The 72,089-nt window shown below is 41.7% G+C and overlaps 4 protein-coding genes across 4 annotated transcripts in view; 2 read left to right on the top strand and 2 right to left on the bottom strand.

Annotated features, from left to right (window-relative positions):
- Positions 1–5,299: 5,299 nt before the first annotated feature.
- LOC121578341 (40S ribosomal protein S23) lies at positions 5,300–6,961 on the bottom strand. The gene is made up of 4 exons (XM_041892659.1): positions 6,861–6,961; positions 6,141–6,300; positions 5,837–5,957; positions 5,300–5,489 (listed from the first exon to the last, which is right to left on the bottom strand). Exons 1-4 carry the CDS (start codon positions 6,862–6,864, stop codon positions 5,343–5,345), a joined length of 432 nt encoding a protein of 143 aa, XP_041748593.1. The 5' UTR covers positions 6,865–6,961; the 3' UTR covers positions 5,300–5,342.
- Positions 6,962–11,118: 4,157 nt separating this feature from the next.
- Positions 11,119–19,948, top strand: LOC121578342 (V-type proton ATPase subunit S1-like protein). The gene is made up of 7 exons (XM_041892660.1): positions 11,119–11,285; positions 14,968–15,008; positions 15,264–15,337; positions 17,979–18,205; positions 18,329–18,379; positions 18,635–18,878; positions 19,373–19,948. The coding sequence occupies exons 1-7, from the start codon at positions 11,185–11,187 to the stop codon at positions 19,634–19,636; spliced, it is 1,002 nt and encodes a 333-aa protein (XP_041748594.1). The 5' UTR covers positions 11,119–11,184; the 3' UTR covers positions 19,637–19,948.
- Positions 19,949–41,688: 21,740 nt separating this feature from the next.
- On the bottom strand, positions 41,689–58,897 carry LOC121578343 (U1 small nuclear ribonucleoprotein C). The gene is made up of 6 exons (XM_041892661.2): positions 58,790–58,897; positions 43,719–43,761; positions 43,505–43,613; positions 42,991–43,080; positions 42,752–42,862; positions 41,689–42,431 (listed from the first exon to the last, which is right to left on the bottom strand). Exons 1-6 carry the CDS (start codon positions 58,795–58,797, stop codon positions 42,322–42,324), a joined length of 471 nt encoding a protein of 156 aa, XP_041748595.1. The 5' UTR covers positions 58,798–58,897; the 3' UTR covers positions 41,689–42,321.
- Positions 58,898–63,690: 4,793 nt separating this feature from the next.
- The window catches only part of LOC121578344 (protein ILRUN), a 10,845-nt gene continuing 2,446 nt past the window's right edge, over positions 63,691–72,089 (top strand). The window contains exons 1-4 of the mRNA XM_041892662.2: positions 63,691–64,306; positions 66,598–66,752; positions 66,959–67,156; positions 67,487–67,794. Of these exons, the coding sequence (XP_041748596.1) occupies positions 64,155–64,306; positions 66,598–66,752; positions 66,959–67,156; positions 67,487–67,794 (813 nt within the window). The 5' untranslated portion in view covers positions 63,691–64,154. The remainder of the gene's footprint in view (positions 64,307–66,597; positions 66,753–66,958; positions 67,157–67,486; positions 67,795–72,089) is intronic.

The raw sequence follows: 72,089 nt of genomic DNA on the forward strand, positions 1-72,089 counted from the left end.
GATGAGAGAGGCCTGTCATTTTCATCATAGGTACACGTCAACTATGACATACAAATTGAGGGGAAAAAATCCAGAAAATCACATTGTAGGATTTTTAATGAATTTATTTGCAAATTATGGTGGAAAATAAGTATTTGGTCACCTACAAACAAGCAAGATTTCTGGCTCTCACAGACCTGTAACTTCTTCTTTAAGAGGCTCCTCTGTCCTCCACTCGTTACCTGTATTAATGGCACCAGTTTGTACTTGTTATCAGTATAAAAGACACCCGTCCACAACCTCAAACAGTCACACTCCAAACTCCACTATGGCCAAGACCAAAGAGCTGTCAAAGGACACCAGAAACAAAATTGTAGACCTGCACCAGGCTGGGAAGACTGAATCTGCAATAGGTAAGCAGCTTGGTTTGAAGAAATCAACTGTGGGAGCAATTATTAGGAAATGGAAGACATACAAGACCACTGATAATCTCCCTCGATCTGGGGCTCCACGCAAGATCTCACCCCGTGGGGTCAAAATGATCACAAGAACGGTGAGCAAAAATCCCAGAACCACACGGGGGGACCTAGTGAATGACCTGCAGAGAGCTGGGACCAAAGTAACAAAGCCTACCATCAGTAACACACTACGCCGCTAGGGACTCAAATCCTGCAGTGCCAGACGTGTCCCCCTGCTTAAGCCAGTACAAGGCCCGTCTGAAGTTTGCTAGAGTGCATTTGGATGATCCAGAAGAGGATTGGGAGAATGTCATATGGTCAGATGAAACCAAAATAGAACTTTTTGGTAAAAACTCAACTCGTCGTGTTTGGAGGACAAAGAATGCTGAGTTGCATCCAAAGAACACCATACCTACTGTGAAGCATGGGGGTGGAAACATCATGCTTTGGGGCTGTTTTTCTGCAAAGGGACCAGGACGACTGATCCGTGTAAAGGAAATAATGAATGGGGCCATGTATCGTGAGATTTTGAGTGAAAACCTCCTTCCATCAGCAAGGGCACTGAAGATGAAACGTGGCTGGGTCTTTCAGCATGACAATGATCCCAAACACACCGCCCGGGCAACGAAGGAGTGGCTCCGTAAGAAGCATTTCAAGGTCCTGGAGTGGCCTAGCCAGTCTCCAGATCTCAACCCCATAGAAAATCTTTGGAGGGAGTTGAAAGTCCGTGTTGCCCAGCGACAGCCCCAAAACAACACTGCTCTAGAGGAGATCTGCATGGAGGAATGGGCCAAAATACCAGCAACAGTGTGTGAAAACCTTGTGAAGACTTACAGAAAACGTTTGACCTGTGTCAACAAAGGGTATATAACAAAGTATTCAGAAACTTTTGTTATTGACCAAATACTTATTTTCCACCATAATTTGCAAATAAATTCATAAAAAAAATCCTACAATGTGATTTTCTGGATTTTCTTTTCTCATTTTGTCTGTCATAGTTGACGTGTACCTATGATGAAAATTACAGGCCTCTCTCATCTTTTTAAGTGGGAGAACTTGCACAATTGGTGGCTGACTAAATACTTTTTTCCCCCACTGTTGCTGTTCTAAGAGTGATCTGAGGCAGGCGTATGGAGCGATTTCAGTGCCAACAGAAATAGTATTTGAATTCCATAATTTTGCATTTGTATTAGGATATTGAATATGAATGTTATATTTTGAATTTGAAATGCACAAATTGAATCATTGAATTCATAAATTGAACTTGAAATGTCATGATTTGAAACTGAATTGAATGAATATTGCATTCAGTTTTTAAATGAATTATCCATTTAATTGAATATTCAAGTTCAATATTTATATATTGCATTCATTGTCTGTGTATCAAGTTTACAAACCATCATTTCAAGTTCATCAATGTTGGATATATTCAACTTTCAGATGCATTCAAATTCAGTTTTCTAAATTCAGATTCAAAACCAGAGTCAACATCCTTTGCCAGCCAGCCAGGAAAATAGGAGAACAGATAGAATCAAACGCTCACTGTGGTAAACAGAAACTTTTGGCGGTTTCTGTATTTATAATTTATTTATTTCAATTGACTGATTTCCTTATTTGAACTGTAACTCAGTAAAATCTTTGAAATTGTTGCATGTTGTGTTTATATTTTTGTTCAGTATATATTCTTATGGGGGCCAAATTTTGGGACACCTTCTAATGCAGCCTGTGATAATCATACAACAGAAGGCACGTCCATGTTCCAGAGTATATTCGCTTTCAGGAATGGGGTCAATAGCTTATAGCCAAAGTGGTTCAAACACTAGAGCCAAATTCATAGGAAGAAAATAAATTAAACATGCCACATTGTCTTCAGAACTGCCAGAAGCTTCTGTTTACCACAGAGAGCATTTGATTCTATCTGTTCTCCTCTACCTTTCCTGTCTGGAAAAGTGCCAGGATATTGCCTCTGGTTTTGAATCTGAATTTAGAGAACTGAATTTGAATGCATCTGAGAAGTTTAAATATATGAAACTTTGAAATGAAGGTTTTGTAAATTGATACACAAACAATGAATGCAATATCTACCATATTGAAACTGAATATATAAATAATGAATGAATATTCAATTAAATATAAATGTTAAACTGAAAGCAATATTAATTCAATTCAGTTTCAAATCATGAAATACAAATTAAATGTATTAATTAAATGATTCAATTTGTGCATTAAACATTCAAAAATATTAAATTCAATATCCGAATATACAAATTAAACATAAAATGGCACTGAAATCGTTCCATACAGGAGTTAAATTACGAGCGATTTCAATTGCGACGTTAATAACGATGGTTTTGGGAAAAAGCTCTGAGATTTAACGGTGCTCCTATGAAGGTTCTAACGATGAACTGAACCTTAAGACGCTTTTGGGAAACCGAGCCCTGATCAAGAGATGAACCAGCAACCAGGGTTACTCTTTACCTCTGGCACACTGAACGACACTCACTGACACACTTTCCCTGCTCCTGCATGTTACCATGTTGCAACTGACAGACACAAACAGATGCACCTTTATGACTGAATTCATGCTAAAAGGATCATAGGCTGGAGAAAGTGAATGAGAAAGCGCATGAACATTCCTTTTAGATTCACAAGTGAACTGTTTACAGTTTTGAAAGTGGAAATAATGCATGCAATACCTTCTCAGTGTATTCTCTGTGCATTGTTGTAAATAAGACCATTGAATCACCACCCTTATGTGAACATGTCCAGTGTAATGAGAAGTGTCTGGCCATCATTACTCAACCACAGCGTCCCAGGGAGTGTTACTATCATCAACTGTTTCTCTGTGACACTCCAGTTGTCTTTAGGTCACAATGCTGTGGCCTGTGGAGAGGATGGATGGGTTGCTGCCCTGCACAGGCTGAGGCTACTGGATCCCTGTCACTATCACCCATCTCTCAACACTCACCAGACACCTCCTCTGAAGTGATTCAATTCAATATCATCCTCGCTGCCTCCTCTGAAGGAAGGCTGTGAAGGAGAACCGTGAGATCACTCTAGGCAGCAACCGTGGCCTGTCTCATTGAACCTGATAACCTTACAAGAAGTATAGGCTAAGTGGATGTACAGCAGCCAAGTTGCTCTTGAATGACACAAAATATGACAATCACTTATTTCAAATAGATATTTCTGAGTATTGAAATGTGTTAAGTGTATCAGTTTTTGTCCATAATTCAATGTTACTTGGTTTAACCACTGAGAGCAGAGCAGACATTCATGCCAAACTAGTTTGAGTTGAGGGAATCCATGTATCTGGCACTAACTCCATTAGGTGGCAATCTCAGAACAGTCATCAGTCTAAAACGTACAGTACGAATTGTCATGACAGATCAAATTCATCTGACAGCATGGTCGTTGTCTGTAGCCAAGTACTAAAAGAACTGACAGCATTTCTTCACTTGTCATTCTAGCAGCAGACCACTGGTCTGAGTGATCCATTTGATTCAAACTGTCCATACCCTGTCAATTTTCCCAACCATGTCACTTTCATAATCCGCTGCAAATCCTCTTCCACCCCAATACAAATTAATTTGTCATTCAGGATAACACTGCATGTCTCCTTAATGTATAATGTCCAGACTAGTCATGGCATCACACATCAAAATGTCATCTTATGAATAATTGGGATGAAATGAAAGAGGTTGTTACATGCAGGAACAGATGGGATTTGTATGATTGTGTAAAATGTCCTAAGATCCCTTTACCATATTCAATGGTCTGGTCCTATGAGCTCCACAAACCTCAAAGTGAAAGGTTCCACCAAATGCAATACGCTCCCACCTTGAAAATCTTATTTTCTACAGCACTTCACCACAACAAAATGAGGATCACAATCTGTTGATGGAAGGCTTTTATCCTGGCTAGAAATGGCTGAAATTATAATAAAATGGCCTCCTGTAGCTCAGTTGGTAGAGCATGGCGCTTGCAACCCCAGGGTTGTGGGTTCAATTCCCACGGGGGGCCAGTATGAAAAATGTATGCACTCACTAACTGTAAGACGCTCTGGATAAGAGCGTCTGCTAAATGACTAAAATGTAAATGTAGACAGGTGTGGCTAAATTAGGACCTGGCAAGTTTGTGCGGAAGGGGATATAAGTCACGGTTGAGCAAAATCAAAAAGGCATCTGGCTCTTCACACAAACGCACAATAGGTACATTGTCAACCGTCTGTGGCAGCCATGCCTGAATTCCAGACGACTGCACAGCATGAATCAAAATGAGACTGCACATCAAATTAGCTAAGGGGTACATGACACATCACCTCAAGAGGCAGTGAGGGAAATAAAACTTGACGATCAAATGCATCTGCTCTATGAACAATCAAGACACCAAACGATGTCAAACCATTACAATCCCTCCAGACAAGCTATAAATAAAACTGCAAATGGAGCATGAGTGTAGCAGCAACTGCCTGAACCCACAAGCAGCAATCTGCCATTACAGGCAGATCTGGCATTATCCAACGTGATACACAGAGCTGAAAGAAATGCTTTCTAACAACCTTAAATCCTAAAACCATTAGCTAGTTGTTCTTCAAATGAAACATGTTATCAATCAACTTGGACATGTACAAGTGAATCAGAGAAGCTGCTCAAACAAAACTGGAACAAGGATGGGCAACTTTAGTCCTCTGGGGAGTGTCACAACCAGTTCTTTCAAGTGCACAAGTGGTATCCCAGGTCTAAAGCAGATGCTAATTTGGAAAAAAAATACAAAAACCACCATACATACACACCTTAGAATCAGAGTTACCCACCCCTGCAACTACAATATAAAAATCACAAAATGCACAACAAACCGACTGGAATTGTGAAAACGTAATTTATTGATATCAGTCAGAACTGTTTAAGATCTGGGTCTCTCCTTCTTGCCTTTGTAAAGGGCCAGCAGGGAGACGTTAGCCACTTTGACCACCTTGAAACGGACACCGGGGATATCACCGACGGCATGTCCCTTACGACCAAATCCTGCCACCAGAACCTCGTCGTTTTCCTGAAAGAGCAAGGGAAACAAACTAAATACAGGCCAACATGCATCGGTCAACTTTGAATATCAAAAATATTGTCCCTGAACACATCACTACCTGCATATTGTTAGATTACTTATGGGGAGTCCTACATTTGTCATTGTAGTGGATATCTGGCTGAGTGTAAAATATTGGTTTATATGGCTACCCAACTGTCTGTCAGATCCTCAAATATCTGGCAAGTTAGCTAATGTTCTAGGAATTGATCAATTTCTGCTTGTTCTGAATTTAAGGCAATCCACAACATCCTACAAATAGTTACCGGTACACTGTACTTTGGTAAGATGGATGCAATGTTGGCTTTGACTCTTACCTCAATGAAATTCAAGCAACCATCATTTGGGACGAAGGCAGTGATCTTCTTGCCGTTCTTGATGAGTTGGACCCTGACACACTTCCTAATGGCAGAGTTGGGCTGCTTAGCTTCAACACCTCTGTAAGAAGAATCGGGGAGAGGGGTTTGACACTTCAGACTGACATTATATGAAAGATGACATTCAGTGCACTGTACATAGTTGATCGTACAGCATTCACATAGCTTTTTACTGGATTAAAGCTTGCATGGTCATCAGTGAACACACAGTGGTGTTGTGATGTAACGTTAGCTAGCTACTTACACTTTCTCAAGTACGATTCCCTTGGCGTGGGAAGCGCCTCCGAAGGGGTTAGCCTTCAGGGCAGTGCCGAGATGGGCCTTCTTGTACTGTTTATCATGCCATCTCTGCTCACGACGATGGTTACGCAGCTTCCTGGCTGTACGCAGACCGCGACACTTTCCTGGGGAAATAGAACGGTAAACTTAAAATCATGCCAATAACTAGGTCGACAAACAAAACATAGGTCACCACATACCTACAAATGCAGTCTACTTAGAGAACCTGGCTAACGTTAGTTAAAATAGCAAACTAGCTGACCGCATATGCATAACGTAAATGCATCAAGTGCTGACAAGCTAGCCGCTAACAATTTAGCTAATTCATTGCCAAATATTTGAGCTAGTTAGCCAAATTAATGCAGTTCGCTGCTAAAAACTTATTTTTCTATCAATTTGTAATCAAAATTCGTTAACTAGCCAACAGGCTTCGTAAATGCTTGGTGACTGAAACGTGAGGCAGATCGGGGCAGCGCTTGCCGAACCCCATGCCATGCTACTGGCCCTCTCCACGTTGCGAAACTGCGCTAGTTGGCCGTCAAATTGTAAAAATATGCCTAGAAATACAGCCCGTTTTGCCACGATTATACTGAAAGTAGGTAAGAGGACATTCTTATTCCATGTCAATGTAAGTAATATGACTATATCTTGTAATCGTTCCGTTATAAAGGGGAAATGATCGTACCCATGTTTGCAGATTACGAGCCCAGGCTAGAAAGGAAGAATCCCAGACTCCTCCGCGGCAATGTCTCTTCTCAGGACCCCAGAGGTGACTAATAAAGTGCCTGTTTGGGTTAGGTCTTTCTTAAAATACAATTTAAATATAGATCAATTTTAAGCAACCGGTTTTAAAAGACACAATTTAAGGCAATAGCACATGTATACTATATGAATAGCTATGTTTGATTAAGTATGTATAATAACGAGGTGGTGTTTTAAATGCCTGGCTTAAAGTGCAGTCAAAAGAGTCTGAAAATGGACAGGACTTTAGTTCCCTAATTCCTTAATACTGAGAGCCAAGCAGAGATGCATCAGGTCTCAAGATACTGGATTGATAAACCATCTTCCCCACTCTCAACTGGGATTCCATACCACTGACTCGATTACGGGGGCTGAGTCCCTGGTTTGTTGCACTCAGGGGTGGCGTTTCGATCCCCCTGTCCCATTCTCCAGTGTTTATACTGCAGTAGTGTTTATTTGCCATGGGGCCATGGTCAGCTTGTCTCATCTGGTGTACTGGGTTTGATCTGTTTTATCTGCATGCTCCCACTAACCCCCTTCTTTTGTCCTTTTCTACGACGTGCCTGGCCCAAGCCTACCTGGATGTGCTGCTGAGCCTGGACTGCGGCTGAGGACCCCCCGCCCCCTCAGCTCACGCACACCCTAGCATGCTTGCACCTACGCTAAATACTGTATATTCCATCTCACCCTCTTCCTCTCCTCTTCTATCCTCTCCTGTCTTAAGCCTAGTCCTGGACAAATAAACTATTTTATATTGAGCATGCTTTTTTGTCCAGGACTAAGTGTAATCTGAGTCCGGGAAACCAGCCCAACTGTAGACAATGAGATTATTCCAGAATACTATCAAAATAAAGATTGTTTTGTATTTGTATTTTGTATTTGTATTTATTATGGATCCCCATTAGCTGGCAGCAGCTACTCTTCCTGGGGTCCAGCAAAATTAAGGCATTTATACAATTTTACATTACAATACATTCACAACAGATTTCACAACACATTAAGTGTGTGCACTCAGGCCACTACTCCACCACCACATATCTACAACACAAAATCCATGTGTACGTGTGTGTATGCATGTGCCTGTGTTTGTGTTTGTGTCTCTTCACAGTCCCCTCTGTTCCATAAGGTGTATTTTTATCTGTTTTAAAAAAAATCTAATTTAACTGCTTGCATGAGTTACTTGATGTGGAATAGTTCCATGTAGTCAGCTGCCCTGGGGAATTCCTGATTATACCTGGATTATGTTGGAGAGGCTTCCATTTAAAGAACACCCTCTGTGTTCTGTTAGACAGGTAACTCTTTATCTATGATTATCTACGGGACATTTAACATTCTACAACATGGCCTCTGACAAATAAAACTCTTTCTGAAAATCCTATTGTGTTTGTGGTGTGGTTTGTCTCTCACAGAACAGGAGGCAGAGGAGAAAATTACAAGAACCCAGATGCTGGAAACAAGATCACACACACACACACACACACACACACACACACACACACACACACACACACACACACACACACACACACACACACACACACACACACACACACACACACACACACACACACACACACACACACACACACACACACACACACATCTAAATATACATACCACATCCTAACATACAAAACACCACACTAAACACAGCAAATCAAAACAAATCTAGGACTACACACAATCAAACAAGGGTTAGGGTTGTATCAGCCATTATCATAATACTTAGGCCTATCCAAACATCTCCACAAGTGCATGGGGGGTAGGTCTAACATATCCATCCACAGACACAATTTTTTTGCTTTTTCAGGAGAAGAGAAAAGAGATAAAAAATTGAAGGAAGTGGAAAGGAAGGGAGGAGGGGAGTGGTGAGGAGACAAAAGAGGGGAGGGGAAGGGGTAGAGAGGGTTCGATTAGTTTGGGAAACACTGGGTTAGGGTAGGGGTTAAGGTTAGGGTTTAGGGTAGGGATGTCCTAAGGATCCCGGATAGCACGAACCGTCTGAAGAGACATTCTTAAAATCAAACCAAAGAAATGTTGTGCAAATTGGGGTTTGGAAAAGAATGCATGTTTGTGTCTTATTTTCCCCAAAATGTCAACACACAGGTCTTCCAACAGGTAGACATACTACTCACACACTTTATTTGTATTGCATATTGGAAATATTATTTACCTGAATTCCTTACCATCCCACTACATTTGTCACTGTTGAAACATTGAAAAAGTTGCAATAAAGGGAGAAAGAACCCTGCATGCACAGTAGTGATCATTTTGATTAACCTTCTATTACAGGTAAATTTTAGAAAAATGATTTGCATACCAAATTAACAAAATAGTAAAGACATAACTTTTAACCTGATTTTCAAAACCTTAAAATTGTAACATTACAATAATTCACTGTGGTAAGGAAATGATAAATATGTGTGTGTGGGGATCTTGTGCGAGAGTGTCAATGTAGCATGTGTGAGTGAGTGTCGTATTGTTAGTGTGCATAGTCAGTGCAATATAGGGTCAATGCAGATGATTGTTACTGATTGTAACAGAGAGGAAAAGTCTAAACAATCTTTGATTCTATTTGATACAAGATGATTGTGTGAAAGGGCCAAATCCCAAACCTCTACCACAGATTATCATAATATTAGCCTCTACTGCAACTAGCAACATGTGCTTCACCACTGGGGAAGTTAATGAGAGGTTTTTTAAAAAGACAGTGTTTTTAGCAGTAGCCTAGATGGCAGTGGCTCATGCCTGTCCTAGTCTACGGGGCCATCCATTACTAGACTCATTTGATAAGACAAGCTCTAAAGTGCAATAAAAGCCATCTTGCTTTATCAGTGGTCTAATTAAAAAAACGACAGAGCTATATCATTCAAGGTGTCATAGGCTTGATGTCAGGAAACCTAATGGGAGGTACATTATTTTAGGTAAACAGCAGCAGACACTATATTTCAACCCCCCATAACTTATTTTATTGTGACAACAACTGATAGCTGCCACCACCCCTTAATGTTTTTCAAACAATTGTCATGACTGTTTGCTATTACATTGAACAAAAATATAAACGCAACATGGAACAATTTTAATGATTGTACTGAGTTACAGTTCATATAAGGAAATCAGTCAATTGAAATAAATAAATTAGGCCCTAATCTATGGATTTCACATGACTGGGTAGGGGTAGGGGCTCACCCACAGGGAAGCCAGGCCCAGTCAATCAGAATGAAATTTTCCCCACAAAAGGGCTTTATTACAGACAGAAATACTAATCAGTTTCATCAGTTGTCCGGGTGGCTGGTCTCACGTGGTCTGCGGTTGTGAGGCCGGTTGGACGTACTGTGAAATTCTCTAAAACGACATTGGTAGAGAACATTCAATTCTCTAGCAACAGCTCTGGTGGACATTCCTGCAGTCAGCATGCCAATTTCACGCTCCCTCAAAACTTGAGACATCTCTGGCATTGTGTTGTGTGACAAACCGTTACATTTTAGAGTGGCCTTTTATTGTCCCCAGCACAAGGTGCACCAGTGTAATGACCATGCTGTTTAATCAGCTTCTTGATATGCCACACCTGTCAGGTGGATGGATTATCTTGGCAAAGGAGAAATGCTCACAAACAGGGATGTAAACAAATTTGTGAACAACATTTGAGAGAAATACGCTTTTTGTGCATATGGAACATTTCTGGGATCTTTTATTTCAGTTTATGTACAATCACATCATTCATAGGTTACTGATGTACAGATGTACAGACAGAAGGGTAGGCCAGTCTAGGAAAGAGAACAGATCCATCCAGTGTGAACTGTATCCCAGTGATGAGGATGTAATTCTTTTGATTTAACGTGTCTTTCGTCATATTTCATTTTCATACTGCTTCATTAACCCATAATCTTATTCTTATGCAGAGCTTTTTTCTTCTTCTTCAGATAACCCTGGTTTATACTTTAAATTAATTCCAATAGAGACAGCCTGGTATCTAGGTCATTTAATCAAGGGGGCGCGTTCACTGTCGGAAAAAAAACGGCAAGCGTACTGACCTTGAACATTCTAAATGATTAACAGTGTATTTATGAATCAGTTTTCTTGAGGACAGCTGCTGGGCTTTGTGTGTGTGTGTTCTGAGAGTGGGTGTGACCGTGACACATAATTACCACTCCCTCTAGATTCCTATTGGCTGCTGCCCTTGTCAATCAGTAGGTTTAGGCTTCGGCTGTTTTCGAAGCAGATTAGGAAGCAGTCATCATCTGTGGTAGTCTCATCTGGCCGGCTCCATGGCAAAACAAGACCTCTTTATGTATTTGTATTTATTTTCTGTCATTTTTCTGCAGCTCTCTTTGTCTTCTGATCAAGTGCCTGCTGTTGTGGAGAAAAGGTAGGCATGAAAGGAGATATTTCAACTCTAGGCTGGAGTCAGGCAGGGGGGTGGAGGGGGGGAATGAGGTTCTTTCATAGTGTGATGGAGACCGTGGGAATGAGGGGAAAAAGACAGTTTTAAAATGCATTTGTGAATCTGTAAAAGCATTATCTCTTATTATCTGTAACCATTGTGGTAGTGATTTCGATCTTACCTTGTGTGCTGCACTGTATTGTACTATACTGTAGTGTGCACGTCTGCAATGAAAATGTACTAGGAATCTGTCAGTGAAACACAAGAGAAAATCCATTGATGTTGCGCTGAAGGCATCAGTTTACAGGGCAAATCCATATATGCACTACAAAAATAGGCAGGAATGAAAGCTGTTACATCAGAGATGAGATGGAGTCGTATACTGTATGCTCACATGCTGTATATCGCAGAGCCATCCTTCCTCTGAGAATTACACTATTTGAGTACAGATCCATATATGCTAGATTGAGTATGTATATTCTATTCAACTCTTGCACTGCTGTCAATCTAGTAATCAAAATGTAAAAATTAATATAAAAAAACAGTAATTTTGTCATTTCTGTAACAGCTCTTTTCATGAGTTTTACAGTTGAATATATAAAATCAAATATGTTAACTATGATGAAATGGCTACAGATTTGTTATAGTTACTTCATTTATTTGTTTGTAGTGTTCCATTGGACATCAGTTCATTGATTTTGGTTATTTTGATCGACAATGTTATTGCAGTTCATGTTATTTCAGGAACATGGATATAATATCCCATGAATTGTGTTTTATATAACTTTAATGAATACAGTAGGGAGCCTGGAGCCAACATATTTGGACTGAAAGATGAGATGTCAGATTGCCCAGTAGATGCTTGGTGCCTTGAATCCCCACCTTCTGACCCCTGCTGACTTATTAATCATATTGTTTTGACATGTGGCATGTCTTCATGACCCTGACAATTACCTCAGCTGCTGCCTAGGCTACAACAGCCTCCTGTCAACCTGTCCTGAATCGGCAGCACAGGGGCTTTATATCTAAATATAAGATCAAATGTTATAAGTTAAAGCTCATATTTCCGGCAGTATTGTGGGCATGTACTGCCTACATTTTTTCCACATCACATTCTTATTGATATTTCAATTCAGCTGCCTAGGCTACAACCTCCTGTCAACCTGTCCTGAATAGACAGCAGGGGCTTCTGATGCTTTCTGTAGGAGAGCAGTGTGATTTTGTGATTAAATCAGGAGATGAATATATAGAATACAGTAAACAAAGTCACCTGATGATCCAGGAGGTGAGGATCATTCCAATTGCAATAATGAAGAAATATAATCAATGAAACAATTTCAGGCTCATTTCACTTGTCAAGGTGTCTTTTGTGCATTTAGGCAAAAACTAAACATGGACAATACTACTTAACATTTTGTATCTTTAACTGAAAAATACAAAGATTTGTTTCCCTCCTTGTTTACCAAAGTAATTATTCTCCGCCCTGTGTCCCAGCACCTGTAAAACATATGTGCTTTGTGCTCATCTGTTAGGGAATATCTGACTTAATAAAAAAAAACTAATGTGTAATTGGCAACATATTGCCTCAAGGGCATTAGGCTATTTAGCCCGTCTGCAGTCGCGCCTGCACAGATGGGACTTTGTGGCAACATGTAGGGCAGTACGGGCTTTAGTCTTAAAGCAGATTTGATTTAGCTAGGCATGAGCGTGCTGAGCTGAGCACATGGGGCAGTTGAAAAGCAGCGCGTCCACCGCAATATTCCCTCTTACCCTCACAGAATACATGACATGCCAGGCATTGTGAAGTGAGAGAGAGAGATGATCAACGACAACGGATCATATTGATTATACAATGGCTGGTCCATAACATGCTCAGGTGCAGCCAGTCAGTAATGGCAGCGGGGTAGAGTACAGAGTGGATTTGTAAGCTGCTGCTAGGGTGGGGTGGGGATAGGAGGATTTCTCTATCTACTCTAGATCATGACAATTGGTTCAGTCGTTTGAATGAAAGCTACATTTTTGCTTGGGTCAGTGATTTTGGTGAGGCCATGTGGGTCTGTGTAGCAAATTCAGGTTGACACTTGTGTTCAGATAAATTATTACTCAGTGTTTTGTCACTTTTTATTATGTAAGAATGGCATCTGCTGGCGAGCAAGAACACAGAGCACTCACTCCTCGTCAACTCCCAAATATCTTGTTACATCACTGAGCCAGGCCAACACAGATACACCCTCAGATGGGATGTCAATAACAAATGTCAGATAATTACACTTTTACACAGAGGTACACTGTATATTATCTATTCCTGTTAAAGACAATAATATACTATTTAACAGTAGTATATGACTGTCTGTAATAGTATTAAACAAATCACCACAAACAATGCAGTAACACAGTGCCTTACTACAGGGTCAAGGCAAATGTTGCCCTCATGCTTTTAATAATAAACAAATCAGATAAGGTATTCTGATTCATGCAGAATATAAGCACAGTGGATGACTATAGATGCTCACCACCCACTGCTCTGATAGACTAGTAGTGCGCCAATGGAGAAATCTACTGGACACCCGAAGACGAAAGCTGTAGAAAAAGTGCTTTGCACATGAAATTACTGAAATTTGCATTTATCTTAAAGTACAGAGACACAGCTAATGTCTGCCAGTCAGGGTTGGGGTCAATTCCATTTCAATTCAGGAACTTAACTGAAATTCCAATTTACCTCATTGAAAAGCAATGAAGAAGATTGGAATTGGAATTTCAGTTTACTGCCTGAGGACCCCAACCCTGCTGCCTGCCAGTCCTTGGTAGCCTCCTCAGATCTGGTGGGCAGACAGTCTGCTAGCTCCGCTAACCCCCTTGAGCCATAATAAGGATACCATGGTCTGGCTGCTAGCCCCCTTAAGTCTCAGTAAGGACACCATGGTCTGGGAGGATTAATCGAGCAGAGCCTTAATCAGGTTTTAGCATTTCCCCAAAGCTCATTTAATCTGACATTATGGCAGTGATTAGATGCTTAAACAGTTAGTCGCAGGATAATCTCTTGCACTGTTGAGGAAAACACAATAAGAGCAAACTAGGCCAAATAAATTATTAGGGAATGTGTTGTCTCTTTTTTAGTCACGTCCAAATTTCTAAAATACTATTATACCTTCTGTTTTCCATGTAGGTACCGTCACACAATGTCCGCTTGGCCAACCTATGGTTCCAGTATTCTTATTTATATATATAATAAACTGTATCAAACGCAATGGTTGAAATATATTTGATTGTATATGGTATATGCCTGATATTCATCCTACCATTATCCCTGTATCCAGGGGCGCAACTTTGATTTTAGAAGTGGGGGGGACATAACTTTTTTATTTGTTTTAAAATCCAGCCGGATAAACACTCCAAACAGCCTACCCGACCGCTCGGAGGCGTCCGCATGGTCCTAAAGCACACCGTTGCCTCGTTTTGTATCACATTCCAATGATAAAACTTGGGGGGACAAAATTGCAATTTCAGAATGTGGGGTGGACATGTCCCCCCCGGCCCAGTGAAAGTTGTGCCCATGCCTATATCTCCTGTCCTAGTAATCATATAAGAGAGATTTACGTTGATGTCCTGTAGCCAGTACCTTACAGGCTACCATCTGAAATAATAATATATTGTCTTATATTTACAGTTTAGGGGGGCCCACCTCCCAAGATGTCAGGGTTCAAAACAGTGAGTTATTTCCCTTATTGTCAATTGATTATGTGATTTTTTTTTGATTTTTTTATATGTGTATAGAAAAATACACTAACTTCACTGGTAACACTTCACTTTATGTTGCTCGTGTACCTGTGTAGTAGTAACACTGTAATAACTCCCGTAACAACGTCGTATTCATATTGTTAATACATAGTAATTTGACAATTGCTTTATAAGTTGTAAATATGTTTTATTTAATTATATTTATCTTTCTCTCCTTGTATACAGATGGATTGGCTTCACAGAGCCACAGTGCTGCTTCCGATGGGGAGAGTTCTTACCCTCTCAGAAGAGTGCTGCAGGTACTACGTCCCAATTATCTTTCCTTACACTCAAAGTGTGCACTTGTTCACTTCACTTCACTGACTTGAAAGAAAATGACTGGTAGAAGAAATATGGTGGAAACTCCCACTAGCCCATGCCTCCATCAATCCAATGCTTTTAGATTTACGGAAAGTATAGTGAACGAGTGCACAGTTCAGCAGAAAGGAGAAAAACACTGAGTGTACAAAACATTATGAACACCTGCTCTTTCCATGGCGTAGACTGACCAGGTGAATCCAGGTGAAAGCTATGATCCTTTATTGATGTCACTTGTTAAATCCACTTCAATCAGTGTAGATGAAGGGGAGGAGTCAGGTTAAAGAAGGATTTCTAAACCTTGATACAATTGAGACGTGGATTGTGTATATGTGCCATTCAGATTGTGAATGGCAAGGCAAAAGATTTGCAACTCAATATTAGGAAGGTGTTCCTAATGTTTGGTTTGTAAGTCGCTCTGGATAAGAGCGTCTGCTAAATGACGTAAATGTAAATGTAAATGTATACTCACTGTAGACTACTGTGTGCGTGACGAGACACTAGACGGAAGTTTCTAGGAATCCAATATGACCTTGTCCATGAGAATAGGTTTTATTCTCAGCCATCTGATATTAATCCCAGACAGAAGGCATAGTCTCAGTGAGGTAAACCATTACATACAGTGCCTTGCAAAAGTATTCATCCCCTTTGGCGTTTTTCCTATTTTGTTGCATTACAACCTGTAATTTAAATTGATTTTTATTTGGATTTCATGTAATGGACATACATAAATATGTATTCACCCCCTTTGCTATGAAGCCCCTAAATAAGATCTGGTGCAACCAATTACCTTCAGAAGTCACATAATTAGTTAAATAAAGTCCACCTGTGTGCAATCAAAGTGTCACATGATCTGTCACATGATCCCAGTATATATACACCTGTTCTGAAAGGCCCCAGAGTCTGCAACACCACTAAGCAAGGGGCAACATGAAGACCAAGGAGCTCTCCAAACAGGTCAGGGACAAAGTTGTGGAGAAGTACAGATCAGGGTTGGGTTATTTACATTTACATTTACGTCATTTAGTCTTATCCAGAGCGACCTTACAGTTAGTGCATACATTAATTTTTTCTCATACCGGCACCCCGTGGGAATCGAACCCACAACCCTGGTGTTGCAAGCGCCATGCTCTACCAACTGAGCTACACGGGGGTTATAAAAAAATATCTGAAACTTTGAACATCCCACAGAGCACCATTAAATCCATAAAAAAATGGAAAGAATATGGCATCACAACAAACCTGCCAAGAGAGGGCCGCCCACCAAAATTCATGGACCAGGCAAGGAGAGGCAACAAAGAGACCAAAGATAACCCTGAAGGAGCTGAAAGCTCCACAGCGGAGATTGGAGTATCTGTCCATAGGACCACTTTAAGCCGTACACTCCACAGAGCTGGGCTTTACGAAAGAGTGGCCAGAAAAAAGCCATTACTTAAAGAAAAAAATAAGCAAACACGTTTGGTGTTCGCCAAAAGGCATGTGGGAGACTCCCCAAACATATGGAAGAAGGTACTCTGGTCAGATGAGACTAAAACGTAGCTTTTTGGCCATCAAGGAAAACACTATGTCTGGCACAAACCCAACACCTCTCATCACCCCGAGAACACCATCCCCACAGTGAAGCATGGTGGTGGCAGCATCATGCTGTGGGGATGTTTTTCATCGGCAGGGACTGGGAAACTGGTCAGAATTGAAGGAATGATGAATGGCGCTAAATACAGGGAAATTCTTGAGGGAAACCTGTTTCAGTCTTCCAGAGATTTGAGACTGGGACGGGGGTTCACCTTCCAGCAGAACAATGACCATAAGCATACTGCTAAAGCAACACTCGAGTGGTTTAAGGGGAAACATTTAAATGTCTTGGAATGGCCTAGTCAAAGCCCAGACCTCAATCCAATTGAGAATCTGTGGTAGGACTTAAAGATTGCTGTACACTAGCGGAACCCATTCAACTTGAAGGAGCTGGAGCAGTTTTGTCTTGAAGAATGGGCAAAAATCCCAGTGGCTTGGTGTGCCAAGCTTATATAGACATACCCCAAAAGACTTGCAGCTGTAATTGCTGCAAAAGGTGACTATACAAAGTATTGACTTTGGGGGGGGGGGTGAATAGTTATGCACGCTCAAGTGTTCTTTAAAAAATATATATTTATTGTTTGTTTCACAAAAAAGTATATTTTGCATCTTCAAAGTGGTAGGCATGTTGTGTAAATCAAATGATACAAACCCCCAAAAAAATCCATTTTAATTCCAGGTTGTAAGGCACCAAAATAGGAAAAATGCCAAGGGGGGTGAATACTTTCGCAAGCCACTGTATATTGTCAACAAAGAAATGTATAAACAGATTAGATTATTCCTAACAACAGCACCCTTACACAATGTCTTATTGGTCAATGAATGCCCACTGCAGCCCTCACAATGAGATGAAAATCAATCCGTATTAGTACTTCAGATTACTGTTGGTTGTCAATCAATGAGCCACCAACTTATCTATTTCTCTCTCCCCTTCTCCTTCTCTTCTCCCTCTTTCAACCCATTCTGTTTCATCCTCTCGTTCCTACCTTATGCCTGCCTTATGGGTGGCAGCTGGACTCCCCACACAGAACCAAACGGAGGCTACTGCAGACATCGAGCACTCTTCCTTACTCTCCTCTGAGCGTGGTTTACAATGGAAAAACATGTATACTGTTTAGGGCCAGGAAGCTTGCTATCAGGTTCAGGAACAGCACCTTAGTGGATCTCACAGAGAAGGCATTCGGCCCCGATGCACCGGTTGACACCAAAGGCTCTATGTGCAGCAAAGACAAAGCTACGTAAGTCTGCTTAGCGGCTGTAGATATTCCTGCTGCACTTCAAGATACATGACTATTCTTCGCTCTCCTGATATTTTGAAAGATGAAGTAATGACAGTGCTATTGAATTTGTTTTCACACCAGGCTTGTACTACGTTTCGGAGATGTGGAGGACTTGAGAGGACTTGCCATAAGGTTTGCTTCTTCATTAATTTTTACAGCCAAATTTAGGCTTGAAATACCATTATAGAAATGATAGATTGGCCCAGGGTTTTCCTGGTCAGGTCACATGTTGGTCTGAAGTATATTGTGTGTGGTACAGTTTGGTTGTGATACTTGATATTTATATATTCTGTGTACTGTACACTAACTGTAAGTCTCTCTTGATAAGAGCATCTGCTAAATGACTAAAATGTAAATGTATAATCAATGTATGCACTGTTCCAACAGGCTACAGATGTCCAACACATTCTACGAGTCGGCAGGGCAGAACTGGTTTACTCTGGACAGCGTACACATCCACTACAACTGGACCCACGAGGCTACGTTCAATGCCACCGACGTGTACGCTCCTAGTACCTACTCCTACCACTGTCAACACGTCAGCAGTCTGCAGAAGTATGACACGCTGCTTGTACCAAGCTCAATCACAGACAACTCTGCAAACTGGCACATCACCTTCACAGACTTCCAGGTTGGCATGAATTGTTTTTGCAGGAAGGCAACATTTTATGGCAGGAGTGGAGGGATGTTTTGATAGATGAGCCTGTTCTAATGGTTCTGTTGGAACCTCTGTAGCTACTCCTGTTGAAATGTAATGGATAACTTGTGTTGTTTGTTAAAACCATGATTTGTTAAAATGGCTGTAAAATAATCATGAATGATCGGTAAACAGGACTCCAACTTGTGTGTGGCTTTATTTAACTCTCCACAATACAGGACGGTTTCTAGTCATACCGCTAGGTGGCACTGTTGTTATACCATGACACTACATTGTTAATGTATTGTATTTTATTGTGTTTGTGTATGAATTCAGAAATATTCATGTTTATTTATTTTAAAGAGTTACATGATATAGAAATCCACAAGAATAGTTTTTATGTAATAACCTTTATGTGTTATGTATGTAATCTTTCATTGTTTACTTTACTTGAACATCTCACCTTTATATTTCTCTTTGCTCGACAGATACAATCGTTCAACGTACTGTCCAACAAGTTTGCCTCAGCCAGCGACTGCGCTACGTTCTTCACTCCGGCTATCCTCATGGGTCTGATCACCTCACTCATCCTCCTCCTGGTCCTGGCCTACGCTCTGCACATGGTGGTGCACCTCAAACACATTGACACCTACGAAGAACACAAGACTACTGTCTACTTCCCTCGCAGCTCAGAGACTGCAGAATGCACCGGCGCCACCGACTCCACCGCCACTGAGAAAAACAGCTTGTAGGACGTTTCCCAGGATCCACCTCAGTCTCCACCACTAGGAGTATAGACCGTTTCTGTAGTTGTCAGAGAGTGACTGTGCAGGGGCTCTGACTGAGACCCCTGATGGCTGGCAGACCGACTGATTGACTGACTCAACTCTAGATATAAAGAAACCTCCCATAATGAAGGACATGGTCATGTTGCCTGGACTTGATAAGGTCGTCCACTCTGGCATCGCTGGGCTCAGGCAGTGGTTGTCCAAGCCCAGTAGATCTAATACTTTGGGGCTCAGCATCATCTGGTGGATTTGGATACAACTTTGGAGGACACTGATCCTGAGACAACCACTTATCGGGCATTGCAAGTGAAAAATAAACGAAGTATTATGTACTGTTGAATGAAATTCGAACTGATAAAAGCACAAAAAAACAATTTATTTAGTTCCTTGTCAGTACTATAAATGCTGGTATATTGGATAAAGAAGTTTCATTTTAATATCCATACCCTAAAGGGTACATACCGTAAAGGGTATGCAGTATATACTTTTATGTAATTAATTAATCTTTGTTGGATACTCAATTGGTTACATTATGATGTTTCAGACCTGCAGTATGTGTTTTCAAGAACTTGTCTTATTACGAGCTTTTGTGAAAATAGTACTGCATCTGAATTCTGGTTTTGAAAATTGTATTTTGTGTTTTTAATTTCTCAAATGTGTATTCTTCTAATAAGGTGGGTCTTCAATAGTTTTCCAGTTAAAACATGATATAGTCATTAAACTATTTAAAAAGCAGTTCATTAAATCAATTGCCAGAACCACATCAACAAGTTGCTGTTGTTTAGTGATATGCAGCATGCCTGTGGCTAGAAAATACATTTGCATACAACAGTACCCTGATGGGTCAAATTGTTAACATTTTCTAGAAACCTATTGTGATGTACTTTTTCATTTATCTGTAGGCTATGTGTTTGGAAAAATAAACCCAAGTTGGCTCAAAGGTGTCCATTGCAATCTATGAAAATGGAAGAGTAGTGTGGAAGTTTAAAGGCCCAATGCAGCCATTTATATATCAATATCAAATCATTTCTGGGTAAAAAAATCCGGTACCTGTAATAGATTTCTAGAAAAATTTGCAAAAATAGCTTTTTAGCTAAAAACTATTTCTCAAGCAAGAATGTTGCTAGGGCTATCTGGGAGAGGTCTGAGTAGCGAGAGAAAAACTGAAAACTAGCTGTTATTGGCAGGGAGGTTTGGAACTCTCTTTGTTATTGGTCTATTAACCAATTTACCGCATGGGGATGTCACCATGGAAAGACGAAACTCTCGCCCATGCAAACCTGCTGATTAAAAGGTCCTGTGTAGATTGTAATTCCAACCAGCAACTACAAGGAAATAACACGGATCAAATTAAAATGTTCACACTTTTACAGTGTTAGTTTCAGCTGTTGTACAATATGATATAAAACATAGGGAAAAACATATTTGAACTGCACTGGGCCTTTAACATATTAATACATGTTGTTTGATTCTTGTATGGAAAGGGATATCTCACTGAGTGGAGGCACTGGAGTTGTAAGATATTCAGTCCCTTAATCTGAGGGTCGTAGGTTCGAGCCCCAAATTGGGCGATGCCCAAACTGCAATCCACCTCCTCTAAAGGTTAGGTTTGCCAACATGCATTGCAGACGTGTCAGCTGCTGTGCTTAGCTGGTAAAAGCGCCTGTCTTGTAAACAGGAGACCTTGGGTTCCAATCCCAGTGGTGCCTGGGCTCATAACTGTTATCACAATGACCTACGGTATCTATTGCTCAGGGAACGTCCTCCTGAATGGAGTGAAAAGGGCTCAGTTTCTGGACAAGAAATAGACAGGCAGAGAGTTAAAGAAAAAGCTGTGCTCGAGGTGAGGCTCAAATTCACAACCTCGTCATCGCTCTGCTGCATACTGCTGTATAAGGTACCACTTGCTCAACGATTGCATCACTAGACATTACACAAAGAAAGTCGTGATATTCGGTCCCAAGTAAAAAATAGGGGAGGGTTGTCAAACTTAATATTTTTGCTTTGGGGTGGGTTGTGTGGCTTTTTATTGGGCACGGGTATAAGTTAGAGATACCTAGCACTGCAGTGCATAACATGTGGTGAGTAGTTGACTCAAAGATAGAGAAAGACAATAGTTGAACAGTTTTTAACATAGCGTTTTTTCTTTAGCAGGTTCTAGTATATAATTTCTTCCATCCTAGCCAAATGTCCTAATCTGCTTGCATGTGCCTCCCTTATATCAAGGTGTTTTGGTACTTCCCTTATTCACTACGCTTTTCCACACACTAACTTTTATTATAAACTGGGTGGTTCGAGCCCTGAATGCTGATTAGCTGACACCCGTGGTATATCAGACCGTATACCAGTGGAGGCTCCTTAGAGGAGGAAGGACCATCCTCCTCAGTGAATTTCATAAAAATTTAAATAGTGAAACATTAAAAACGTTATCCTTTTTAGATAAAACTATACTAAATATATTCACGTCACCAAATAATTTATTAAAACACACTGTTTTGCAATGGTCTATAGTAGCCTCAACAGCACTCTGTAGGGTAGCACCATGGTGTAGCCAGAGAACAGCTATTTTCCGTGCTCCTCTGGGTATATTGACTTCAATACAAAACCTCTGAGGCTCATGGTTCTCACCCCATTCCATAGACTTCCATAGTAATTATGGCAACTTCCGGAGGACGTCCTCCAACCTATCAGAGCTCTTGCAGCATTAACTGACATGTTGTCCACCCAATCAAAGGATCAGAGAATGAATCTAGTACTGAAAGTATAAGTTACAGATAGCTAGCACTGCAGTGCATACATGCTAGCACTGCAGTGCATAACATGTGGTGAGTAGTTGACTCAAAGATAGAGAAAGACAATAGTTGAACAGTTTTTAACAAATTAATTTCTTTAAAAATGAAGAAGTATTAGAGAGAGAGAGCGAGAGATAGAGAGAGCTAGCTATATTTCATTGTATATAAAAAAAACATTCACTTAGCTAGCGAATGCAGCTAGCTAGTTTAGCCTACTCAAACACCCGGCTCAAACAGAAAGGGATGCTATGTTAGCTAGCTGGCTATGGCTATCCAACACTGGAACTCTTCCAAGTCAAGGTAAGCTTTTGATTTTATTAATTTATTGCCACCGGGGCCCGCTGGTGTAACTGCTAAACTGCTTGCTGACTGTACACTGTACTGCATGATTGTAGCGAGTTTACTAACGCATTAGTTCTAGTAGCTATGTTGACTAGCTATGACGTTAACTAATACAGTGACAACGATGTAGGCTGTGTGTAGCAGTTAGTGGTTATGATCTGAAGGTTTGGCTTGGAAAGGTTTTGGTCACAGACAACTGATGTGTTGTGCACTGAAGTCCACAAGCGAAGAGAAAAGTTGAGAGGAGGAGAGTGCGTAGATGCAAGAAGGAATTCTACAATGAGCAAAATGATCATGCTGTTTGTATATAACTGCTATGAAAGTGAACAGTGTGTGCGTGTGATCAGGGGTGTATTCATTCCGCTGATTCTGTTGAAAAAACATCTTAAACGGAAGCAAACGGAATGAAACGGGGATAAACATATCTGAATTTGTCCAATAGAAACTCTTGTTTGCAACTGTTGGACTAATGATTACACCCTAGATTAGCATTTTGCAGGCAAGAGTGTACAAGGCGTTATTGAAAGTGTCACTGTCTGTCACCTTGATTACAAAAAAAAAATCTCTTGACCTGTGCACCTACGTTGTAAACTTTCATTCGTAGGGTGTAGCAACCTCATGATAGGTATAGGGAACATTTTAATATCACGTAGCAGCCTAAACCTATTGATGTTACATTTAGCCGGGTGAATGGAATATTAATTATAGTCATCCAATGTGCTGTAATAGAAATAAGGCCATGCTCATTAAAAACGGGTATGACAAAACATTTATTTTTACTGCTCTAATTACCTTGGTAACCAGTTTATAATAGTAATAAGGCACCTCGGGGGTTTGTGGTATATGGCCAATATACCATGGCTAAGGGCTGTATCCAGGCACTCCGCATTGCGTCGTGCTTAAGAACAGCCCTTAGCCGTGGTATTTTGGCCATATACCACACCCCCTCAGGCCTTATTGCTTAACTATACCACAGGTCAATATAGTCTACCAGTCTAACTGTCTATCCTGCCCTCTATCCACCATTCATATTGACAATGGTGGTAGGTGGATTGTTTGTCCAGATCTGTAATAGGCTAACTAGAAATCATACCACACATAAAAGCATTCAAAGCTGCATATATTTTCAATATGAATCCACAAGAACAAATAGCGGCCAGGTGCATCATTGCGAAAGAAAGAACAGTGAAGACATGAAACACGCAGCTCAAAAAGCTCCCCTATTGATCTTGTTTAGGGACAATACAATTATCCTACCTACACTAGCCTACAACACCACAATGCAATTAATTATTGTATTATTGTTTTCAAGTTAGTACAAAATTCTACCCTAGGCTGCAGTGAAAATGTCATTTTAGTAACGGCACAAAAGCCCTGTGATTTTAATGTTTCATTCCATTTGTATGAGTTGTGGGTCTGTACAGTTTATAATGTCTAGAAAAGACACGGTAGCAGGCCAGTCCAACCTGGTGTCAGAGCATTTCGTATTATTCTGTACGTAAATCAGAGATACTCCATTAAGTATGACATGTTACCTTTCGTATGTATTGATTTGTGGATGTTCATCACCCATTTCGTATGATTCGTATAATATGTTACACATTTGCAAACCGTACAATATGTTACAAATTTGCAAAATGTATGATGTGTTACAAATTCTAGCTAGGTAGCTAGGTGGCTAACGTTAGCTAGCTGGCTAATGTCAGCTAGGCTAGGGTGTCACGATCGTCAGGGTAAGGAGTAGACCAATGCGCAGCGTGTTGAACGAACATGTTTACTTTAATTAGTTAAAGCACAAAACTCAAATCAAAACATGAAACGACTCGTGAAGTCCACGGTAACACTGACCGAACACGGAACAAGAACCCACAAACACAAAAGGAAAACAGACAGTTTAAATATGGCTCCCAATCAGAGACAACCAGCAAACAGCTGACACTCGTTGCCTCTGATTGGGAGTCACTCAGGCCAACATAGAAAAACACAACCTAGAACACCCAACATAGAAACAGAACACATAGAATGAACACACCCTGGCTCAACATATAGAGTCCCAGAGCCAGGGTGTGACAGTACCCCCCCCTAAAGGCGCGGACTGCGACCGCGCCTCAATAAGAGCAAAACAGGGGAGGGCTGGGTGGGCATACCTCCTCGGCGGCGGTTCTGGCTCCGGCCTTGCCCACCACCCTCCAACAAACCCCCCATAGTGCCCCTGGTCCGGTCTGGCCCCGCTGGCTGGAGCTGGACTGGACGTAGCAGGAGCGGTTAGCTTCAGCTCCGTAATGGAGCCGTTGACCGGTACCTGGTTAGGCACCGGTGACCCAGGCACGGGTTGTGCCGGACAGACAACACGCACCCCTGGCTTGGTACGTGGAGCAGCAACGGGCCGGACCGGGCTGACGATACGCACCCCTGGCTTGGTGCGTGGAGCCGGAACGGGCCTCACCGGACTGACGACTCGTACCCCTGGCTTGGTGCGTGGAGCAGCAACAGGCCGGACTGGGCTGGCGACGCACACCGTAGGCTTGGTGCGTGGAGCAGGGACAGGCCGGGCTGGGCTGGCGACGCACCCGTAGGCTTGGTGCGTGGAGCAGGAACAGGCCGGGCTGGGCTGGCGACGCACACCGTAAACTTGGTGCGTGGAGCAGGAACAGGCCGGGCTGGGCTGTCGACGCGCACCGTAAACTTGGTGCGTGGAGCAGGGACAGGCCGGGCTGGGCTGGCGACGCACACCGTAGGCTTGGTGCGTGGAGCAGGGACAGGCCGGACTGGGCTGGCGACGCACACCGTAGGCTTGGTGCGTGGAGCAGGAACAGGCCGGGCTGGCGACGCACACCGTAGGCTTGGTGCGTGGAGCAGGGACAGGCCGGACTGGGCTGGCGACGCACACCGTAGGCTTGGTGCGTGGAGCAGGGACAGGCCGGGCTGGGCTGGCGACGCACACCGTAGGCTTGGTGCGTGGAGCAGGGACAGGCCGGGCTGGGCTGGCGACGCACCCCGTAGGCTTGGTGCGTGGAGCAGGAACAGGCCGGGCTGGGCTGGCGACGCACACCGTAAACTTGGTGCGTGGAGCAGGAACAGGCCGGGCTGGGCTGTCGACGCGCACCGTAAACTTGGTGCGTGGAGCAGGGACAGGCCGGGCTGGCGACGCACACCGTAGGCTTGGTGCGTGGAGCAGGGACAGGCCGGACTGGGCTGGCGACGCACACTGTAGGCTTGGTGCGTGGAGCAGGAACAGGCCGGGCTGGGCTGGCGACGCACACCGTAGGCTTGGTGCGTGGAGCAGGGACAGGCCGGGCTGGCGACGCACACCGTAGGCTTGGTGCGTGGAGCAGGGACAGGCCGGACCGGGCTGTGGAGACGGATAGGAGACCTGGAGTGAAGAGCTGCCACAACCCGTCCTGGCTGAATGCCTACCTTCACACACTCTGTGTGAGGCATCAGCACAGGACGTACAGGGCTGTGTACCCGTACTGGCATAACAGCACGTGACACTGGCGCAGGATATCCGGGACCGAGGAGCGCTGAGCCGGCACACTCCGTCCTGGCTGCATGCCCACCTTCGCACAACACGTGCAGGGTGCTCGCACAGGACGTACCGGACTATGCCGGACCACTCGTGGCACAGTGCGCAGCTCCGCATACCGCGGAACCTGCCCAGTCTCATGCTGCCATGCCTGAGTACGGGGAGTTGGCTCTGCTCTCCATCCAGGCTCCGCCAACCTGCCTTCTGGCCCCCAAAACCCGGTGGCCTCCTCTCCTAATCTCCCAATTCGCCCTGTGGCAGCCTCCTGCTGCCCAGTTGCCCATGCCGTGTGCCCCCCCCTAAAAATTTCTTGGGGGTGCCTCTCGCCTGTCCGACCACGGCCCGGTTGACGCCGCTTCTCCACTCCTGCCTGGGTCTCCCCCTTCATCGCCTTCCGGTACCGGACGGCCTCCTCCTTCGTAATCTGCCCCCAGCCGAGGAGGACATCCACCAGCGTTACCTCCTGCGTGTGTTCCTGGACACGCTGCTTGGTCCTGGTTTGGTGGGTTCTTCTGTCACGATCGTCAGGGTAAGGAGTAGACCAATGCGCAGCGTGTTGAACGAACATGTTTACTTTAATTAGTTAAAGCACAAAACTCAAATCAAAACAAGAAACGACTCGTGAAGTCCACGGTAACACTGACCGAACACGGAACAAGAACCCACAAACACAAAAGGAAAACAGACAGTTTAAATATGGCTCCCAATCAGAGACAACCAGCAAACAGCTGACACTCGTTGCCTCTGATTGGGAGTCACTCAGGCCAACATAGAAAAACACAACCTAGAACACCCAACATAGAAACAGAACACATAGAATGAACACACCCTGGCTCAACATATAGAGTCCCAGAGCCAGGGTGTGACATAGGGGTTAGTGGTTAAGATTAAGATTAAGTTTAGGAGTTAGGTTAAAGGGTTAAGGTTAGGGTTAGGGGTAGCTAAAAGGGTGTTCTTTGAGACTGTGGTCCCAGCTCTCTTCAGGTCATTGACCAGGTCCTGCCGTGTAGTTCTGGGCTGATCCCTCACCTTCCTCATGATCATTGATGCCCCACGAGGTGAGATCTTGCACGGAGCCCCAGACCGAGGCTGATTGACCGTCATCTTGAACTTCTTCCATTTTCTAATAATGCGCCAACAGTTGTTGCCTTCTCACCAAGCTGCTTGCCTATTGTCCTGTAGCCCATCCCAGCCTTGTGCAGGTCTACAATTTTATCCCTGATGTCCTTACACAGCTCTCTGGTCTTGGCCATTGTGGAGAGGTTGGAGTCTGTTTGATTGAGTGTGTGGACAGGTGTCTTTTATACAGGTAACGAGTTCAAACAGGTGCAGTTAATACAGGTAATGAGTGGAGAACAGGAGGGCTTCTTAAAGAAAAACTAACAGGTCTGTGAGAGCCGGAATTCTTACTGGTTGGTAGGTGATCAAATACTTATGTCATGCAATAAAATGCAAATTATTTACTTAAAAATCATACAATGTGATTTTCTGGATTTTTGTTTTAGATTCCGTCTCTCACAGTTGAAGTGTACCTATGATAAAAATTACAGACCTCTACATGCTTTGTAAGTAGGAAAACCTGCAAAATCGGCAGTGTATCAAATCCTTGTTCTCCCCACTGTATATATATATATATATATATATACACATACACACATATATACACATATACATATACATATACATATACACACATACACACACACATACCCACCCACCCACATACATACATACATACATACATACATACATACATACACATACATATCCTTTAAAAAGATATATATATATATATTCCACTTTATTACTTTCCAACCCCGCCACCCTTTCCCCACTTGGAGTAAACTAGTGAACAACAACGCCTAGGCCTTTACTTCCCACTATCTACATTTTATGGACACAGTAAATTTTACAATAATTACATTTTGTTTGTTCTTTCTCCTGAACTTCTTCTACTCTCAACCTCTCCGATCATTTTCATGATGTCCATCCGGTTTGCTTCTATATGCCATATCTTTCTAATTGTGCTCCTTCACAAAAGCGCCCAACCTACAACCCATACACTTATTATGGACACAGCGTGCCTACATTATTAGTTATCTTGTTATTGTTTGTTGTTAGTTGTTATTAGTCCCATCCTTCAATTCCATTCAACACCTCCCATCTATCTTTTAACACCATCCATATAGGATTTATATTTGCCATATATATTTCAACTGTACTGTGATGTCTTACAAATGTTCTGAACCTTTCTATTCTCATTGTTTCTACAGATTGTGAATTGAAAATAAACATTTTTGCTAATAGTATTATTATGTTATTGATCGATTGACTATGACGTTTCAGATCACCCAGTAGTGCTATCTGCAGGGTTAGCTCCGGGTAAATATTGCAATCCTTTAGCCATTCCTGGACCTGTGTCCAAAAACAAGCTACAAATGGACAGTACCAAAACTAATTATCTAATGATTCTGTCTCTTCGCAGCAAAATCTGCAGAGCTGGGAAGATTGTATCCCCCATATAAATAACATTCTATTGGTAGCAAGAATTTTATATAATAATTTAAATGTAAAGATTCTAAGTTTTGAATCCGGTGTCGTTTTGCGTATCAGTTCATAAACACTATGCCATGGGATCGGTACGTCAAAAATCTCTTCCCAACTATTTTGCAATCTATATGGGACGGCTGTCATATGGGACGGCTGTTTTTATTTATCACAGTTTTCCTTAACCAATTATGTACTTTAATGCAAGGCCGACAGACAAGTTCCTTACTTTCTCCTCCTTCCCTTTTCCTCTTCCATTTTTGCGGTAAGGCTGCAATTATTTGGTTGTAATTTTGGGTAGAGCAGACATTTCCATATGTTTTTGTTTAGCTGCATGAGCGACATAACTCCACCAGTCCTACCGGGCTAGCCTATTCCGGGCTGTTTTTTATGCAGTTTCCACTGGATATATGGGATCATCAGATCATGATATTTTGCTCTTTCACACCAAGGCTTGATGATTATCGAGGCTGGGACTGTTGGGAAGATTTTTCAAATACTGTGGAACTATCATTAGCAATGGATGTTAAAAAAAACATAGCTTATTAGTGATTGACGTGGTGAGTTAAGAAAATCAGAAATCAGACATTGCTAATTGGGCACTTTCCTACATTTGCCCGCAGCAGGCCAGGTAGGCCTACTTCTATGCATGCTCAGGTGCGCGTTACCGTTAACGTTATCAGGACAGAGAAACCAGACTCATTGCTCATTGCTCATGGAGCACTCCAAACAAAAGACAATGAAACGATTGACAAAACTCATAATGGTTATGAAATAAAACAAAACTCTGCAAATAACGTTTCCACACCGAGAATGATAATGGTAAATGACTGTAATTAATACAGAATCATTAGATCATTTGTTTTGGTACTGTCCATATGTAGCTTGTTTTTGGTCGCAGGTTCAGGAATGGCTGAAAAATTGCAACATTTACCTGGAGCTAACTCTGCAAATAGCACTGCTGGGTGATTTGAAAAGTCATAGTCAATCGATCAATAACATAATAATACTCTTAGCAATAATGGCTATCTTTAATTTACAATCTTTAGAAACTATGAGAATAGAAAGGTTCAGAACTTTTGTGAAACACCACAGCACTGTTAAAAAATATATGGCAAATAGAAATCAAAACTGGATGGTGTTCAGAGATAGATGGGAGGGTTTGAGGGTAGCTGAAGGATGGGACTAAAAACAAAACATAAGATAACTATTGTAAAATATACTGTGTCCGTAAAATGTATATAGTATGTATTAGCTGGAAGTAGAAGCCTAAGTGTTGTTGTCCATTAGTTTATGCCTATTAGTGGAGGGGTGGTAGGTTTAGGGAAAAATAATACAGGAAAATATATACAAATATATATATATATTTACAAAAATATATATATGGGGGATTGAAAATGATGCAGACAATTCCATTAATGGAAGCCACAATCTATCTGCAATATTAAAGATGATCTACCCCCTAATACATTTTTTTTTACAAAATACATGAATTAACAGAAATTAATGTAACCAAATGATGGGGGATTAACGGTATATTTACTAGGCCTAGTAGCTACATATGTAATGGAGAATTTATAAAAAAATAAACAATCAAAGGGCAAACAATTCACAGAATGAAACAATGAATGCACAAGAATTGGCGGGAGACAGCTGAGCGCATTCTGTAGAGCTGAGTGCATGCATTCTGAGACACTCCAAATCTTCGCCACACACCCCTCCCTTTCTTCTTGTTGCAACATTTTTTATTATACTCAAAACACATTATCTTCACACATATTTTAGATGCTTTTCACTGACAGCCGCAACTCAGTCAGCTAGACATATTGCCACGCCCACTTCCCAAATTGGCATAGGCCTACACTTGTGATTTGAAACAATAAAAGAAGCTAATGATCCTCTGTGGCTAAGTCATGCTCTCTGGTGAAGTATTTCGAATGAATGCGTGCGTGTGTGCGTGTGTGTGCGCGGAAATACATGTATGTGGTGCGTGAGTGAGAGAGCTGATGATCACAATAACTTTAGAAAACATTGTCATGTCAACGTTGTCATAATAACTGTGTGTGTGTATGTGTGCGTGTGTGTTCTGTGAGAGAGAGAGAGATGATGAAGATCACAATAACTTTATAGAAAAGATTGTCATCATGTCAACATTGTGTCATGTTAGCTATGTGTGTGTGACAGAGAGAGAGAGAGAGAGAGAGAGAGAGAGAGAGAGCGAGAGAGAGAGAGAGAGAGATGGTTGATGAATACACATACTGTATAGGAAACATTGATTGTGTGTGTTTGTGTGTGTGTGTGTTCGTGTGTGTGTGTGAGAGAGAGAGAGAAAAATACATTTTAAGCCTAATTATTGAAATGTGTACCCCCCAATATGGTTGTGATGTTTTTATTTTCCTTGTATTTTTGTGTATTTTGTATTTGACCATATGATCCATTTTGCCGATCCCTGCTCTCCCTCAACACTCATTTGAACGTTACAACACTCAACTGCCTTTTTCAATTCTTGATTCTCTTTTTTTGCAGAAATCTTCTAGCTTGGATGGCAGGATGGAGGAAGGAACAAAGGGAAGGTAGCTTAGTGGTTAAGAGCGTTGTGCCAGTAACTGAAAGGTTGCTGGTTCTAATCCCTGAGCCAACTAGGTGAAGAATCTGTCGATGTGCCCTTGAGCAAGGCACTTAACCCTAGTTGCTCATGTAAGTCGCACTGGATAAGAGCGTCTGCTAAATGACCAAAATGTAAAAAATGGATGGAGTACAGAAGTTATCAAGCCGGCTGACTAATAAATGTAAATAGCCTATGTTTTGCTCTCTATCTCTCTCCGTGTGACTGCCACATTGTTGAGGGGCAACATAGTCAATGTATTTGCTAGGCTAAGGCTAATTTAGTGAAGACCTTAGGTAATGGTTAATCATAATTTGTCTTGGTCTTTACAGTTTCTTAAACATGTAAATGTCCTGATGCATGGCCTCTACAGTAGTGCTTGGCCACCCACTCAGTTACCAGTGACCTATTCTGCCACATCACACAGAAAGGAGAGAGCAGCACCATCACTCCTTAAATACATAGTCAAGTTTTGTGTACAACAATTTTATATATTTTTTTATACTCTGATCTTCAATGTGTATTGATTCCTACTAGCCTGCTTTGTAAGAGTTAGGTTTGTACTAGCTATGCTGATGATCATTAACGTTTTTTCTCTGCATCATGTCTCACTGAGACTGGATTCCCCAAGAGACATGCTATTCAGCTACCCATGATTGCCTGATCTTACACGCTTAGAAAAAAAAGTGCTATCTAGAACCTAGAAAGGTTCATCGGGTGTCCCCATAGGAGAGCCCTTTGAAGAACCCTTTTTGGTTCCATGTAGAACCATTTTGGTTCCCGGTAGAACTATCTTGGGTTCCATGAAAAACACTTTCTACAGAGGGTTCTACATGGAACTCAAAATTGTTCTATCTGGAACCAAATAGGGTTCTCCTACGGGGACAGCCGAATAACCCTTTTGGAACCCTTTTTTCTAAGAGTGTAGTGTGAGTAGATCCAATTGAAATAGCACTGCTTCTAATAACATGTTTGTGAAGCAAATACAATGCTATTTTAGCTAAAACCCTTGTGTTCTGATTCAACAGACACTTCCCTTGGTGAGTCATGTAAAGTCTCTCCCATTTCTCTCTAGCTCATTCTCCCTGTCGCTCACTCAAACTCACACACATGCGCCGTTGCAGAGAAGAGTAAGTTATTTGCCAATTACACCCATTTCTAACAATGGTTGTTGCAGGAATGATATGGCAGACCACTTTTGAAAAATATAATATTTTATTGTCTCTAACCTTTTCACTCGTGAGTTCGAAATATCTCTAATGAGGTGGCGTCGATGAGAATAATGAGAAGTGGGCTTATTTTGTTTATTTGTGTTTCTACGGAACAGAAGGAGCGTGCTTCGCCCCTCAGGAAGATGTCGGATTGGAATGTGTCGTGTGTGGATCTTCGAAGAAGGGTGCCTATCAAGGGGGTTTTCTCTGGGGTGGCGATAGAAGTCAAAGCAAAGGATATACGTGAAGAATTGGATCAAGTGGTTGGTGCACAGCGACTGACCCGCATGGCAGATGGAGTGCCGAAGCCCACTCCATCCATTCTATTGTTTTTTGATGAAGAGTCTCTCCCTTCACACATTGTATTTGGGTTATATGAGATTCCCTGTGAGAGCCTTCATGTCCAAACCCATGCAGTGTGATAAATGTAAATGATTTGGTAATGTGTCAAGTGTATGTAGACGTGAGGGGTATTATATTCCAGCTGAGCCTAAATGCTGCAATTGCGGTAGTGAACATTCACCCGAATTTCTGAAGTGTCCTGTTAGTGTGAAGGAGACGGAGGTGGCAAGAATAAGGGCTATCCAGAATGTCTGCTATGGTAGTAGGAGTAGAGACACAAGATGATGTTCCTTGTCAACAGAGGGATCCTGACATGTTGCATGTTAAGAAGGTGGACCTTGTAGTGTTTATTACTTTGGTTATCAACTGCACAGGCACTTTCTGCAGAGGCATTACAAGGAATCCTGTCGATGAATGCTCCGTCCTCACAGGCACCTGAGCCGGTGTAGGGATGTGATTAGAATGTGACTGAAGGAGTGGGATGGTTGTTTTGATTTATTTGTGTATTTTGTATTATTTTCTGTATATCGTTTTGTCGTTTCTACTTTAGCACACCGTATGTATGGAGCATAATGTATTTGCTGTTTTATTCACATGTTTTCAAGTACTGGTGACAAATCATGCATTCCAATTCTTGCATAGATTGTAATACTTTTTTGAAGGTTGTACTGATTATGATGAGCTAATGCTAAGCTATTTGCCAGCTATGTGTGCGCCATGTTTGTTGACATTATACACTGCATTCTGGGTGTCACGTAAACGTCTGTCAGACCAAAGATATTATAACAAATGAGGTGAGGGACGGTTCACTCATCTTCCGAGTAAACTTCCGGAAGTGAATGAAGGGAAGTGAATATTGGTAGACGACACACCCCCTTCAACATGCATACTGTAAACAGACCAAACTCATCTTGTCTCCTCTTCTTATCTTTGGTTGACCCGAAAAAACAAACATGGCGGCGCGCACAAACAACCCATCATCGGATTACTTTAGATTTATAGAAAGTGTTTTACTCAATTATTTCGATCAATGGTGAGCTCACCCTTGATGTGATGAATTGTAAATAGTAATTTCTATTATCTAATTCATATTATGGTTTCTGTCAACTGAAAGTTAGGTCAATGTAGCCTACATTTTCCAGTTTGGATGATTTTGTTATGCTGTCGCCACTTCTGTGAATGTCTGAACATTGCATCTAAAAAATAAACTGGTCACATTCAGGACACAACGTTGTAAGGACTGTGTTTGTGCGAAATGTTTCTGTGAAAAAAACAGTGTTGCCAGCTCAAACGCTGTCTGTTGTGTCAATCGAAACTGGACGTTCTAACTAAGCATTCTAATCACACCGGTTTGATCGTACGCTGCAGGGACCACTGTAGAATGATCACACCCGTTTTACACATACAGTACTTCAATTTTTGCATTTACCTTTCTTGGGGGAACCTCTGTCCGGGACAATATCCTCAGAGTTATGGAGCAGTGTGTTTGAAAATTACAACATGTATTAGGATTAAGCAAAACTTTACTATTTAGAGATAACTTAAAAATGGTAATTATCCAACTACTGTCTAATTTTGATATCCTCTTAAAAATGTTTCAGATTGATGACCAACGAATTCATGTCCCACTTCAATATGAAGGGAGCAAGAAGCAAGAATGCCTTTGCTACCGGAGCAAGAATGCCTTTAAAACAACTTGTGTGTGCTCCTTTGTAGTTGGTAAGTAAAAACATTTTCTGTAGTTTCTGACTGTTAAAGATATTTTACTGTGCATTACGGTTCAGTCGTGTCCTGCATATCCACATTATGCCAATCGTTAATTTATTTTCTTCTCTTTTTATGCTTACAGTAAGTGTCATAAAAAGCAAGAAAACTAAGGAGGTTGATGTGTTGCGGGCCCTCTGGAAAGTCCTAAAATATGCCCCTGACCGCCGTGGTGGAGGAGGACGCAAAGTATGTACAGTATATGAGCAAGTTGCTCTTTTATTTTTATTTTTTATTTTTTTACGTTTAAGCTATAACGGCCACAAACTTCTTCAACTAGTACCATGGAAATACTTTTAGCCAGCTGAGTCCACAAAGTTTCTTTAGGAATGTCCTTTTCTAGTTCTTTTAAAATCTCAAATTGATAAAGTTGTAAGGCACTGATTCTCTTCACTACAGATCTGAACCATCACACCACTTTTAATAATAATTAATACAATAAAACAATCAGCCTTTATATAAGCTGTGTCCCAGTCTTTCTATGCTTGTAACTGTTGTGGATGAATTATGAAACAATTACTAGTGTATGCAGATGTGAAAAAAATGGTGATGTAGATTTGTTTTTGCCGTTGCTTAATCTATTTTAAATGTAAGAATATGCTGCAGATTTAAACTTCAATTGGTGGCTATGGAAACAAATAGAAATGTAATGAACAATGTTTTCGATATCCAACTGTTTCCTCTGCAATACAGTAGGTAATAGGCTGTAGCCAGGTTGTCATTACCAGGTTATGATGAGGTCTTAACTATGACCAGTAGGCTACCTAATATAGCACATAATACAGTGCTCAGAACTATGACCAACTGGTCAGATAGAGGTCAAAATTATATGACCAACTGGTTGAATGGTGGTCAAAAAAATACATAATATTATGGTCAGTAAAAATACATTAAAAAAAACATTTTCCAACCAGTTTGCGACCAGAATAAGACTTAATAAAAATAAGTCGTACTGACGTATTTTCAACCAGGTTTTGCCCACTGGGTGTAGAGGAGCTCAATTGTTTTGTTTTCAAGTGTTCAGGGTGGTTTTAGGTAAAACACGTTATGCTGAAGGTCGGACCATACATTTTCATTTCAGAGAGATCAAATTTTCTCCATGTAACTATTATAAATAACACTTACTCCCATACCAACTGCCTTAGCCCACTCATAGCTAAATCAAATCAAATCAAATTTTATTGGTCACATGCGCCGAATACAACAAGTGCAGACATTACAGTGAAATGCTTACTTACAGCCCTTAACCAACAGTGCGTTTATTTTAAACAAAAAAAAAGTAAGAATAAAACAACAACAAAAAAAGTGTTGAGAAAAACAAAGAGCAGAAGTAAAATAAAGTGACAGTAGGGAGGCTATATATACAGGGGGGTACCGGTGCAGAGTCAATGTGCGGGGGCACCGGCTAGTTGAGGTAGTTGAGGTAATATGTACATGTGGGTAGAGTTAAAGTGACTATGCATAAATACTTAACAGAGTAGCAGCAGCGTAAAAAGGATGGGGTGGGGGGGGCAGTGCAAATAGTCCGGGTAGCCATGATTAGCTGTTCAGGAGTCTTATGGCTTGTGGGTAGAAGCTGTTGAGAAGTCTTTTGGACCTAGACTTGGCACTCCGGTACCGCTTGCCGTGCGGTAGCAGAGAGAACAGTCTATGACTAGGGTGGCTGGAGTCTTTGACAATTTTGAGGGCCTTCCTCTGACACCGCCTGTTATAGAGGTCTTGGATGGCAGGGAGCTTTGCCCCAGTGATGTACTGGGCCGTACGCACTACCCTCTGTAGTGCCTTGCGGTCAGAGGCCAAGCAGTTGCCATACCAGGCGGTGATGCAACCAGTCAGGATGCTCTCGATGGTGCAGCTGTAGAATTTTTTTGAGGATCTGAGGACCCATGCCAAATCTTTTTAGTCTCCTGAGGGGGAATAGGCTTTGTCGTGCCCTCTTCACGACTGTCTTGGTGTGCTTGGACCATGATAGTTCGTTGGTGATGTGGACACCAAGGAACTTGAAGCTCTCAACCTGTTCCACTACAGCCCCGTCGATGAGAATGGGGGCGTGCTCAGTCCTCTTTTTTTCCTGTAGTCCACAATCATCTCCTTTGTCTTGGTCACGTTGAGGGAGAGGTTGTTGTCCTGGCACCACACGGCCAGATCTCTGACCTCCTCCCTATAGGCTGTCTCATCGTTGTCGGTGATCAGGCCTACCACTGTTGTGTCGTCGGCAAACTTAATGATGGTGTTGGAGTCGTGCCTGGCCATGCAGTCATGGGTGAACAGAGAGTACAGGAGGGGACTGAGCACGCACCCCTGAGGGGCCCCCGTGTTGAGGATCAGTGTGGCAGATGTGTTGTTACCTACCCTTACCACCTGGGGGCGGCCCGTCAGGAAGTCCAGGATCCAGTTGCAGAGGGAGGTGTTTAGTCCCAGGATCCTTAGCATAGTGATGAGCTTAGAGGGCACTATGGTGTTGAATGCTGAGCTGTAGTCAATGAATAGCATTCTCACGTAGGTGTTCCTCTTGTCCAGGTGGGAAAGGGCAGTGTGGAGTGCGATAGAGATTGCATCATCTGTGGATCTGTTGGGGCATCATTAGATGCTTTTTTGCCTCAAGATGTTGATCTGTCTGTAACTGCCGATAACTTCAGAACGAAGTTGACTAAATATAAAGTTGTCAATGTCTTGGCAATTGTTACAAACAAAGGATTTAAAAAAATGCTTAAAATGAAAACTGACCCAGTATACTGGCCAACGTATCAAAATGCGTAGGGAATATGTTGTTTGGAGAGCGTTTGCACATTGGTAAGACGTCGCCGAGACAGAATGTTGTTGCTTGGCTGACGTATAAACTATGTAGAACTGTATAATTTAGAATGTAGGAATTCAAAATACAGTGCTTTCAGAAAGTATTCATACCCCTTGACTTATTCCACATGTTGTTGTGTTACAGCCTGAATTAAAAATGGATTAAATATATATTTCTTCTCACCCATCTACACACAATACCTCATATTGACAAAGTGAAAACATGTTTTTATATATTTTTGCAAATGTATTGAAAAATTATAAATAAATATCTCATTTACATAAGTATTCACACCCCTGAGTCAATACTTTGTAGAAGCATCTTTGGCAGCGATTACAGCTGTTAGTTTCTGGTAAGTCTCTATGCGCTTTCCACACGTGGATTGTTAAACATTTGCCCATTATTCTTTTCAAAATTCTTCAAGCTCTGTCAAATCAGTTGTTGATCATTGCTACACAACCATTTTCAGGTCTTGCCATAGACTTTCAAGTAGATTTAAGTCAAAACTGTAACTCCGCCACTCAGGAATATTCACTGGTCACTTGGTAAGCAACTCCAGTGAAGATTTGTCCTTTTGTTTAAGGTTATTGTCCTGCTGAAAGATGAATTCATCTCCCAGTGTCTGGTGGAAAGCAGACTGAACCAAGTTTTCCTCTATGATTTTGCCTGTGCTTAGTTCCATTATGTTAATTTTTTTTAATCCTGAAAAACTCCCCAGTCCTTAACGATTACAAGCACACCCCTATCATGATGCAGCCACCACTATTCTTGAAAATATGGAGAGTGGTACTCAGTAATGTGTTGTATTGGATTGACCCCAAACATAACACTTTGTATTCATGACAAAAAAGTTAATTGCTTTGCCACATTTTTTGCAGTATTACTTTGGTGCGTTGTTGCAAACAGAATGGATGTTTGGAATGTTTTTATTCTGTACAGGCTTCCTTCTTTTCACTCTGTCAATTATGTTAGTATTGTGGAGTAAATACAATGTTGTTGATCCATCCTCAGTTTTCTCCTATCACAACCATTTAACTCTGTAACTGTTTTAATGTCAAACTTGGCCTCATGGTGAAATCCTTGAGCGTTTTCCTTCCTCTCTGGCAACTGAGTTAGGAAGGACACCTGTATCGTTGTATTGACACACCATCCAAAGTGTAATTAATAAAATCATCATGCTCAAAGGGATATTCAATGTCTGCTTTTATTTTTACCCATCTGTGACGAGTACTGGGGATACGAAGAGGCAGGACGCAGACACAGGAATCAACAATGTAAAGGTTTACTTAACACTGAGCAAGAGAACAACAAAGCGCGAGGACATGACACTAACAATTACACACAACACTGAACAGTCCAGGGCTATATAGGGGTGGTGATGAGATGATGAGGTGCAGGTGCGCTGGAGGTGATTAGGGTGCGTTGGGTTTCCATTCTGGTGTTGCCGAGGTGGTGCGTTCAGACCGGTGGCTCAGTAGGCCGGCGAATCAGAGCGCCGGAGGGGAGCAACGGGAGGAGACGTGACACCATCTACCAATAGGTGCTCTTCTTTTCGAGGTATTGGAAAACCTCCCTGGTCTTGTGGTTGAATCTGTGTTTGAAATTCACTGCTCGACTGAGGGACCTTACAGATAATTGTATGTGTGGAATACAGAGATGAGGTAGTCATTCAAAAATCATGTTAAACACCATTATTGCACACAGAGTCCATGCAACTTATTTACTTTTGAACTTATTTCGGCTTGCCATAACAAAGGGGTTGAATACTTATTGGCGCAAGACATTTCAGCTTTTCATTTGTTATGAATTTACAAAAATGTCAAAAAACATAATTGCACTTGGACATTATGGGGTATTGTGTGTTGGCCAGTGACAAAAAATCTCAATGTAATCCATTTTAAATTCAGGCTATGACAACAAAAATGTGGAAAAAGTCAAGGGGTGTGAATACTTTCTGAAGGCACTGTATAATAGCCAACAGCTCGCAGATAGTCTCATCAGCTATACCCGCACTATGGGATAACGACGATATCCAGAAGCCTCTGTAGATGAAGGGGAGATTTCTTCCTGCCCCAAATATCCTAACAGCCACAGCTCTTTTAATCGCTCAGTGAGAAATGCATTTAACAGGCAGGCAGATTTTCTCAGCCAGTCGAAATCATGAAGCAGCATCATTTTTTATGGATATATACAAATACATATCAATGGAAAACAGGTAGAACGAAATGAAGTGCAGCTAGTTTGCAGTCTTTCCAACTTCAGTTTGGACATTTTCAGATAAATAACGTTAATCTATTTATCCACAGAATCACCAATATTAATTGAATTTCTGCTCCCAAATGCAAATAAACTGATACATATCTGCAGCATAGTTCTTATCGCAACCTGCTGTGCAATATGACTGATTCGGAGTGAATAATTATTTCAGCTTAGTGACCAAAACTAATACGTCATTAAACTCCAACAGTAGTCTATTTAGGCCACTGAATATCATAATAGCCAAGTTCATTATGCATAAAATAATGTTAATGAAAAACAAACCTAGATGATTTAAGTGTTATGTCTACACCATGGTCTCTCGTGGTACCGACAACAAAAAAGGTAGCCTCCGCAGCGACAGTGGGATAATCTCAATTCGATAACCTTTGATTCCTCACATCCTCTCGCCTCCTTCTCAAAACCCATCGGATGAGAGCTCAGAGGGGACCTTCTCATCCAATGGGTTTTGAGAAGGTGACGAGAGGGGACGCGAGGAATCACGGATATGCAATTGAGATTCTGCCGGTAAATATTAGGTGGCTATGCAACCCTGCCAGAGCAGAGAATACCTTATTAAACACAATTTCCTATTTGAACATTCTTTGATATTGGCCTAAATAGCCTACTGTTGGAGTTTAATGACACACCCTACATGACCAAAAGTATGTGGACACCTGCTCATCGAACATCTCATTCCAAAATCATGGGCATTAATATGGAGTTGGTCCCCCCTTTGCTGCTATAACAGCCTCTACTCTTTTGGGAAGGCTTTGCACTAGATGTTGGAACATTGCTGCGGAGACGTGCTTCCATTCAGCCACAAGAGCATTGGTGAGGTCAGGCAATTAGGCCTGGCTCACAGTCGGCGTTCCAATTCATCCCAAAGGTGTTCGATGGGGTTGAGGACAGGGCTCTGTGCAGGCCAGTCAAGTTATTCTACACCAATCTCAAACCATTTCTGTATGGACCTCGCTTCGCGCAAGGGGGCATTTCATGCTGAAACAGGAAAGGGCATTCTCCAAACTGTTGCCGCAAAGTTGGAAGCACAGAATCGCTGTAGCGTTAAGATTTCCCTTCACTGGAACTAAGGGCCCTAGCCCAATACATGAAAAACAGCCCCAAACCATTATTCCTCTTCCACCAAACTTTACAGTATGCACTATGCATTCGGGCAGGTAGCGTTCTCCTGGTATCCGCCAAACCCAGATTTGTCCGTCGGACTGCCAGATGGTGAAGCGTGATTCATCTCTCCAGAGAACGCATTTCCACTGCTCCAGAGTCCAATGGCGACGAGTTTTACACCCCTCTAGCCGATGCTTGGTATTGCACATGGTGAACTTAGGCTTGTCAGCTAGGGGTGTGGCTGAAATAGCCGAATCCACTAATTTGAATTTGATTTCTCCTCAAGCGGGAGAAAAGCCTTATCATGCATATGATGAGTCATGCAGGAGAGAAACCATTTACATGTCCTATGTAACAAAGGCTTTGTTGCGGTAGGCACTTTAAAGACACACCTGGAACTTCACACGGGAAAGGACACACCGGTGCCATGTTTGTGGAAGATGCTTTAAACTGAAAGGAGTCCTGACGGAGCACATGCAGCTACAAACTGGGGAGAAACCATTTAGCTGCCATGATTGTGGCAAATGCTTCAGTCGGACAAATGCCCTTACAAAACACATAGTGCACATTCACAAGAAAAGGACGTACAAGTGACCTGTGGAGAAAAAAATAAAGAGTCAGTCTGAAAAGTAGCTTTCTTTCTATAGCACACACTCAAGTGTCATATAGTTGAATAAAGTACAGGTAAATTGAATAAAGTACGCATAGACCATTTTCTAAACAAGAGTCCTTGTTCATTTTATTCCATTTACATTTTATGAAGGTAGAAGCCTCTCATCCATCTATTATTCAAACGAAATGATTGAAGACCAACGTACACTTTCAAGTCTACTCATTTTATTTCTTTAAAAAATAAAAAGGCTGTGGGTCAAAAAATAAATAGAAATGACATTGAAAAACAAAACCCCATGGGATAATAGGCGTTTACATCAGGCCAGTGACAAAATACTGCCTACTCTTTGACATGCATGTGCTGTGTGCAACAGGTGCCATGTTAAACCTCCACAGCTGTATTCTTATTAGAACAGCCGATATCGTCAATCGGAGGGGGAAATGGAAACCTACTTGAGTAAACAATACAACTATGCATTAAAACAAAATATGACCTATACACTAAACAACAAAAAACTACATTTTGGTTATTTGAAACCACAATAAATAGCCTGTCAAAATGGTTTTGCTGGAGATAAAGAGGGATGATGTGGAACTCTACAAAAAGGGTTTTAAGGTAGAGACAATAGGTGGCCATTTCAAAAACCCAAACAATGCATTTGGTGCAGTGTCCTACAAAGATCATGTATATGGCAGTGCAGAACACAGGAGCGCCTCTTGATTTTGGGTCTCATCTGTCCGGACGGATCATACCCGGTCTGATAAGCATCATTGGCCGATGGGGGCGCATCATATGTGGGCCAGGCATCATCTGCATGTGGCCCATTGGTGGTCGCATACCTGGACAAACATCACAAAAATCACATCTGATTTTACTTGGTTTTTACATTTGATCCTAATCATGGTCCAGTATACATGTCCCTTATGGACTATTATGACATGTCCCATCACACTTGGTGAAAAATAGATCTCAAAGCTATGACCTTGACCCGACCTTGTTTTGTTCAGTGAAGATTTGTGAGCAGTAGCAGATACATTTTGGGTGAGAACTTGCAGAGCTTTAATCCAATGCCCATCAAAAATATTTTTTTAAGACAAGCTCTCACATGCAATGTTTACATCAACAATACATGATGTAGGTGTTGGGGAAATAATCTCACCTCCAGGCATCATTCCATGTGGTGGGGGCCCCATCATTTGCATCATATGAGGACCATGACCACCCATAGGGGGCCCGGGCACTGGTAACATGCCTGGACGTGGAGGGCCACCTGGGGTTCACAAATTACAGATTAAAGCTCAGTCCCCAACACACCAAGTTATCAGTACCACATTTAAATAGAAAGAATTCTCAAAATACTAGACTAGCACTGTTGTGGTTGGTCCACAGTCTACGTACTGATGTTTGGAGGAGGGAGCATGGCGCTGCCTGGGGGAGGGGCACCAGGGAACGGAGTAGGAGGGATCTTACCCGACTGGAAGGCAGCCGCTGAGGAGGAAAACAGAAGGCAACATGTTAACCTATTGTAGAGTTGACAGTCGCTGGACACGGGGCGCTACCCCGGAATTCACTAGATAGGTGTCTGACGTGGGATGGCACAGGTGAGGCCATCGGAGATGCATGTGTTCACGTGAGGGACTTCGTATAGAGAAGCATGGGGACACGCAAGGGGGTAGTGTAGCGACCTTAAAAGATGTTTGGCTCTCTTGGCATAACGGCCAAGGTGTAGGGTTGACAGTCGCAGGACCCGAGTTCGAATCTTGGTCACGGCTACCACCGAATTCGAACACTATACGCTTATTATGCAAGTGTGGGGCTTGTGTATGTTTTGTATCTGCACAAACTGTTGCTTATAAACAAAACCAGCATAGAATCTGCTGAATGTTTAGCTACCCCATTCACATTTGCCTACTTGTTTTATCGATGAGGCTCTGTGCCTGCTCCTCCATCCATTTCTGGTAGTAGTCTTTCACATTCTCTTTATGCTTTCTTCCACTGCAGTGGGTCTTTCTCACCGATGGCTGTAAAAATATATCATATTCAATTTAATGTTAATACAGTGTGCAATTTATGGAGTGCTCGCTATGTTACAGGGTGCAGAGACTGAAAATGAAATGCTGGCTTACCGAGTCATGTGTAAGGTACGTATCACAGTAGTCACAATAAAATCTGGGGGGATACAAAAAAAAAGCAAGTTAACCAATTCACTGAAATCAAGAACTTTAGCTGGGCCATGGACCAGAACTAACTAGCTTGGAGCAGTGCCTACTATTGTTTCCTATGCAAATAGAAGGCTCTGGCTAGGAGAGTGAAGAAGATGCAAGCTAGTAGCTCTCGAAAACCCTTCTCAGTTTGTAGGGTTTTCAGTGGGTACATCCCCCTACAGTTGGCTCCATGGGGGGAATTCTGACCCAAGTTAAGCGCGCGCGAATGGACCGTACATTCTACTTGAATAGCATGCTATTCACCAGCTATTCGTTTGGGGTGGATATCAGCGAAATGAAGGTGTGGCAGAGGTGTGTCTACAGACACGCCGTATTCTGACCATTACTTCATTCCCCTCATAATTCCACCTCCTTTACGCGTGAGGAAACCATGAATAAGGTCGAGCGAACCTACAGGTTCCAAGTGGAAAAAGCATCTACTTTCTTTTTTTCCCCCGGTAGAAATAACACCATTCTCCTTGCACTGTAATTTATCATTGTTAAGAGCTATTGATAAGAGCTAGGTAAATGAGTAATCAGTTTGGAAAACATGATTGTAAATAAACAAAGCAATTGTTTTAGATGATGTTTCCTTATGATCCCCAGAGACAAATGTGAAACCATATGGAAGCCAACTCAAAATCATATCAACATGTATTGCGGCCCCTTTTCCACAGTGAAGTAGGCTATAAATATCTGTGCTGTTTAGTGTTGTGACGATCCAAGAATTTTGACTTCGATACCAGGTTTAGTATTACGATACTCAATACCAAAACAATACCACAGCAAAAAAAAAAAAGAAAGCGTATTAGCTAGTCACGGAATAACCACTGGGCCTAAGCATTGAACAATATGTTAATAAATGGTAGAACTACTAAAATAACTAGACTTTATTCTATATAAAATGTTTCAAAAATAAAACAATTTTTAAAAATGGACAGAAGAATATTATATTTTCCTTGTAAGAGACAGAGCATCCAAAATACAGTGGGGGAAAAAAAGTATTTAGTCAGCCACCAATTGTGCAAGTTCTCCCACTTAAAAAGATGAGAGGCCTGTAATTTTCATCATAGGTACACGTCAACTATGACAGACAAAATGAGAAAAAAAAATCCCATTGTAGGATTTTTAATGAATTTATTTGCAAATTATGGTGGAAAATAAGTATTTGGTCAATAACAAAAGTTTCTCAATACTTTGTTATATACCCTTTGTTGGCAATGACACAGGTCAAATGTTTTCTGTAAGTCTTCACAAGGTTTTCACACACTGTTGCTGGTATTTTGGCCCATTCCTCCATGCAGATCTCCTCTAGAGCAGTGATGTTTTGGGGCTGTCGCTGGGCAACACGGACTTTCAACTCCTTCCAAAGATTTTCTATGGGGTTGAGATCTGGAGACTGGCTAGGCCACTCCAGGACATTGAAATGCTTCTTACGAAGCCACTCCTTTGTTGCCCGGGCGGTGTGTTTGGGATCATTGGCATGCTGAAAGACCCAGCCACGTTTAATCTTCAATGCCCTTGCTGATGGAAGGAGGTTTTCACTCAAAATCTCACGATACATGGCCCCATTCATACTTTCCTTTACACGGATCAGTCGTCCTGGTCCCTTTGCAGAAAAACAGCCCCAAAGCATGATGTTTCCACCCCCATGCTTCACAGTAGGTATGGTGTTCTTTGGATGCAACTCAGCATGCTTTGTCCTCCAAACACGACGAGTTGAGTTTTTACCAAAAAGTTCTATTCCCCCACTGTAATTGTACAATTTCAACTGTTTTAAAATGTAATTTGATACATACAGTGCCTTCAGAAAGTATTCAGATCCCTTGACTTTCTTCACATTTTTCTACGTTACAGCCTTATTCTGAAATTGATTAAATGTTATAAAAAATCATTAGCAATCTACACAATACCCCATAATGACAAAGCGAAAACAGGTTGAGAAATCTTGGCAAATTTATTTTAAAAAATTACAATAAAAACCTTATTTACATAATTATTCAGACTCGAAATTGAGCTCATGTCCATCCTGTTTCCATTGATCATCCTTGAGCTGTTTCTACAACTTGCTAATCTATGGCCAAAATATTGGGTCAGATGACATTCATTACACCCGATTCTTTATTTAATGTATTACATTAATAGTTTAGTTCCAAAACAACATAAAAAAAAAACGAAACCTGAAGCTAATTTCTGAAGTTTCTATACAGAACTAAAATATAACCGCACCATGTAAAGTTGGTCCCATGTTTCATGAGCTGAAATAAAAGATCATAGAAATGTTCTTTATGCACAATTTGTAAGTCACTCTGGATAAGAGCGTCTGCTAAATGATGTAAATGTAAATGTAAACAAAAAGCGTATTTTTCTCAAATTTTGTGCAGTAATTTGTTTACATCCGTGTTAGTGAGCATTTCTCCTTTGCCAAGATAATCCATCCACCTAACAGGTGTGGCATATCAAGAAGCTAATTAAACAGCATAATCATTACATAGGTGTACCTTGTGCTGGGACAATAAAATGACACTACAAAATGTGCAGTTTTGTCACACAATTCCACAGATGTTTTGAGGGAGCGTGCAATTGGCATGCTGACTGCAGGAATGTCCAACAGTTGTTGCCAGATAACTTAATGTTTAATTTCTCTACCAACGTTGTTTTCGAGAATTTGGCAGTACGTCCAACCAGCCTCGCTACCGCAGTCCACGTGAAACCACGCCAGCCCAGGACCTCCACATCCAGCTTCTTCTCCTGCGGGATTATCTGAGACCAGCCACCCGGACAGCTGATGAAACTGAGGAGTATTTCTGTCTGTAATAAAGCCATTGTGGGGAAAAACTCATTCTTATTGGCTGGGCCTGGTTCCCCAATGGGTGGGCCTGGCTCCCAAGAGGGTGGGCCTATTGCCCTCCCATGGCTGCGCCCCTGCCCAAGAAGGCCAGTTTTATTGCTTCTTTAAATCAGCACAACAATTTTCAGCTGTGCTAACATAATTGCAAAAGGGTTTTCTAATGATCAATTAGCCTTTTAAAATGATAAACTTGGATTAGCAAACACAACGTGCCATTGGAACACAGGATTTATGGTTGCTGATAATGGGCCTCTGTACGCCTATGTAGATATTCCATTAAAAATCAGCAGTTTCCAGCTAAAATAGCCATTTACAACATTAACAATGTCTACACTGCATTTCTGATCAATTTGATGTTATTTTAAATGGACCAAAAAAATTACTTTGCTTTCAAAAACAAGAAAATGTCTAAGTGACCCTAAACTTTTGAACGGTAGTGTATTTTGATTTGTTTTAAACGTTTTTGGTTATTTCATGATTCCATATGTGTTATTTCATAGTTTTGAATGTCTTCACTATTATTCTACAATGTAGAAAATAGTAAAGATAAAGGAAAACCCTGGAATGAGTAGGTGTGTCCAAACTTTTGACTGGTACTACTACTACTACTAATAATAATATAGCAAGTCTATACACACCATAGAAATACAATGGATTTTACACAGAATACTACGATTCCCAGAGTGCAATGATCCGCACAGAGCTGCTGGCTGGCTAGTGGCTACTGATAGCAAGCCCAGCCAGAATTTTGTCTCACTCTTCCGTGCAGAACTGCTTTAACTCCGTGATAATTGTGGGTTTTCAAGCATGAACTGCTCATTTCAAGTCACACAATATCTCAATTGGGATTAGGTCTAGACTTTGACTACGCCATTCCAAAACTTCAAATGTGTTGCTTTTTTGTCATTTTCATGTAGATGTGATTGTGTGTTTTGGATCATTGTCTTGCTGCATGACCCAGCTGAGCTTTAGCTTCAGCTCACAGACGGATGGCCTGACGTTCTCCTGTAGAATTCTCTGATACAGAGCAAAATTCATGGTTACTTCTATTAAGGCAAGTCGTCCAGGTCCTGAGGCAGCAAAGCATCACACTACCACCACCATGCTTGACCGTTGGTATGAGGTTCTTATTGTGGAATGAATGTTTGGTTTTCGCCAGGCATAATGGAACCTAATAAAAGGCCACTAAAATGTGCAGTTTTGTCACACAACACAATGCCACAGATGTCTCAGGTTTTAAGTGAGCGTGCAATTGACATACTGACCACAGGAATGTCCACCAGAGCTGTTGCCAGAGAATCGAATGTTCATTCTCTTCCATAAGGCGCCTCCAACGTCGTTTTAGAGAATTTGGCAGTACGTCCAACCGCCTCACAACCGCAGATCACGTATATGGCATCGTGTTGATGAGCGGTTTGCTGATGTCAAAGTTGTGAAGAGAGTGTCCCATGGTTGCGGTGGGGTTATGGTATGGGCAGGCATAAGCTACGGACAACGAACACAACAACATTTTATCGATGGCAATTTGAATGCACAGAGATACCGTGACGAGATCCTGAGGCCCATTGTCGTGCCATTCATCCGCCGCCATCACCTCATGTTTCAGCATGATAATGCACAGCCCCATGTCACAAGGATCTGTACACAATTCCTGGAAGCTGAAAACATCCCAGTTCTTCCATGGCCTGCATACTCACCAGACATGTAACCCATTGGGCATGTTTGGGATGCTCTGGATCAACAGCATGTTCCAGTTCCCGACAATATCCAGCAACTTCGCACAGCCATTGAAGAGGCGTGGGACAACATTCCACAGGCCACAATCAACAACAGTCTGATCAACTCTATGCGAATAAGATGTGTCGCTCTGCATGAGGTAAATGGTGGTCACACCAGATACTGACTGGTTTTCTGATCCACACCCCTACTTTTTTTTTCTTTTTTTTTTTTGGGGGGGGGGGAGATTATCTGTGACCAACAGATACATATCTGTATTCCCTGTCATGTGAAATCCATAGATTAGGGCCTAATGAATTCATTTCAATTGGCTGATTTCCTTATATGAACTGTAACTCAGTAACATCTTTGAAATTGTTGCATGTTGCGTTTATATATTTTCTCAGTATACATAACGGTAATACTTTTATTTGAACTGTAAATATCTTGATAAACTGGGTAAATGGAGATGGCATGCCTACTTAAAATGCAGGTAAATGCAAAATCAATAGGAGTGTGCGCATGCATTGAATTATTGAGTTTGTTTTGCCTGATCAGTGGAGTCTATGGTGCTACAGATGACAAACAATATGTTTGCCTTCCATTTGTGATTTATAATTAGCCTACTGATCAACAACATTTGCATGGAAGCATTACTCCAGCATGTCACGCCTGTATGGAAGGACATCATATAGGCACTGCTGTTACATTTGAGTCATTTAGCAGACGCTCTTATCCAGAGCGATTTACAGTTAGTGAGTGCATCAATTTTTCATACTGTTAGTTTGAGAATATAAAATAACATCTATTCAATACAAATGGGTCCAACGTAACGTCATGATTTGTGATCACGGAAACTAATGAAACTGGTATGTGTTATTTTCCGTGATCGGGATTATTATTATTTTTAGCTCTCAGGACGCATCTCTAAAACAGCTGCCAGGACAAAATTCGAAACAACTCAATTGGCTAGTTCAGCTATCTGTCAAGAAATGGGCGGGTTGTAGCTTGATCGTACTGCTACGATTGGATAGAGAGAGGCTGTAAATCCACTCCCTTTCACATCTCTCGCCATCGCTCATATCACTTGCTGCTGTTTACTGCGACTATGAGAATTTGTTCAATGGCGATGACATTTGCTACCAAGCCATAAATGTGCCTAATAAGGAGAGCGAGGGTAGGAAAAAGATAAAACGACGATGCGTGTTCTGTCTGAATGACTCAAATCTGCCCATAGTTTGAGAAGTGTGAACGCACAACACACACAAACACTTATCTTCTGCTTTCTTGGTCCATAAACAAGCAGGAAGATTCTTAGGTAGCTAAACCTATTGCCAACCTTTAAGCATTTTAAAACACTTCTGTCTTTCCCCAAAACTACAACAATCTAATCCGCCTATCAACTGTACATTTACGGATACTACTGCGGCAGGTTAGATTAGCACACCAGTAAATAACTAACTTTACATCTCAAGTCAAATGGCTTGTTGGCGAAAATGATAACCAGCTCACATTAGCTAGCTACCTTGGCTATTAGCTCCCATCTGGTTTCTTAGTGCCATGTTTATCTAGCCCTCTATCTAGCATAGTAGCTAATATAGCTAGCTAACACCACAGATGAAAGGGTTCGTCATCATCATCTTTGCTAACAGGTCACATAGCTATCTGCGTAGCTAGCTAGCTTGCTAGCTTGCTTATTGCGTCCATGTCCAGTCCGGGCACTTCGACACAAGCCTGATTATTAATATACACACACATTCACACATCCTTTAAAAAAATATATTTCCATTTATTACTTTCCAACCCCACCATCCCTTCCCTAATTGGAGTAAACTAGTGAACAACAATGCTTAGGCCTCTACTTGCAGCTTATACATACTATATACATTTTATGGACACAGTCAATTTTACAATAATTATATTTTGTTTGTTTTTACTCCTGAACTTCCTCTACCCTCAACCTCTCTGATCATTTTCATGATGTCCATCCGGTTTGCTTCTATATGCCATATCTTTCTAACTGTGCTCTTTCACAAAAGCTCTCACCTTTACATTAGTTATCTTGTTGTTAGTTGTTATTAGTCCCATCTTTCAACTCCATTCAACATCTATCTCTTAACACCATCCATATTGGACTTCTATTTGCCATATTATTTTCAACTGTACTGTGATGTTTCACAAAAGTTCTGAACCCTTCTATTTACATTTTAGTCATTTAGCAGACGCTCTTATCCAGAGCGACTTACAGTTAGTGAGTGCATACATTATTTTGTATTTGTTTTCATACTGGCCCCCCGTGGGAATCAAACCCACAACCCTGGCGTTGCAAACGCCATGCTCTACCAACTGAGCTACATCCCTGCGGGCCATTCCCTCCCCTACCCTGGACGACGCTGGGCCAATTGTGCGTCCAGGGTGTTTCTACAGATTGTAAATATTTTTTTTTCTTTTCAGATCACCCATTAGTGCTATCTGCAGGGTTAGCTCCAGGTAAATACTGCAATCCTTCAGCCACTCCTGGACCTGTGTCCAAAAACAAGCTACAAATGGACCAAAACAAAATGATCTAATTATTTTGTCTCTTTGCAGCAAAATCTGCAGAGCTGGGAAGATTGTATCCCCCATATAAATAACATTCTATTGGTGGCAAAGATGTTGTATAATAATTTCATTGAAAAATTCCAAGCCTGATTATTAGTAAATTAACTAAACTAATATATAGTGTCTTCGGAAAGTATTCAGACCCCTTGACTTTTTCCACTTTGTTACGTTACAGGCTTATTCGAAAATGATTAAATTGTTCCCCCCCCCCTCCCCCCCATCAATCTACACACAATACCCCATAATGACAAAGCACAAACTGGATTTTAGAAATGTTTGCTAATTTATTAAAAATAAAAATCTGAAATAAAACATTTAAATACAGTACCAGTTAAAAGTTTGGACACACCTACTCATTCCAGGGTTTTGCTATATTTTTACTATTTTCTACATTGCAGAATAATAGTGAAGACATCAACATTTTGAAATAACACATATGGAATCATGTAGTAACCAAAAAAGTGTTAAACAAATCAAAATATTTTATATTTGAGAATCTTCAAAGTAGCCACCCTTTGCCTTAATGACAGCTTTGCACACTCTTGGCATTCTCTCAACCAGCTTCATGAGGTACTCACCTGGAATTCATTTAAATTATCAGGTGTGCCTTGTTAAAAGTTAATTTGTGGAATTTATTTCCTTCTTCTTAATGCATTTGAGCCAATCAGTTGTGTTGTGATAAGGTAGGGGTGGTATACAGAAGATAGCCCTATTTGGTAACAGACCAAGTCCATATTATGTCAAGAACAGCTCAAATAAGCAAAGAGAAATGACAGTCCATCATTACTTTAAGACATGAAGATCAGTCTATCTGGAACATTTCAAGAACTTTGAAGGTTTCTTCAAGTGCAGTCGCAAAAACCATCAAGTGCTATGATGAAACTGGCTCTCATGAGGACCGCCAAAGGAAAGGAAGACCCAGAGTTACCTCTGCTGCAGAGGATAAGTTCATTAGAGTTACCAGCCTCAGAAATTGCAGCCCAAATAAATGCTTCACAGAGTTCGAGTAACAGACACTTCTCAACATCAACTGTTCAGAGGAGACTGCGTGAAACAGGCCTTCATGGTCGAATTGCTGCAAAGAAACCACTACTAAAAGGACACCAATAATAAGAAGAGACTTGCTTGGGCCAAGAAATACGAGCAATGTACATTAGACCGGTGGAAATCTGTCCTTTGGTCTGATGAGTCCAAATTTGAGATTTTTGTTCCAACCGGCGTGTCTTTGTGAAACGCAGAGTAGCTGAACGGATGATCTCTGCATGTGTGCTTCCCACCGTGAAGCATGGAGGAGGTGTGATGGTGCTTTGTTGGTGACACTGTCAGTGATTTATTTAGAACTCAAGGCACACTTAACCAGCATGGCTACCACAGCATTCTGCAGCGATACGCCATCCCATCTGGTTTGCGCTTAGTGGGACTATCTCATTTGTTTTTCAACAGGACAATGACCCAACACACCTCCATGCTGTGTAAAGGCTATTTGACCAAGGAGAGTGATGGAGTGCTGCATCAGATGACCTGGTCTCAACAATCACCCGAGCTCAACCCAATTGAGATGGATTGGGAGGAGTTGGACCACAGAGTGAAGGAAAAGCAGCCAACAAGTGCTCAGTATATGTAGGAAGTCCTTCAAGACTGTTGGAAAAGCATTCCAGGTGAAGCTGGTTGAGAGAATGCCAATAGTGTGCAAAGCTGTCATCAAGACAAAGGGTGGCTACTTTGAAGAATTTCAAATATAAAATATATTGATTTGTTTAACACTTTTTTGGTTGCAACATGATTCCATGTGTTATTTCAGAGCTTTACAATGTAGAAAATAGTAAAAATAAAGAAAAACCCTTGAATGACTACAGTGAGGGAAAAAAGTATTTGATCCCCTGCTGATTTTGTACGTTTGCCCACTGACAAAGAAATGATCAGTCTAAAATTTTAAATGGTAGGTTTATTTGAACAGTGAGAGACAGAATAAGAACAAAAAAATCCAGAAAAACGCATGTCAAAAATGTTATAAATTGGTTTGCATTTTAATGAGGGAAGTAAGTATTTGACCCCCTCTCAATCAGAACGATTTCTGGCTCCCAGGTGTCTTTTATACAGGTAACGAGCTGAGATTAGGAGAACACTCTTAAAGGGAGTGCTCCTAATCTCAGCTTGTTACCTGTATAAAACATCTGTCCACAGAAGCAATCAGATTCCAAACTCTCCACCATGGCCAAGACCAAAGAGCTCTCCAAGAATGTCAGGGACAAGATTGTAGACCTACGCAAGGCTGGAATTGGCTACAAGACCGTCGCCAAGCAGCTTGGTGAGAAGGTGACAACAGTTGGTGCGATTATTCGCAAATGGAAGAAACACAAAATAACTGTCAATCTCCCTCTGCCTGGGGCTCCATGCAAGATCTCACCTCGTGGAGTTGCAATGATCATGAGAACGGTGAGGAATCAGCCCAGAACTACACGGGAGGATCTTGTCAATGATCTCAAGGCAGCTGGGACCATAGTCACCAAGAAAACAATTGGTAACACACTACGCCGTGAAGGACTCAAATCCTGAAGCGCCCGCAAGGTCCCCCTGCTCAAGAAAGCACATATACATGCCGGTCTGAAGTTTGCCAATGAACATCTGAATGATTCAGAGGAGAACTGGGTGACAGTGTTGTGGTCAGATGAGACCAAAATGGAGCTCTTTGGCATCAACTCGCCGTGTTTGGAGGAGGAGGAATGCTGCCTATGACCCCAAGAACACCATCGACACCGTCAAACATGGAGGTGGAAACATTATGCTTTGGGGGTGTTTTTCTGCTAAGGGGACAGGACAACTTCACCGCATCAAAGGGACGATGGACAGGGCCATGTACCGTCAAATCTTGGGTGAGAACCTCCTTCCCTCAGCCAGGGCATTGAAAATGGGTCGTGGATGGGTATTCCAGCATGACAATGACCCAAAACACACGGCCAAGGCAACAAAGGAGTGGCTCAAGAAGAAGCACATTAAGGTCCTGGAGTGGCCTAGACAGTCTCCAGACCTTAATCCCATAGAAAATCTGTGGAGGGGAGCTGAAGGTTCGAGTTGCCAAACGTCAGCCTCAAAACCTTAATGACTTGGAGAAGATCTGCAAAGAGGAGTGGGACAAAATCCCTCCTGAGATGTGTGCAAACCTGGTGGCCAACTACAAGAAACGTCCGACCTCTGTGATATCCAACAAGGGTTTTGCCACCAACTACTAAGTCATGTTTTGCAGAGGAGTCAAATACTTATTTCCCTCATTAAAATGCAAATCAATTTATAACATTTTTGACATGCGTTTTTCTGAATTTTGTTGTTGTTATTCTGTCTCTCACTGTTCAAATAAACCTATCATTAAAATTATAGACTGATCATGTCTTTGTCAGTGGGCAAACGTACAAAATCAGCAGGAGATCAAATAAATGTTTCCCTCACTGTAGGTGTGTCCAAACCTTTGACTAGTACTGTAAGTATTCAGACCCTTTACTCAGTACATTGTTGAAGCACCTTTGGCAGCGATTAAAGCATTGAGTCTTCTTGGGTATGACGCTAAGAAGCTTGGCACACCTGTTTTTGGGGAGTTTCTCCCATTCTTCTCCGCAGATCCTCTCAAGCTCTGTCAGGTTAGATGGGGAGTTTCTGCACAGCTATTTTCAGGTCTCTCCAGAGATGTTCGATCGGGTTCAAGTCCGAGCTCTGGCTGGGCCACTCAAGGACATTCAGAGACTTGTCCCGAAGCCACTCCTGCGTTGTCTTGGCTGTGTGCTTAGGGTCGTTGTCCTGTTAGAAGGTGAACCTTCACCCCAGACTGAGGTCCTGAGCGCTCTGGAGCAGGTTTTCATCAAGGATCTCTCTGTACTTTGCTCCATTCATCTTTGCCTCGATCCTGACTAGTCTCCCAGTCCCTGAAAAACATCCCCACAGCATGATGCTGCCACCACCATGCTTCACCGTAGGGATGGTGCCAGGATTCCTCCAGACGTGACGCTTGGCATTCAGACCAAAGAGTTCCATCTTGGTTTCATTAGAGCAGATAATTTTGTTTCTCATGGTCTGAGAGTCTTTAGGTGCCTTTTGGCGAACTCCAAGCGGGCTGTCATGTGCCTTTTACTGAGGAGAGGCTTCTGTCTGGCCACTACCATAAAGGCCTGATTGGTGGAGTGCTGCAGATTTTTGTCCTTCTGGAAGGTTCTCCCATCTCCACAGAGGAACTCTAGAGCTCTGTCAGAGTGACCATCAGGTTCTTGGTCACCTCCCTGACCAAGGCCCTTCTCCCCCGATTGCTCAGCAATTGGGCGGCCAGCTCTAGGAGGAGTCTTGGTGGTTCCAAATGTCTACATATTTAAGAATGATGGAGGCCACTGTGTTCTCGGGGACCTTTAATGCAACAGACATTTTTTGGTACCCTTCCCCAGATCTGTGCCTCGACACAATCCTGTCTCAGAGCTCTACGGACAATTCCTTCGACCTCATGGTCTGGTCAACTGTGAGACCTTATATAGACAGGTGTGTCCCTTTCCAAATCATGTCCAATCAATTGAATTTACCACAGGTGGACTCCAATCAAGTTGTAGAAACATCTCAACGATGCTCAATGGAAACAGGATACACCCGAGCTCAATTTCGAGTCTCATAGCAAAGGGTCTAAATACTTTGGTATTTGTTTTTTCATTTTAATACATTTGCAAACATGTCTAAAAACCTGTTTTCGCTTTGTCATTGTGGGGTATTGCGTGTAGATTGCTAAGAATTTTTATTTTTTTAATCCATTTTAGAATAAGGCTGTAACGTAACAAAATGTGGAAAAAGCCAAGCGGTCCGAATACTTTCCGAAGGCACTGTATGCAACAGGAGTTAGATTTTGGTCACTGTGTCAATTAACACATTTCTAAATTCTGCACATTTCTGTTGGAGAATGAGATAGCTTGCTGCTGCTGCTGATTTTCACAGTTAGACATTCCTCAGCATTGTGCAGTGCTCATGGCTCAGGTGTTGAGTGGCGGCTGTCATAGTGACAATTGCTATGTAGAGGGACTATTGGCAAAGACATAGAGAAGGGGCGATAGCCGACAGACTAGAAAAGGACAATAGAGGCCCGATATATCGGCTCGGCCGATTGTCGGTCATTCTCTACTGACTTTGAGGCTGTTTTATCTAGTGGAAACCCAAGTGTATGCTACAGAGAAAAGCTGTTTGACTCTCAGACGACTCGTAAATAGGAAGAACTTTGCAGAAGGTGTTTCTGATTAATAAACATTGCCATGCTGGTGGATGGTAACATTTAAATAATACTCTGCCCTGAAACAAAATGTAGACTGAAAATAATTTTGCACATCATTCCATAGGAAAAGACCAGTGGCGACCCGTAATTCAGGGCAGGTGGGGCAGAGCCTGTTTTGCATGTTATTTTGGCATTAATATGCGTCACATATCAGTCTACAAACAATGTAAAAATAAAAATAGAGTTAATAAAGCCGCATTCAAACATGGTCACTTTTTTGCTATCTCTAGTAAGTTAGCTCCAAAATGCAGGTGTTTCTGCCTAGCTCAGTGCTTTCTGTGGTGGTGGGGCAGCCAGCGGAAAATACGGAGCGTAGGGGTTGGTAATGTTCTCTAGTTGCGCCGTGATTGGCTCAGTGTTCTGTCACTCATGGGGACACTACGTCACCGCCAAATCTAAGGGTAGAGCTAGAGAATTCAAGCCCCTTGGGTGCTGCCATAGCGTTACAGTAGAAGTGCCCATCCAAGAAGGCTCAAGGTCATTGGCCACAGATAAAATTACATCAAATCACATATGTACAGTAGCTTTGATTGGACTGATCATGTCAACATCATACTTTCAAAATCTTACCTAGCAGTCATCATCATGAATCAAGTCAACAATCTACTGGCAAATACTTTTTAATTATTGTCAAATGAAGAGAAATTATAGATAAAATGTATCGGTGATCATCGGCCATTGGACATAAACATTACACAACAAGTTGGAAATCACAACCATTGCAAAGCAATCACTAGCCTGCTATTCAGTGGAGTGGGTGTGTGGTCCCAAGTCTGGGTTTAAGGGTCTATTTTCCAAGCTTAAATAAACATTCAACATTGGCCGTGCTGTCAATCCAGCATGACTTCTGCCACGCTCAAAACAACTGGAAAATCTCAGACTTCAGTGAGTTCAAGACAACTGGGAACTCGGGGGAAAAAAAGAGCTCCGACCGGAAAAATACATTTTGAACGGTCATCCAACTCAGAATTGTAAGTCGGGAACTCAGGCCTTTTTCTAGAGCTCCGACCTGAAGATCACTGACGTCATCATGATTTGACCTTGTATTTTTCCCCGAGTTCACAGTTGTCTTGAAAGCGCCATAAATCCAGAGAATAACAGACTTTGATGACAGAATTTGCCCACGAAGGACCGCCGCGCCATCTTCCTGTTGAAGTGAGCACAGCACAACAAGGTGAGTCCAAAAATGTATAATTGATGTAATATGCCAGGGAGATATGTATACTGTAGCTAAGAAAGTAATATTGAGTGTATGTTGTGTAGTAAGCTGTTAGTAGCCCATGTGCCTCACCCTAATAATTTGGTCCCTTTTCCCCTCTTAAATTTCGCCTACTGTTCTGACTTGGTAGTGCACATGTAGCCTATAGCCTGTTTTACAGAAATGTAATCATTGAATATTGTAAGAGCTTTCATTGTCTGCTTATATGCCCCCTTTATTTATCCTACGGTTCTGACTTGGTGTACAGGGAGAATACTGTAAGAACGACCCATGTTCTGAATTCTGTCACTGTCCATTTAAATAGTGCTGAACAAATAGTTATATTGACTATGTCCGTCCTAGCTCGCTCATTAATGTCTTTATTGAAATTTATCTGCTCGTCGTCCCCTTATGCAATAGTTTTTACATCGCAAATGTCAGTAGAAACCACATTTGTTTAAGCATGTCAGCCATATCAGCTATGTTTTTTTTAAAGGCTGTAAATGAGTCTAAATGAACTGTTTTGCTGCCAGACAAGGCTCAGCTGATAGCCAGGTGTAGTAGTGGTAAGGTGTTGGACTGCTGTTGGGACTCTGCTGTTGGGCCAGCTTTATGTAGGCCCTAACAGTTTGTGTGCACCGTTTGTCACCCGATTTGGCACTTCAAGCCCAAATATATCATCCTTTGACTAAAACGATGACTTATTGACATCGTTGCGCAACATCACGGGTAAGCTCTGGACATCGTCTTTCAGCGTGAAAAAGTAGATTTCTACTGGTGTGGGCGTTTAACCTTTTGTTTTTTGAAAATTATTTATCGCTGATATGAAAGATACATTCACTACCACAAGCGATGCGTTTTAACTTTCAGAACGAGAGTCGGGGATCTTAACAAAATACCCCTACCAAAAGATACTATCGCCAAATGGCGCTAAAGCAGTTAGCTAGCGTCTATGAATGGGTTAGCTAGCTAGTCTAGATGGAACATATTTCACATACCAAGAAATTACACAATTGTACTTTACTTAAGGCAAAGGAGATCATTATCACGATATGGCATACCTAAACGAGAACAGATACCAGATCTAGTATCAAAACAGCGAACTGGCTAGAGGGGAATAAATTAATGAGCAAAATAGTAACGTTAAAGGTCGTATGCTAACAGCTAACGTTAACTATTGCCATTGGTGGGGGGAGACACCAAATATACACAATCTCGACTTAAAATAATAGTTCCCAAACATAAATTGTAAAACATTGAAACATGTGACTATTGCAGGTAACGCAGCGGTAAAATACTTGGAAATGACACTTAAATTGAGGGATTCCGCAACTTACTTAGGCATATTTTTGTGTTCTTCACGAGACGCTCAGTGAGATAATTTCCTGTGTTCAGGGTTGCCAGGTCCAGCTCAAATTAGACAGAAATGACCTTTCAAAACCCGCCCACAAGGCCTGAAATCTTGGCAAAAAAAATTTTTTCGGGCAGCAATAGAAGTTTCCGCATTTATCCAATAAACCCTTTTTCCATAACGTCCTCGAGCGAATTAAGAAATAATATAGAATTAAATTGTAAAGACATAGGGCAGAAGCAAAAATCGGTTTTCCATCAAAATAATAATTATTGAGAGCTTAAGAATATGTCGCAAGAGAAAATATAATTCTCTCTTATTAAACTAGCCAGATCATTTTCCATCATGGATGTCGATTTAACTTGTTCTGACTGCTATGATTAAGCGATAAGGCCCGAGGAGGCGTGGTCCTCTGTAGCTCAATTGGTAGAGCATGGCGCTTGTAACGCCAGGGTAGTGGGTTCGATCCCTGGGACCACCCATACGTAAAAATGTATGCACACATGACTGTAAGTTGCTTTGGATAAAAGCGTCTGCTAAATGGCATATTATTATAATATTATTATATGGCCAATATACTGTACAAGGGCTAAGGGCTGTTCTTAGGACACAGCCCGTAGCCGTGGTATTGGCTATTGGCTATATACCACAACCACCTGAGGTGCCTTATTGCTATTATAAACTGGTTACCAACGTAATTAGAACAGTAAAAATAAATGTTTCGTCATACCCCTGGTACATGGTCTGATATACCACGACATTCAGCCAACCCGGTTAATAATTGTAAATACATCCCGTTTGCGCATGTGCATAACTATAGATAAATCCTAGGGGAGAGTTTGAGTGATGAAAGTTGGACAAAGGATCTCTAAATCTCTGTGCAAGAAACACTTGGACGAGCTTAAAAAACAAACAAATGTTAGCCTATTTTCTGGCAATTTTGTTGTTATTATGTGCCAGATGTTAAGACTACAAATCATTAAAAATTGCCTATTTGCGAGATTGACTTGTTATTTCAATAGGCATAGGCTATTGACTAAAATCTGAGTTTATAATTGCAATTCAACTTTGCCATGGTTTGCTGAGATAGGTGCAGGTAGCCTATAGCTGCCAACATTTAATTTCAGAGAAAAGTCCACAATGAAACTGACATTAAATGTGGAGAATGGTACATTTGCAATAGAGCTGTGACCATGATCACAACTGATAACTTCCAATTGAATGAGCTAAACATGGCCATTAATAATTGCATAACAACACAAGGCTACAACAACAAACTGAAGTTATAGGCTATTTATTAAATCCGTTTGCCAGCTCCATGTAGGCTACAAAAATGGCACAAATTAATTTGCAATGACTCCAGTGATATCGCCATTTCAACATGATGGTCAACAGATGCAAATGTATCATTCCCCATATTTAATGTCAGTTTCATTGTAGATTTTTACCCATAAAAGAAACAAGTTCCATAAATGCAATTTCAAATTCCCACTCGCGCAGCGAGACCCATGAACTGAGCATAGTTTCCCATAAGAAAAGTCGACATTATAATGCAGTTTACTTTAAAACACCTTTGAGCGAATTTATCTCAAGTATGTAGTGCGCCTAAACTCGTTTTCCAGTGCTTTGTCGCCGTTATATAAGTTCTAGCGCGTTAATATGTTTTATGGAAAAAGGGTTAGAAATAGGTAGCTCCATGATGACCAATCGAAATAGCCTACCTACAACTGGCAAAATGTTGTCACAAGTGCGCATGTGCTGCTCTGTCTCCGTGACTCAGCTGCTTGCTGCAGCGCTCTCTCAACCAGTGCTCTCAACACACACACAAACCCCTTCTCCCCATCACTCACTCATTCACTCACAGCCTGATTGTCAGCATCAGCAGGTCACAGTGAAATATATTTAAAAAATGTAATTAAGAGAAATGCCATTGCAATTTAGAAATAGCCCAAAAACCCGCAACCCGCGACCAACACATTTTCACCGGCGACATCGTTATCAACGTAGCCCAATATCAGGAAAACGCAGACATGGCAACCCTGCCTGTGTTCCCCTCGCAATTGTTCGGAAATTCAAAGGTTGACCATAAATAGTTCCGCCTAATAATTTACATAATTTTTCTCATCACTAATTATGATTTCCCTGTGGAGATTAATTGATTAGTCTAATTAATTAAGGTAATAAAGAACATCTGATTATTTAATTGTGTTTTTCCTTAGAACGACCAAGATTATTGTTTTGAAACCAGGATCATTAGCTAAAGAAAAGCCAATAAAAATAAGAATTTGAATAGCAACAGATGACCTAAGCAAAAGTCCGCACCAAAGACAGTCTTATAATTAATTTTAAGATTCTTCTATTGGTTTTTAAATCAATCCACGATTGTGCACCCCAATACATTTCTGACATGCTTTTAAGTTATGTACCCAGTAGGTCCCTCAGGTCCTCTCGCACTGGCCTTTTAACCATCCCAAAGCCTAGGACCAAGAGGCATGGAGAGGCAGCCTTTAGTTAGCATGCCCCCAGCCTCTGGAATAGCCTGCCAGTAGAGTATGTGAGCGGAGCGGAGCAGAGCTGGAGGGAGCAAGGAGCTGAGCGTGCCCAATTTGACTTTTAGCGTGGAGCGAGATTCCCAAAGGCTGGAGCGTCGGCCTTCTCGCCCGCTCCAATTTCGCTCCAGTAGCGCTCATTTGATGAGCTCAGGGCATGCCCGCCCCAGCATGCATTTGTGGTCTACTTGTGTGCAGCTATAGCCCCTGGCTTTAGCTACTGTCATGGAATTCCCTAAATATTTTCATGAAGAAACTAATAAAACACACAGGTGCTAAATCAAGGTGACTTACAAAGATGAGGACCAAGAGCAAGAGAGGGAGTGTGGTGATGTTGTGTCCACAACTAAAGAATCATTGTGGAATCTGAAAAGACACATCCCATAAGGATGATGGTGTACTTACTATGTGCAAATGCTAAAAGAAAGGAAGGAGGTGGGTAGATAACTGTGTCATTGTAGCAAAATATTTGTAAACTAAAAATCAGATCTCTTAAACATTTCATTCATTTTCGTTCTATTATCTATACCATAGGCCATAATTGAGTTTGGCCCAATAGGCCTGGCATATTCCCACGTTCAAGGAGCATTCCGTTTTGATTGGGTTATTTTGCCTAAAAACCTTAAGGCTTATCTATATAAAAATAAAAATAAACGACTCTGCATCTCTGACCAGCCTGGCAAGAATGGCCAAAAGAGTGTTCACCATCCCCAGTGCCTCTAAGTGTGGAGAGGATATTCTCCACTGCTGGCCGGCTCTCCAGGCACCATCGCATGAGCCTGTAGCCACAGACTGGCCAAACTCATGTTTCTAAAAATGAATTCTAAAAATGAATTCAAAGGCACAAATAAGTCATTTTTCGTTTAATTAGTATTTAATTCAAGGCCTATATGCACAATTTATAGACTATAATGATTTAATACAAGGAAATGTTGTTTAAATCCTGAGCGCTTTATGTCTCTACCAGCCTCTTTTGTAGCACTCGCAAATGCTTCACAATGTATTTCTTTATAGGCTATAGCCTTTAAATAATTGAAATAATATAGCCTGAATAAATCATTTTAGTTCCTTCTTAGGCTCCCTGTCTGGCTCATGGCCTATTTAGAGTGTTTATATGCTGTTTAATATAACATGTAGCCTATTTGAAATGATGTTCGCTTCTTACATTCACCTTTTCATGTTTATTCAAATACCTTTCATTCAAATCCATATGGATTGGTTTCAATACTTAAAAACCAATTGGTAAGTCCAGGTAATCACAAAAATAGATGGGTGTTGGTTACATTGTGATTTTAATGAATGGAGCGAATTTGGAGCAGGAGTTTTTTTTCCTGTGAGCACAGAGCAGTTTTTTGCATGGAAGGACATGGAGCAGTGTGCACCGCTCCATGAGCAATGAGAGGGATTTCCAACCACTCTACTCCGCTCACATGCTCTGCCTGCCAGAGAACCTAAGGGGGGCCGAAACTGTGGACATTTTTAAAAGAGATCTTAAAAATCACCTTTTTAACTTTGCTTTTCCTTAGGGGGCTTTTTTGCCGTTCAGTTTCTATTGTTATTCTTTTGTTTTTTATCCTCTTATGTTTGTTGTGTAGTAAATATTTGTTTTTTTATTTTCATTATTTGTATTTGTTTTTTCCTGTGAAGCACATTGTGTTGCATTCCATGTCTGAAATATGCTGTATAAATAAAGCTTGATTTGATTTGACAGAAGAGTATGAAGAAAGGCTAAAATCAAAGATGTTTATAACTAAACCAAGAGACCACAGCCTGTCGTTTCTAATGGGAACAGATTAGTCATAGTGGGCAGAACAAGCAAGGAGGTGGGCAGAGCCAAACACGAGCTAGCGAGATCCTATTAGCCCGTTCTAGCATATATCTGCATATTTCCGTTAGGGCACGCCTACTCTGAAGTGCGCATGTGCAAAATCTCAATTCGCCTTTGCACTCCTTCTAAACAACGCGATTTTTTACAACTTTGGCAAAGGTTAACGTCTACAAAACATAGTCCATAACAAATTCTAGTTTGGGAACAGAAAACTGTATTGAGATCAAATGTTTCATGGATGAGAAAATTTGCAGAAAGTCGGCCAAAATCCATCTCCTTCCACCTTCTCCCACTGCCGGCCACTTGGCTTCCTCTCACTACCATATTTGTTAGTGAGTGAAAATGCCAAGCGGATGCTTCACATTTATACATCCGGTGAAATATCTGTCGCATTGTTCTATCTGTGCTAAAACTGCTTCCCCAATAGAAATCCCCGATCACACTTGAAGGCGATGTCATGGCGACGTTGGCTAGCTAAGCGCATGCGCAGGAAACGTCATCGGTCTAACTGTTTTCTCGCGTCGAACTGCGCGTGTGCAGACCGTCAACTCAAAGGCACTTCTTCGATATAGTGGTTTTTGACGAGGTTTGTGTAATAACATGTTCAACTACTTAAAACATTGACTCGAATCTACCTTGTGCCTTTAGATTTCGAGAAAATTAACAACTAAGGAATACTTTTTCACTTCTTTCTATTGACTTCTCCAACCCCAAACCCCGGCCTGGTCTACTTAGTCTGCTTCTCAAGCGTTCCCGAAAGTCTTGCGAGGTTGCGTCTCTGGGTCTAGAAACTCTGTGTCCATACCTTGGTCCACACACCGTGACGCAAGGTGACGTTCGATTGCACCGACGTCAAACGTTGCCCCTCGCCATGCATATTAAGTTTATTGTTGTTGGACTGGTTGTTATGACTGGACAAGGCCTCGGATTAAATTAGGAGAGAACCCGCCGTCGCTGCCACGGTAGACCTGCCAATGGAGGGCATGGACCTGGACCCGGAGCTCATGCAGAAATTCAACTGCATGGGCACCACTGACAAGGATGTCCTCATCTCAGAGTTCCAAAGACTGCTGGGGTTCCAACTCAACCCGGCAGGATGCGCCTTCTTCCTTGACATGACCAACTGGTGAGTTCGTGGATGTGGGGCCTAACTTGGCTAGTAGCTAGCTACATTTTGACTAGTGGCAAAGAAGCGAGCTAGCTATAATTTAGTGTGGTTGTATGTCTCTATCTCGTTCATGTAGTTATAGCTATATCTACTTGTGTCGATACATTGCAATTGGCTACGTCATTGCTAGGATTTATGCCGCGTTCATGTGCTAGTCGGAACTAGGAAACTCGGAAATTTCCGATTTGTGGATTCGTTGAACGCGGCACATGTATAACTGTAACCAGTTAACAAGTCAGATATTTCCGAGTTTCCTAGTTTCGATTAGTACGTGAACGCGGCAATAGTTAGGCTAACGTTAGCTATGTAAATCTGTAGGTAACGCCAGATACATTGGGCGGATTCGATTATGCTGCGGGGCACCTGTCTATGGACCGTGACGTGAACGGGCGAAAGCGGTGAGGGAGGAGCGCCTTTCTCAAATCAAACAGTAATCTGCTCAGCTCGGTTATGTTGTCAACAAGGCAGCATGGTGCATCGTCCAGAAACATACAACATCTCTTTTCCATTAAATATGTTAGAATTTTCAAACTTGTTTTCATTGGGAAGGCACATAAAGCGTTATTATCAAAAGCAATCACTTTTGCATGTGTAAACACAGAATCCTACCCATTATGCCGTGTTCAAAACAACTGGGAACTCGGAAAAAAACGACCTCCGATTTTGAAAAATCGATTTGAACTGTCATCCAACTCGGAATTCCAACTCAGGAACTCGGGCCTCATTCTAGAGCTCCGACTTTCTGACCTGAAGAGCACTGATTTCATGACTAGACCTCGTATTTTTCAGAGTTCCCAGTTGTCTTGAAAGCACCTCGGGAACTTGGAAAAAAAGCAATGTCAAATCATGGGGTCAGTGATCTTAAAGTTGGAGCTCTAGAAAGATGCCAGAGGTTCCGACTTGGAATTCTGAGTTGGTTGACTGTTCAAACTATTTTCCCCAGTCGCTCCTTTTTTTTCCCAATACCCAGTTGTCTTGAACACACTGTAGGAAGTTGGGGATTTACCAGTTCCCAGTTGATTTGAACGCTGCATTTGAACTGGGGCACCTGGCTCACGCCCGGGAGGCTGCCCGGTTCCAAAACTAAAGCAATCAACTTTCACCAGGTGCACATTTTCACCGGACCAGATTAATCGAATCCCCTCAATAACCACACTTCCATTCAGTTTTTATGCGAGTAAAGTCGTCCAACCTTTTTATTCCAGTAAAGTACATGTCAGATAAAAATGTCATGACATGTCTGATGGAAACAGCACATTTGTTGATGAACTTTCCAAATGTCGACAAAACAAAATATGCTAGACAAGGTGGTATCTTTTTGTGTTGTTAAAATTAATTATGCGAGAAATGTCAGTGGAAATGCTTTTATGTGCAAATATTGATATAGTAACCATGATATGAAAGTAAACTTGGTGTCATGCGATGACATGTTGTGCGGTCCTACCACTACGACTTGTCAGGAGAGCGTGCAGTTTATTAGGCTGCAGATTGAATAAATGATGATGAACGTGACATTTACATTACATTTGCTTCATTTAGCAGACGCTCTTATCCAGAGCGACTTACAAATTGGTGCATTCACAGGGTGGTGAAAGTGCAATTGATGAGCTTGATGCACCTTTCCAACAAATATCGAGGGTCTTATTGTGGTGACATGATCATCATTGCTTAGCTGCCGTTTGACAAATAAAAATAATCTCGCTCTTTAGTCCATAATAATTTCATCATGCAGGCTATACGTGCCCTCTAGCTAACAGCGAGCTGATACAGTAGGCTAGAGCGCACGTGCCAATACCGTAGGGGGCACACTCTCTATAAAACGTTTTTTTTCTTTGTTTTGAAAACCATCAGTAGAGTTGAAAATGCGATGGAAACCCATTTAACTTGTATTTTTTCGTGGTCTAGCTAGACAATAATGTGCAAGCTCGCACCAAGGGGCTCCAGGAGTAAATTTTAGAACACCTAGCTAGCAAGTGTTTGTGATATGATGATGTAATTTGATTGGTAGTGAGCTAAGGTATGCTAGTTATCACGACTTAATCACTGAACAAAATAAAACAACCCTGATAAATGACCTTGACTCATATTTTTGCCAAGGAAAATCATTATCAGCAAGATAGACTTATTTTAATTTTTTTTTAAATGGTTGTTGTGAAGTAGTTTCAGGAACTGGATCAGGTTGAATACTTGGTAATTAAACAGGGCATTGACTCACCCGCTCTTCTCAATGTCTTTTTCAATTAAAATAGGAATCTACAGGCAGCCATCGGTGCATATTATGACGTTGAGAGTCCCAGCATCAACACACCATTCATGTCCTTTTTGGAGGATGTGACAATTGGTGAGGGAGAGTCTGTTCCCCCCGACACACCGTTTACAAAGACCTGGAGGATACAGAACACAGGTGGGGTTACCTTTTATTCATCCAGATTATATCACCATACATATGATTCAGTCACAAAAGAAGAAAAACCTTCACTGCAATGTAAGACCCGGAAACCACTGGCCTGTAAACGTGTGTGTGGTGGAGGTAAGGTATGAGTAACTGCATGGTTGGCAAGTGAGCATTGTGTCTGAAAAGTGTGTATCAAATGTCTGTGTGTTTCACAGGTGCAGAGTCCTGGCCACCCGGGGTATGTCTGAAGTACATTGGAGGGGACCAGTTTGGCCACGTCAACATGGTGATGGTGCGCTGTCTAGACCCCCAGGAGATCTCAGACGTCAGTGTGCAGATGCACAGCCCCCTGGCACCCGGCATGTACCAGGGTCAATGGAGGATGTGCACAGCCACAGGACTGTTTTACGGAGGTATGTCCCAAATGGCGCAGATACACTGTTTTGTGGACCATTGTTTTCTATAAGGGTGTAATTAATTCCAGAAAGTATCCAGACACGGTTATTTTTTAAATATATCTATATATATATTTTTTTTTTTATATGTTTGTGTGCTAACTTTTTACTGTGTAGTCCTTTTTCAAGATATTAAGTCGTCAATCAATGTCTTGAAATTGGTCAACTTTACCAAAATGTCGTGCAGATGTAGGCATATCTGTGGGGTATTTAACTCCCAGCACTCTGTCTCCTGGACAGAACACGTCACCCATAATGCCTGGTGTGTGTCACTCTCTGTCCACACAGACGTGATCTGGGTGATCCTCAGCGTAGAGGTGGGGGGCCTTTTGGGCGTGACACAGCAGCTGTCCTCCTTCGAGACAGAGTTCAACACCCAGCCGCACCGCAACGTGGAGGGAGACTTCAACCCCTTTGCCTCGCCACAGAAGAGCAAACACAACGCCGGAGACCGCAACAACTTCAAAGACCCTGGAGGAGCCTGGGAGGGCATGCAGGACGCCATCCAGCAAGATCAAAACGGACTGTCTCACAATGCTGTAAATAGAGCATCGAATGGGCTCCAAAACAATCTATCAGTAGTGACTTACAGTCAGGTATGTATGAATTGATGAACCAAGGTTGGCTTGCCTCGAAACAAGGTGACGTCCACTCCTCACTGTTTTCTGCTTAAACATTGGGCCTCTTGTGGGAGAAGTGAGTGGTTGTTACTATATTTCTTGAGGTGATTTTTTTATTTCTTCAGTGCCATGTTTGGATGTGTGTAAAAACAACTCTCCTCATGGCTGAATTTGAAAACTCTTGATTCAAAATGCTGTTTTTGTGTTCATAAAAAAGTACAGTGTTAGTGAGGTTTTTTTTCCAGGCGTTGCCACTACGGTACAGTTACAGTATGTGTGCTTGGTAGTGTGGAAAACACACATTAGAGCTCTACTCTGAATTGTAGCACAGACTGATTGTTCTCCACCACTGTTTATCAGTAATCTATGAAGAGCATTGATGTGATTTAGACACTGGTTACATGTTACACATTTTTTCAAGTGTGTATTGCACACTCACCTGGCTCAAAAGTAAGCCTACCTGTCACCTTAGTGACCAGACGGTAACCAGGCTTCCATCCAACCTTTTTATGCGAGTAAAGTACATGTCGGATAAAAGATGTCACGACAGGCATGATGGAGGAAGCAAAATTAGTTGGTAAACTTTCCAAATGTCGACAAAACAAAATACGCTAGACAAGGTGGGTTTTTGTGTTGGTAAAATAAATTCTGCGCGAAATTGCAGTGGAAATGCAAATATTTATATGATAACCATCATATCGAAGTAAACTTTGACCAACGACTCGGGAAAGCCTACCGTTTATTAGGCTACCACCCTTAGTGGCGTTGGCAGAAAGTGGATGTTTCTGGTTTTCAGGGATACAGTATTCAACATAACTTCAGCTTCCTACGCCTGCTACGTTAGGTTATTAGGCTACAGATGAAATAAGTTATGATGAACTTCACAGGGTGGTGAAAGTGCACGGTGATGAGCTTGATGCTCCTTTCCAATAATTATCGAGGGTCTTAATCTGGTGACATGATGATCGATGCTTGGCTGCCGTTTGACAAATACAAATAATTTCACTCTTTTGTCCATAATAATCTCAATATGTAGTCTATACCAGCACTGTATCTGCCAGCTGTTGGCTAGAGCGCAACTCATTTTCAGTTTCCTCCTCCCGACTCAGACCGTCCTAGCAACATTTTTGCTTTGCTAAGAAGCTATTTTTGTTTCTTTTTGACAATTTTAATGGCGAAGGTGCATAAAGATGTCGGAATTCAGATATCATTTTTTTAGCACTATCCACAGAGCTTTGAAACTACAGTGCGCGACATGGTTCAGTGCACGAATAAATCAGCACAATCAATTTTTTTGTTTTTTTACATTGCCGGCGTCTTGGAGCAAAAATGTAGATACATACATAAAGAGTAACGAAGAGGAATGTACAATACGGCTAACTTAGCAAACGAGGCATTTGTGGTAAGTGCAACAATCACGGTAAGGTACACTACATGACCAAAAGTATGTGGACACCTGCTCGGCGAACATCTCATTCTAAAATCATGGGCATTAATATGGAGATGGTCCCCCCTTTGCTGCTATAACAACCTCCACTCTTCTGGGAAGGATTTCCACTAGATGTTGGAATATTGCTGCGGGGACTTGCTTCCATTCAGCCATGAGCATTAGTGAGGTCGAGCACTGATGTTGGTCGATTAGGCCTGGCTCGCAGTCGGCGTTCCAATTCGTCCCAAAGGTGTTCGATGGGGTTGAGGGAAGGGCTCTGTGCAGGCCAGTCAAGTTCTTCCACACCGATCTCCACAAACCATTTCTGTATGGACCTCACTTTGTGCATGGGGGCATTGTCATGCTGAAACAGGAAAGGGCCTTCCCCAAACTGTTTCCACAAAGTTGGAAGCAAAGAATCGTCTAGAATGTCATTGTATGCTGTAGCGTTAAGATTTCCCTTCACTGGAACTAAGGGACCTAGCTCAAACCATAAAAAACACAGTATGCACTATGCATTCGGGCAGGTAGCGTTCTCCTGGCATCTGCCAAACTCAGATTCGTCCGTCAGATGGTGTAGCGTGATTCCTCACTCTAGAGAACGCGTTTCCACTGCTCCAGTCCAATGGGGGCAAGCTTTACACCACTCCAGCCGACGCTTGGCATTGCGTATGGTGATCTTAGGCTTGTGTGCGGCTGCTCGGCCATGGAAACCCATTTCATGAAGCTCCTGATGAACAGTTATTGTGCTGACGTTGCTTCCAGAGGCAGTTTGGAACTCGGTAGTGAGTTGACCAGCACAGCTCTAGCAGGGCAGACGTGACGAACAGAGAGAGGAAAACTCACCTTAGTTATGATCAACTGAATGATGAACATATTGGAATATAGTAGGCTAATGCAATTGAAGGCATGTATCAAATTGTTGCTCATACTGAAACTCCCGAAGTTGTATCCAACCATTATACTAATTTAAAGCAATCGTTGTGTGTGTGGGCACCTAGATTGTAATTTCAGCACCATTTTGAATGGGACAGCGCCATCATGCTGCTTTGAGACAAGCGTGGGGGACTTATCTACATAAATCAATCAGTGTCAGATTTTTTGTTTTCACTGAATCTCCGTTTGGATATTTGGTAACAATTAGGCTGGTGAAATGTTAGCTAAGTTGAGGTGAGTGCTAATGATCATCTTTTATTCTAGTCCCCTGTAGGTCAGTTGGTAGAGCATGGCGCTTGCAACGCCAGGGTTTTGGGTTCGTTTCCCACGGGGGGCCAGTATGAAAATGTATGCACTCACTAACTGTAAGTCGCTCTGGATAAGAGCGTCTGCTAAATGACTAAAATGTAAAAATGTAGCTTGCTTATATATATTAGCTGATCAGAACATTTTGCTAGCACTCGTCTAGTAGATTGTCCTACTCCCGACCCAAAAGCCTGTGACTTGTCTGAAAATCAATCGATGTGATTTTGTTTCACTGAATCTCTATTTATTTGGTTAATTGATCTCTGGCAGGACAAGTGGAAGTGCTAGCTCATTTATTCGTTTGGTCATCTATCACTGATCAGAAACATTTAGTGTGCAATAATGTAGCCTAAATCCAGTGTATATGTATCTATTGACTCACGCAGTAGCCTTATATAGAGCCCAGGTGATTTTCCTATCGTCCCAATCCCACTGAAACCTAAAATCCTGACTCCTGTCTCGCATGAAAATTCCTAACTTTATTCTGTAATCTATAGGTTGCATTTTCAAAGCACGTCTCGCCTATGCATGTCAAAATACCGCTATAACATTTCCCCTGCTTCTCTGCGCTGTCTCGTATTGCTGCCCATATGAGAGGTTAGGTAGAGAATGTTTTTTTTAAAAAGCAGAGTTGGTCCCCGTTAAGATACCTTGATATTTAAACAATTTCCTCCCTGTTATTCATGAGCTGATCTGCTATCTGTATATATATATAATAATCTAGATGTTGCCAAATATGAGATATTCTGTCATTCGTTGGAGGTTATCTAACAAGTTTAGCAACTTTGGTCATTTTACTTTTGTTTGACTGCCATCACAAAGTTTATATGATTCGACAATGCTATAGCTAACTTGGGGTGTGCTCTGTGCGTTCTAGGCCTGAATTAATTGAGGAACATGCTAACGCTCTGAATTTATGAACAGCCTGTTTCGCAATTCACAGCAATGTCACTGGCGATCAAAGTTACTCTATCATTACTAAATGTCAGTTTCACTTTCTGTGAAATCTTGATATATTTTGGGACAACCCTGGCATAGTGACCGTATCTTGGTTTTAAACTTTTTAAATGGGCACTTCCAAATTTTGCAGTATTTACCGGGACTCTCGGGATAAATAGGAATTATTCCTGGTATTGAAATGTGGTAGAATTTTGGGAAGATATTAATCCCTAGTACTTAATTGTTACCCAGAAATGATTTGATATTGAGATAAAAACGGATACATTGGACCTTTTTTAAGCCTAGTCCTGGACTAAAAAGCATTCTCAATGGAGATTCTCCTTGTAGTCCTAATCTGTGTCTGGGAAACCGGCCCTATATGTCAGTTGGTGGTTACAATATCCTCACTGAGCAACAACATCCACCATTACAGCAGCTGTACACCACCTGCTTTTGCCTAGTTTATTGCCCTTAATGATACAAGCTATTTTATTGTTTTTATGGATTTACCTGTATATATGATAATAACCCTTGTCGGTTCGCCACCATATACTGGTGCACTATACCCTCAGAGATGCTTGGATGTGTGTGTGTCCGTGCCTGCTCTAAATCACCTTATACTTCTGTCATAGCTAGCATTTTTTATTCCAGCCTGTAAATG

Source organism: Coregonus clupeaformis, chromosome 12 (genome assembly GCF_020615455.1).
Source record: "Coregonus clupeaformis isolate EN_2021a chromosome 12, ASM2061545v1, whole genome shotgun sequence".
Lineage (NCBI taxonomy): Eukaryota > Metazoa > Chordata > Actinopteri > Salmoniformes > Salmonidae > Coregonus > Coregonus clupeaformis.

What these genes read in the sequence shown, in the direction of transcription:
- LOC121578343 (XM_041892661.2), bottom strand. An exon ending in CGTACCTTACACATGACTCG is followed by an intron (nt 43,614 to 43,718) that starts GTAAGCCAGCAT and finishes ATATTTTTACAG; the next exon opens with CCATCGGTGAGAAAGACCCA. An exon ending in ACATGGAATGATGCCTGGAG is followed by an intron (nt 42,432 to 42,751) that starts GTGAGATTATTT and finishes ATGTTTGTCCAG; the next exon opens with GTATGCGACCACCAATGGGC.
- LOC121578341 (XM_041892659.1), bottom strand. An exon ending in GGAATCGTACTTGAGAAAGT is followed by an intron (nt 5,958 to 6,140) that starts GTAAGTAGCTAG and finishes TTCTTCTTACAG; the next exon opens with AGGTGTTGAAGCTAAGCAGC. An exon ending in GTTGCTTGAATTTCATTGAG is followed by an intron (nt 5,490 to 5,836) that starts GTAAGAGTCAAA and finishes TTGCTCTTTCAG; the next exon opens with GAAAACGACGAGGTTCTGGT.
- LOC121578342 (XM_041892660.1), top strand. Translation starts at nt 11,185, where the DNA reads ATGGCAAAACAAGACCTCTTTATGTATTTGTATTTATTTTCTGTCATT. An exon ending in AGATGTCAGGGTTCAAAACA is followed by an intron (nt 15,009 to 15,263) that starts GTGAGTTATTTC and finishes CCTTGTATACAG; the next exon opens with ATGGATTGGCTTCACAGAGC. An exon ending in TTGAGAGGACTTGCCATAAG is followed by an intron (nt 18,380 to 18,634) that starts GTTTGCTTCTTC and finishes CTGTTCCAACAG; the next exon opens with GCTACAGATGTCCAACACAT.